The sequence below is a fragment of the Adiantum capillus-veneris genome, chromosome 2 (assembly GCF_014529385.1).
Source record: "Adiantum capillus-veneris isolate H3 chromosome 2, ASM1452938v2, whole genome shotgun sequence".
Classification (NCBI taxonomy): domain Eukaryota; kingdom Viridiplantae; phylum Streptophyta; class Polypodiopsida; order Polypodiales; family Pteridaceae; genus Adiantum; species Adiantum capillus-veneris.
The window spans coordinates 128,958,428-129,030,516 of NC_140932.1; the positions used below are offsets into that span (position 1 = coordinate 128,958,428).

At 43.5% G+C, this 72,089-nt stretch overlaps 1 protein-coding gene across 2 annotated transcripts; it reads right to left on the bottom strand.

The window, feature by feature from the left end:
• Positions 1 to 10,628: 10,628 nt before the first annotated feature.
• Positions 10,629 to 47,840, bottom strand: LOC147463610 (chaperone protein dnaJ 10-like). Of its 2 annotated transcripts, XM_086489836.1 has the most exons (11): positions 47,567 to 47,840; positions 47,241 to 47,300; positions 14,296 to 14,378; positions 13,691 to 13,838; positions 13,462 to 13,588; positions 12,321 to 12,479; positions 11,964 to 12,142; positions 11,804 to 11,884; positions 11,597 to 11,719; positions 11,379 to 11,457; positions 10,629 to 10,931 (listed from the first exon to the last, which is right to left on the bottom strand). In XM_086489836.1, exons 1-10 carry the CDS (start codon positions 47,651 to 47,653, stop codon positions 11,395 to 11,397), a joined length of 1,110 nt encoding a protein of 369 aa, XP_086345962.1. In that variant the 5' UTR covers positions 47,654 to 47,840; the 3' UTR covers positions 10,629 to 10,931; positions 11,379 to 11,394. The 2 variants fall into 2 exon arrangements, with proteins under 2 accessions (XP_086345962.1, XP_086345953.1); XM_086489827.1 differs by lacking the exon at positions 10,629 to 10,931 and having other exon boundaries at positions 11,149 to 11,457; positions 47,567 to 47,839.
• Positions 47,841 to 72,089: the final 24,249 nt, after the last annotated feature.

Consider the following 72,089-nt stretch of genomic DNA (forward strand, 5'->3'; position numbering starts at 1 on the left):
ACAGGCGAAGACACGGCCCCAAATCTTGTGGGTAAGCCCGAAGGGCTTGGTGTTCTCAGAATTTCATTCTGAGGTCATCTCGGCCACTGTTTGGCTTCGACAAAGGTCTGCGCAGGCCTTTTTCGACTACGTGGTCTCGGCGGGTGCAGATCCGACTCTGCAAATTTGGGATTTTTGGCCTGCGACTGTAGGTGCTGAGGATATCGACACTCGCAGAGTGTTGATTTGTGGTTGTCTACACATCGAAGGACAGCTGACAATTCTTGGAGGCGTGTCACATACGACACAGGCGCATCTACACACAGTCCGTAGGCGACATCCACTAGTTCATCAGGTAGCTTGTGTTTGCTGCTTGATATTCCAGATTTCATCCTGACATTGCAAGTACTTCCACATGGGATGTATTGTCAGAGATGATGTATGTCTGTTGAGGGTTTGCTGGCTGTGAGTCACGCAGCAAACAACCGCCACAGCGGTTACAACATACAGTGGGAAATTTGTGGATGTATGACTTTGTGGGAAGTCTATGTACTGTCAGATTTATTGCAGCCTTTGTTGAGGGTCGAGTGAGGTTTTATTGAGCTGGGGGATTCTCGAATGTTGAGATCCTTTTGGTGATACAGGTCTTGGAGCGATCCCTCGAGCACCCTTAGATAGGCAGCTAGGATGTTTTGACTGTGAGTTAGACAGTTGGGATTGCATCTTTGCTTTACTGCCGTTGAGGCATTGTCACAGTCTATGCTTACAGGACAGTGACAGGACAGTGAGAGACAGTACAGGTGCAGGACAGATTTACCCGCAGCTTACAGTGTCATAGAGACAGTGTTTTTTGAGCTGTTTTTTTAGTACACCAGAGCCATTTTACAAAGGAGACTCTGCCGAAATTTATGCAGAATCTGAAGCTTTCTTGGTTCATTTGACAGGTTGATATTGGTTCAGAGGTCAGTTTACAGGGGAAACTCTGCCGAATTTTTCCCAGGAAAGGAAACCACTGTGAAGCGTAGCTATGGTTGGATCACAGGACACCGCTCTTTACAATATCAAGAAGCTAGATGGAACCAATTTCCCATTGTGGAAGAAGCAGATTTGGCACGTGTTGGTACAAAAGAAGTAGATAAAACCTATAAATCTCAAGGGGATAAAACCAGAAGATATGGACGAAGATGAATGGAGCGAAATGGATGAATTGGCACTTTCTACCATTATGCTGACTTTGGCAGAAAGCGTTTACTTCAATGTAGCAGACGAGATGTCGGCTTATCAAGCATGGTTAAAGCTGAGTGATCTTTATGAGAAGCAGAGTGCAGCTTCACAGGTATACTGGCTTAAGAAGCTTGTTGACTTGAAGATGAAAGAAGGGACACCTATGTCCAATCATCTGAATGAATTCAACACAATCTACAGTCAGTTGTCAGCTCAAGGTGTCAAGTTTGATGAACCTGTTAGAGCTATGTTCTTGTTGATCACATTGCCGGAAAGTTGGGACATTTTTCGCACAGCTTTGAGTAATTCTGCACCTCCAGATGGTTTGAACATAGCAGGTGTAGAAGGAAGTCTGCTTACTGAAGAAACCAATAGAAAGACAATGGACAAAGGCAAAGGAACAGCCTTAGTTGTCAGGGGAAGGACCAAAGAAAAGTACAAAGGTGGAAAGAGGAATCAGTCTCGTAGCAAGTCCCGCAGTGCTAAAGGAAAGAGTGACATAGAATGCTACCATTGTGGCAAGAAGGGTCACATGAAAAGAGACTGCAGAGAATGGAAAGTTGAAAAAGGCAAAGAGAAAGCTGAAGACCATGGTGAGAAGAACAAGTCCTCAGTGAAGATTCAAGAAATAAATGTGACAAACACTGTTGCAGAGGATGACAGTCTAGTGTCAGGAGACATCGACTTCTTGAAGAATACAATGGACTCAGCTCTTCTTACAGCATCTGATGGAAATGCACTGAGTGACTGGATTATAGACTCAGGGGCATCACTTCATGTGTCTCCAAACAAGGAGTGGTTTACCTCTTATGTGACCACTAAAGATCATGCTCGGCTAGGCAATGGGCAGACATGTGAGATCTTAGGTGTTGGAGATGTTCAATTGAAGTTTCAGAATGGCTCTTCTTTCACGCTGAAGAATGTGAGACATGTTCCCGCAATTACAAAGAGCTTGATCAGCACAGGTTTACTTGATGATGCTGACTACGTCACCACTTTTGGACAGAACATGTGGAAGATATCCAAGGGTTCTATGACAGTAGCACATGGAGTAAAGTCTGGAGGACTTTACATGATTTATGTATCAAATGTCTCTAAAAATGTAATCAATGTAACCGAGCAGCCGAACGTTTCTTTGTGGCATAGCCGGTTAGGACATATGTCCAAGAAGGGAATCGAAATCTTGTCTTGTTCTAGTTATTTGCCTGGCTTTTCATTTAATGATTTTGAATTCTGTGAACATTGTCTGTATGGTAAGCAAACACAGCAGCCACATAAGCATAGAAGCAATAGAAGAGATACACAGTTGGCACTTGTTCATAGTGATTTGTGTGGACCTATGCCTAACCTATCTCTAGGGAAAGGCACTGAGTGTTCCATTGCCATCATATGTGAAACTTAGCAAACAAGATTGTCCTGTGTCTGAGGAAGAACAGGCTGAAATGGATAAGATTCCATATGCGTCTGCAGTGGGTAGTTTGATGTATGCAATGATTGCTACTCGCCCAGACAGTGCATTTGCAGTGGGAGTAGTAAGTCGATACATGTCAAACCCAGGCAAGAAACATTGGGAGGCAGTGAAAGGAATATTGAGATACCTGAAAGCTACAAAGAGTATGCGTATATGCTATGGGAGTCAGGAGCTAAGTGTAAAGGGTTTTACAGACTCAGATTATGCAGGTGACTTAGAAAACCGAAGGTCTACGTCAGGGTATGTCTTTACATTGGCTGGTGGAGCAGTATCATAGCGTTCTAGATTACAAGATTGTGTTACTCAGTCTACTACAGAGGCTGAATATGTTGCAGCATCAGAGGCATGCAAAGAATCAATTTGGCTTAATCGACTAGTAACAGATTTGGGAATCAAAGAAGAGATGACTGTGTTATATTGTGATAGTCAAAGTGCTATACAATTGGCTCGCAATCCAGTTTATCACTCAAAGACAAAGCATGTGGATGTGAAGTATCATTTCATCAGGGAAATGCTCGAGGATAAGCAACTTCAGCTTGTCAAAGTTCACACCACAGAAAATCCTGCTGATCTACTTACAAAAGGATTTCCCTCAGAGAGCTTTGCGCATTTTCGCAAGCAGTTAGGTGTAGGGTAGTACATCACTTCTCTACATCTCCTATATATTAGCTTGTATAGTAGCTTCTCTCACACTTAAAGTACCACATTGGACTTTAAGTGGGAGGTTGTTGGGGTATAAAGCCCAATGTGGTCGCCCAGGTAAGTGGGCGGGCCGCCAGGTATGTACACATATTCTTTTGTAAAAACCTAATAAGAACTCACTATGCTCTACACATTACAGTAGAGCGAGTTCACCATATCGTCGTGCTCTTCTTCTCGCACTCTCTCTCACGTCGCACTTTCGCTCGTACTCCTTCACTCCCTAGTGTATTTCTAGCTATAGTAACACTCTTCTCTCATATGGTTTGTCCATTTCCTCTCAGTTCCGCACCACTTAAGCTCCCCCGAATCAAACTTTACAAGAGGAGTCAATATCTTAACCATTTTGTTGATAAAATTTTATTGATCAATAGGTGCCACTAGTTTTGCAATGCACTCGGTCATCTGTGAATCACTATGTTGAGGGGATGTGTCATCCTCTTGACTCTTACAGTCCTTTTCTTTATATTCCTCACAGTTATCCACCACATAAAGAGCTTCTTTGATCAATTTGTTTAATGTAAGTCTCCTTATCATATGTAGATCCTTCTGAAGACCCGTATGTCTCATTCCTTGGATATAGATTAACATCAATAGTGTATGCGTATGTAGTTCTTCTCTCGAACACAACTTGAAATATCTCTTGAGCCGTAATGCCACCTTGCGCACACTGATCCACCCTCTTTTTGCTTAAACCTATGAAGTTGCAAGACCATATTATGAGCTACGCCTTTCTTCGAGGATTCGTCAATGAATTCTTGAAATAGCTCGTCTAGAGCCCAAGGGATTCACCATGGAATACTTATCGCACCACCTAAGTGCAAGGGAGGAGGGTTTTTTACAAGTTACATAAGCGTATAAGTTAGAGGAAGGACCCCAATAATTTATCTCCCAAGCTTAAAAATAAGGGAGGGGGGTATCATATTTAGGGCCGGGGGGGGGGGGGGGGGGGGGGGAGGGGGGGGACTGACTCGAGTTGATTACTTGTAATGATTGGTCACTGGTGTGAACTAGAACTCGGATGAATTTTTGGGAGGTCTTTTATCAGGTCACACATCAAATTTTGCATCAAGCCGATCATAGATAAGGGCTGATTTGGAGCAGGTCAAAGGTGGATTTACACCAGCTTTGGATGGGCCAGAATTGGACAATTAGCCAGAGTGCAGGCTGATCGGGCACATAGTTTGAAAGTCAAATTTAGACACATTGAGGGTACATCTAGTTATCAACAGAAGTGGTTCCTTATTAGTACTTTGCTAGTCACTATGCTACACACTCTTTGACTAGTTTTACTCAGTTAGATCATGCGAGACCTAAATTTTATATATAAGATAGGGGTATGATAGTTTTCTTCATTGATTGTCGTGTAACTGTAGAAAGGGGGGTCATATTCCCTCAAATGAGTCGTATATAGGGGTTTTATCAAAGTTGTTCGCTCGCACGTGACGTCCATTTTGTATATAGAGTAAATCCCCAGGGTCTACCTTCCTTTCCATTGAGTCAAACCATGTAGCAACGTCATCTTTTAGAGTTAGTCCGAATTGCGCAAATTGTGTCGCAAAATCCAAAACTTTCTCTGCTCTAATTACTCTTCTGAAATTTGTTACGTGAGCTCTCAGATCTTCATCTTTGGAGTATTTCATGTTTACCCGTTTTTGGACTTGGGACGGTCTAACCCACCAATTGTCTACAAGTATAACCATAGACTCTCCCAATCCTTCTCTGTGGTATTGCTCTAGAAGGGAATCCAGGTGGCTCCCTTTTTGGAATTCGCATAGGAATTCTCGTGTTTTATGGTGATATTTGTGGTCTTTCATTCACCAAATATCCACCTATTTCTAATGCAGTCTATGGATTTGTGCTTTGTACAGCTCTATATTTTTATCCATACTTGTCAACAACTATAGATTTCCATTGACATTCGACTCTGTATGTATAGACATATAGGAGCTTATAATCCGTCAGCTCTTTTGGGTATGGCTCTGAGAACCTATAAAGATTGACCTCACTAGCGTCAATGTATCTATACATTCTTTCACTCTCATTATCTGTTATCCAAACTCTCTCAACAAAATTGGTCTTTATCAACTGCAAGTTTGGAAGATCCATTATGGACGAATGCTCCTCTATTTATGGGATCCCGAAGCTTGTGTAAGCTGAGTTTGAATCTAAAGTAAACATGATTTCTGGGCTTAGCAGCTCTAGCTTGATGTAAGAAGACTAATTCCAATGTGTTCAAGTGCTTTGGTTAGGAAAAATTTGAAACTATGTTCAAAACCACGACCGTTTCTTGACAATTCTCTATTACTTTAAGCATGTAAGTAAAGAGGTTTTTATAATACCTTTAAAACGCACGTTATATGAATAGTTTTTAAAAGACTTTACACACGCCTAACTTTCGGATGCATTTTGAGGCCTTAAACGACGTTTTTTTAGCACATACCAACAATGAATGATCTGAAGGGTCTTTGATTGTTGTTCACGGGGTTACACTGAATCTTGTAGAGCTACTCTGAAACTTTGTTTTGATATAAAAAAAGTTTATAAATCTGATATCGAGAGCTCAAGTTATGTTTGGCCGTGCAGCTCAACATTTCTCCATGGACGTGCTTTCTACCATGTCACTGTGCTTTACTTCAGCGGCACACGAGGACGTGCACAAAATTAAGAGGGGGGGAATGCTAGCAGCGGCTAACACATGCTATATCGATTATGCATCAAGTTAGGGATGTGCACAAAATTTTCTATTCACATTGTATAAGGTCTTGGGCTCATTTAGGAGTTCCAAATTGTATAAGGTAGATGGCTCAACTTAATCCCATAGTAAAAAGGTTTGGAGTCCATGCCTTTATTATAAGCCCTTTTATGAAAATAGGATTCATTCTAGAGGATCCATTCTTGAGTGCTCATTCTTGAGAGCCCACTCTTGAGTCCCCACTCTATGGATGGTGTAGCCTTGAGCTTAATGCCCATGCTTAGAAGGCTAGTGCCAATCCTTTGTAATTAGAGTAGCTCTTTTTTATTAATCTAATCTCTATTTTTATCATTAAACTTGTCTTCTCTCTACATTTCTTTAATGTCATAAAGTAGTTTTACTTTGATCTAACTCTCTTCTACCATGAGCATTTCAATTAGTTGATGATTTCTCTAATTCTCTTGATTTGTGTAGTGTGTGTGCACTCTTGGTCATATGATTAGAGTTCGTGCTTAATTGTGTGCTTATGTGTGTGGAGGTTTGAGAGCCTTGAGCTTGATGCCACTTGTGTGTAATATGATTAGAGTACATAGGTCGGCATGTGATGATTGGGGAATCCAGCTTCAATGCAATTAGTGTGCTTTGGTCATGGATGCTTGTGTTGATTGTGCTCTCATTACTCGATAAGATTGCAAGTTGGAATTTGGTGGGCTCGGTGTGTGTAGGAGTTGATTGATTAGTGATTAGAGTATGATTAGAATTAGTCTTGTATGGCTAATCTCTACTTGCATTGGAGAGGCATTCTCTTGAATCCTCTTATTCATTGTGTCCGATGACGCTCTCACACTCAGTTGTGTGATTTTTCTAACCGGATGATTCTCTCTCTGTATTGATGATTTTGTCGAAGTTAGCCTATGCTACGACTATCTCCAACATACACATCATATATATGAGAATCCACCCACACTTGTAGATCAAGAAGAGCAACTCATCCCTGACCAAATACTTGATCGTGAGACCACCACTACACGCATTGGCACAGTTTAGAGTCGTTATCTTTTGGCTTTTAAAGGCCACCCTAGAGTAGATGCTAAGTGGATGCCTGAAAAAAATTCCGAAACTTTTCAGATCTCTACCACACATTTCATCACGCACGGTCCAGTTGATTCTCTGTTGAGAAAGAGAAGACATTTTCTATCCCTGGTGGAAAAGATGTGTTGAGGTTGGGCATCCTACTGGTATATGTGATTAACTACAATTGGGATAGCTGACATGTAATGATTAATTATTGTGCTATCTTTCTATTTTTACTAATATTGAGTTGATGTTGTGTAGATTGAAACTTTGGGAGTTGATAAAAATGCCTTGGCAATAAATTATTCTTTCGCCATTTTTATTTGCATAGTGTTATAGTTAATTTTGTCAATAAGCCACTATGGCTCTCTTGTAAATAATTAGTGAGAACTCACCCTATAGAGGGTCATGCAATAAGTGATAGCCATCACTCAAAGACTAAAGTAAAACTAACTGTAAAGAGGAGCCTCCAATTTTTTGGCACCAATAAGCAATAATAAAAATTAAATACCAAAATCCACAAGAGGTGCCTTGGAGTTTGGGGCTACAATCTTTATGCCATTCATGTGCAAGATTCCTCTCTCTCCACTCTTATGCTTTTTTGTGTATTCTCAAATCATGTTTACATCTTCTGCTCTTACAATCTTTCACTATCAAGTCTATTCTGTGTGTGTGTGTGTGTGTGTGTGTGTGTGTGTGTGTGTGTGTGTGTGTGTGTGTGTTGTGTTTTAGACTAGGTGTATGTACTTGTGTTTTAGGAGGGAGAGTGAGGTTCATGGGTATGTGTGTGCGAGGAAATTTAAATCGTTCAATCAACATATATGTACATAGCTTGCTTCTAGGACCTATGATGAATTTCACCAAGTCACCCATGGCTTCTCTTTTTCTTTTGCTTGCTTTATGCATGCTTTCAACTTCAACATTTCTCCATTTATCATATCCATCCAATTGGTCCAAGTGATTTGAAAAAGTTATATTAATATCCACGAAGAAACTAAGAATAGAGACCAAGATTGTGGATTAGATAGTGAGGTTGATGGGTATGTGTGTGTGAGGAAATTTGAATTGTTCAAGCAACATATATGTGCATAGCTTGCTTCTAGGACCTACGATGAATTTCACCAAGTCACCCGTGGCTTCTCCTTTCTTTTGCTTGCTCTATGCACGCTTTCAACATTTCTCCATTGATCATAACATCCATCCAATTGGCCCAAGTGATTTGTAAAAGTTCCATTAATATCCAAGAAGAAACTAAGAATAGAGAGATTAAATTGGCTATGGAAAGTGCAACAAAACATCATGATAAAATCAAATTGAAATCGTAAAAAGAGCTCAAGAGATCACAAATTAGGGATAAAGGAAAATAATATCGAACAACTAACTGTTCGCATTTTCTAAAAAAAGCACAAGCTTAAATTGTTGTTTTGAAGGATGTTGTGTATTTTTCCATCTGAACACGGCATTCAGATTCATACAACATAGTTTGGGTGTTTGGTAGATTCTTGAAAATGTGCGATGATTCTTTAGAAGATCCAAACTTTTCGCTAAGGGATTTCCTTAGGTCTTTGAAGGGGTAACCATAGGAGGGTAGCTCATTGTGTATGACCACCATGCATTTGTGAAAAGCTTCCAAGGAAATATACCAAGGCTCTTTGAGAAAATCTATTTCCTTTATTTGCTTTTACCTCCCCTAAATTGGATGCTTGTTCATGTCCACCAAAACAACTTGCGCATTACATACAATGGACCAATTGAATGAAAAATTTTAATTCAGCTTGAAATCCATCCATCCAATCACCCACTTAAATACATAATAATACCACCACCTCGACTAAACTAGAGGGGTATAAAATTGTGTTATGCGTGACAAGAAGAAAAAGCTATTGACACATTCACTCGAAAATCTCTTATGCCATCGAGCACTTGCAAAGGTTCTGTACTAGAGAAACCAAGGAAAGATAAAATTGCTAGCCGTGTCCCTCTCATGTTCTAGCTAACGTGGAAAGTTTAAAAAGTATGGATTTTATTGCGCCTACAAATGCATCCACATCTACTAAGATAAGTTCTTCCAATTGGTATCGAAGCCATGGAGAGCTTTGAAGCAGCCATGGAAAGGTTGATGAGAGAGGTCATCAAAGTGTGAGAGGTGTTATAAAGCCCTTGAATGAAAGATCCATGGCAATCTTTCCTGAGACGAGTGATGGATGGGTGACAAAGAGGGGTCATGGAGACCAACAAGATAAGACCCATGGCAAGCTTCCTACATCCATGGAAGCTTGATGGATGTTTGAGAGAGAATTGAAAAGACGGAATTGAGACTAGTTGGGCTTGGAAAAGAAATTCTAAAAATATAAATTGACTTTACAATATTGGGGAGAGTTCAAGAAAGAAAAAAAAACGAGTTTTAAACAATTTTGAAGAAAATTAAGGGTAAAGCTAATCAGAGAATGCCATGGCCCATGCAGTCCACAGTGTAAAAAAGAGAGGATTTGCTAGTATAGAGTGGTCCCTCCCCAAGAAAAACTTTCATATAGTAAAAACTGTCACGTGTATTAACCCTTTTCCTATTGTCCATTGCTCATCGATACTTAATACTGCTGAAGGTTAATCTCTTTGGGGTTGAGACGATTATCAAATCGCTTAGCTGTGAAGGAGAGGATAGAAGAAAGGTCAAAATTTGTGAGTGAAAAACGAGGTTGCATGCCCATTCTCAAGGATAATTTTCTCGATATATATATATAATCACAAATTAAACTTTATTCTCATACAATGGAACATTCATTTGAGTATCAACTTGGGTATGCTATCAGATGCAACTATATAGCTCAATTGCCATTCCCGCATGCTCATGCTTTCAGTCAAATTATTTCAGTAGCTAGAAGCACATTTTAAAGGATTAGGTTAGACAAGGTTTCCGCACCCCGCTTTGAGCTCATTCTTGTATACTAGAACATTCATGTCAACACCACCTAGGGTATGCTATGAGATGCAGCTACAAAACTCAAATACGATTTCCACATGTTCTTGCTTTCACCTTTCGCACAGATTAAAACAAGCTACTCACGTTACATGGCTAGTTGGAAACATCTTTCACAAGATTAAGCCAAACAACTTGACCCCACCCCGCCTATCTAATGTCACAAAATTTTGCACTTCTCATGTAGTTGATGAAGCTGCACAAAACCAACGAAACAAGAGTGTTGATCTCCGCCAATCTTGTACCAAGTCTAGATGCAATCCCATTAATGTAGCAATTCATTAGTGGTGTGCATTGTGTACCAAGCATGTTTGGCACAAAAAAAAGTGCTCATAATATGCTATATAACTAGATTGTGATGTGAAAGATCGATGAGACGTGAACGCAGCTCCCAAGACCAGAAGTTACTCTAGAATTCATGTTTAATTGAAAGTACAACATTTTACCCATTATATTTAGGCTTGGAGAATTTCAACAAAGGATTTGACACTTCGGAGAAATATAACAAATAACCATAATGATGCTTGCTTCATTTTATCATAATAGGCTTGTTCAACATGCCATAGAGGAGAAGGAAGAAAGGTGTGCAAATTTAGTTAGTGACTGGATCCCCTCATTAAGCAGCCACATTGACTTTCTTTACATTTTGCTTTAATAGCCTCCATGAGGGTTCACCTTGTTTTTAGCCTGAGGCTTTCATAGGGAGCCAAGAAACTGACTACAGAACCACAGCAGGGGACCCACAAAAAAGTCTTCATTCGCTTCGGAGAAGTTAAAGAGAGTTCTTAAAATAGATTCAAACCCTCGTAACCCTGTTATCATAATTAACCAACATCAGTCCAATGGACTACACCTACCAATGAATCCCAAGAGGATTGCTAGTTAGACCTCAGGGTGATTGAATAAACTAAGCACTTAGGATGTAGCCACTACCAACTTTTTGTTCAAAGAGCACTGCTCAATGTCCTTTACCTCTCATGCTTTGGTTCCAAAGTGCTTCCACACACTTGCAAAAAACATGGACCGCAGTGCACAAAAGTTTTTTTTTCTAAATTGATACAAATCCAACTTCTAATCCCTCAAAATTTCCAATATGTTATTGGAACAATATGGTACACAGCAGTTCCACATTTACCCTTTATACAAAAAAAAGTTCGTTGTAAACTATGATACATGTGCAACTACATCAATGAATAGACTACTCCTGGAATAAACCCGGACATTTTGAAAGCTCCTGAAGTGAGTAGAAAATTGTTTACCAATTCTTGCAAAGTTCTAAGAGGGGCTGGCACCAGGTGGAGGGGCTGGACTTATATTTGCAGGAAATGAATACGTCGTCTGTGCAAACAGAAAAACAAAACAGTGAATTACACACAAAAGTTTCATATGGTCAAGAACTTGTTTCAGATAATCATGAATGATACAAATTGACCCATGTGTAAAGGAGTGTTTGATAACAATGCAATCCATAATGCACCTGAAATGAGGGCCCTGTTGGCGTTGGTGTCGTAGGAACACTCCTCGTGTCTCGCTGAGGTCTTTCCTTTTGGCCTTTCTCTTCACGCAAGCTATTAGTCCTTAGATATGGTTCCTTGGCACCCTGAATATCAGATAAGCAAGCACAATGAAACTTGTATGGAAAATGCACCAGGAAATTAAAAAAGGTGTTTTTGTACTCCTTTACTTGGAATATGCTACCCAGCTTCTTCAATGCACGCGCTCTTGTCTTGACTACATTGTTTGGAGCATTCGATTCTGACAGAACCTGCTTCAACAGAAGTTATATTCATAATTCAAACCAAGATTATATAGAAGAGGTCAAAAACCACCTAGCAAGTCCTTGCCTTTAAGCAGACGTGTGTAATTGTCATTTCAATGTCAGCAACGTTGATCTTCCATAGTGAATTTATCATAGCCTCTTTGTTGGCCTCCAGGTACTTCACTAATTCTTCATCTTCACCTTCACCCAAGGTTTGAATCTTTTGCTTCATATTTTCTTGCATTTGCATCAAAGATATGGCACCTATTCATGGTAGATCTTGGCTTAATTTCAATTGTGAAGCAAAGGAAGCTTTTGATGGCTGAGCTAATTGTAGCACAGGAGCCAGGTAAACAAAATAGAACTTAGCCATAGCGCACACAACCTTACAGAGTCCAATATCATGAAAAAAATGCACATGGCTGCAACAAGTTTTTCTTACCAGATGCTGCATCAATTTGAGATTTGATGAAATGCCCTTTATCCCTGAACCACTCCGCAATAAAAGGCACATGCATCAAAAATAGATTCTTCCCAAGCTCCTTCGCAGCTTGTCGTTTGTACACATAGCCAATAGTATGCAGCATGGCCTCACCAAATGCTGTTATGACAACACCAGCCCTATTATATTCTTTGCTAGTACTTAAAACAAACATAAAAGGTTACCCCATACAGTCATGCCTACAAAAAATTTAGTTTGTAGACCTGGAAAAAACTCATCACTGGGGCATTCAAATAGCATAAATTGTTACTGCTTTTTGTCATGCCTTCAGTTTGTAAAGCTAGCACAAACTCTTACTCTCTCGACACAGAAAGAGGACAGAAAGCTCCTCTCCCTCCCTCTCCCTCTCCACACACACACACACACACACACACACCCCAAACATAGCTCACATTCTACTCCTTGACACCCCAGGGCAATTACAAGGGCCAGTGGCCAAACCATAAAAAATCAAAAATACTAAAACCACACCAGGGCAAAAGACCTCCTAATGAGGGTTAAAAATGCCCAAGAAACTACTTTAAGGGAAAGGAGGAGGAGAAGGGAGGGAGCCGGGGGGGGGGGGGGGGGGGGGGGGGGGGGGGAGAATTCTTTGTTGTTGAGAGCAAAAAATTGCAGAATTTTAGAGAGAATTTTAAAGGTGTTTCGCACACCGAGGCGGGGATAGAGAAAATCAAACTGACGTGCACAGCACCCCGCTTAGTCAAAACGCTTCTTAGCAGATTTTTAGAGAGAGAGAGAGCATCTGCTAGAAAAGAGAAGATGAGCACTCTAGTGAGAGGAGAAAGTCTAGACAACGAAATTCACTGCGCAGCTTGGGAGGATACTGAGAGTATCTAGGAGTGGTAACACAGGGCACAATGATCAATTGCATCTTTGATGTTGACACAAAAACCCTAAACCTAAAACCTCTCTCTCTCACACACACACACATTTATGAAAGAGCCTTTTTGCCTGTATCTACATATGTGTTTATCCATACATACATTGCACATGCATGCATGCAACATGTAGAGTTTTTTAAAAAGTTAACACAAAATAAAACTTATAAGGACATATTTTGAAATGGCAGTGGAAGTACCTGCTTTTGAAAGGCGTTCTGCCTCTGCTTTTGCCCACAGCACAAACTGCTCTCTGTTCGTTACAAATAACTCTAGGTTTTTCTCTAAATTGGTAACAAGTTTCTCCTCCCGTTCTTTTTGCAAATCCTGAAATAAAAAACTGCCTTTCAAGCTACTGTAAACTTTAATAGCATGTTCAAAGCGAAGTAAAAAAGGTTAAGACTAGCTATCAACAGTACAGATCTCTACCTTGATCTTCTGTTGCACTGTGACTCGATCATCAGTTCCTAAATCCATAGATGCCATGGAGGCCATTGCCAACTGGCCAATGTACTCTTCAAAAAGCTCACTACCAAAAAGCATTCCAAAGACAACCGTAGGGTCCAGCATTGAATCACTGGATGAATAAAGGAACAAAGGACACCCAACATTAGTGATAATCCGTTTCTGCTATATTCTTCTTCTTTGAACGTCAACAGGAAGTCACCTATCGTCTCTCTAGTCACTTAAATCCTTAGGAAAAAAAAGACAAGGTCAATGAGGGACAGTGCACCAACAAACATCTTATATAACATGGGGCAGTAAGTTGATGCACATCGGAAGTCCATAGAACCCAAACAATGTCATCACAACAGTCATCTTTCTGACGTTTGCACTTGTTCACTAATGTTGATAAAGACCAAATTAACTAATCAAAACATATAGTTCAACAATGCTTTCATTAGTCCTTTTTAATGACAAACAGGGGAAGATCTAACTGCAAAAGAATTATGTTTCAATTTACAGCTTCATACAACAAAAACTGAGCATGAAAGCGACAGAAAATGAAGATATTGATAAAGCTATGAACCTACTTAGAAAGGTCAACTTTTCCATATTTGTCATATGCTTCTCGCTTTTGAGGGTCACTCAGCACCTGATAAGCTTCTCCTAGTAACTGTAAGATTATAAAACAGAATCTCTCTCTCTCTCTCTCTCTCTCTCTCTCTCTCTCTCTCTCTCTCTCTCTCTCTCTCTCTCTCTCTCACACACACACACACACACACAGATATAGAGACACTTTACTGGGGAGAGCTAGAGAGAGAGAGAGTCCCAGAGACAGATTACAGATTTCTTTTCGCTAGATATGGGACATCCAAAGGAGCAGCCATCATTGCAGAGCTCGGCCCACACTCATTCGACCACTACCGGCACTCTCATCGACCGAGCACTAGAGCTACGGAGATCCAAACGGCCACGATTGAGGAGAGGGGCTACACAGCATCGACGGAGACTACAGCAAACGATTCAAGCCATACTCTCTTGACATCCAGAGTGCAGATGAGGATGGATTCTAGTAGTAGTAGTATTTTTTTTCTAGTCTTTTTGTACCCAGACATGGTATCAGATTCACTATTTTGTAACAGATTGGTCTCATAGGTCATTTTGACCTTTTGAAGACGTTAATATAACATTTCATTTCTCTCTCTGAGGAGGGCTTGCACCCCTTTGTTCTATATAATCAAATTATAAAGCCCATAGGCATATAAACCTGGTAGTGAAAAAACCCTTGAGATATTCCATAACAACAAAAGGCAAAAAACGGTAAACCACTAGTGATACAAAGTTACAATAGATGGGTGATACATCAAAGGCTAGGGACAGAGGAGTAAAGGACGACTATAGAAGAGAGCTAAAGCAGAAACAGGCCACCGGACTTGCAATGAGGAGGCCAAAAAGTCTCCACTAGAGAGTCTCCAATATCACTCCAGATCTCCACACAAATAGGCAAAAACAAACAAACCAGAAAAGCCCAATACCTTCATACAAAAGGAAACAAGAAAACAACAAAAATCACTGCAATCAACACAGAAGGCACAAATAGCAGATCACAGAGGCGGCGAGCGGCTTGCAGGCGGCACCATCGCTAGATGGCGTGAAGGAGCAGTGAGATGCACCCATGGGAGGAGAGCAGCACTACACGGCATGGTAGCAGAATGAGCAGGCATCGAAACACCCCCCCCCCCCCCCCCTCTCTCTCTCTCTCTCTCCCCCCCCTACAAAAAAATGGGGCTTTGTTAGTCCTAGCCGGATCCATCCTACACACGACATGACACAAGCCAAACTCACACCAAGACACGTAGTGAGCCGACATCACGCTCACCTCCCAGTCATAGAACCAATACACCTCATGTTAGTCATGGCCGCATCCATCTTGCACACATGACATGACACAAGCCAAACTCACACCTAGACACACGCAGTGTGCAGACATCATGCTCACCTCCCAGCCATAGAGCCAATACGGGCTCACCCTCGAGCCTGCACCAAGAGAACCGATTCGGGTTCAAGTGGAATGTACCCGGGTGGTGTCTTTCAAGTTCGGGATTTTCTCAGGAGGAATCACTAGGTCATCCTGCCCCAGCCGTTCCTTTAGGCGGCTTACGCGGAACACGGGATGCACAGCAATGCCTCGAGGCAGGTCCAGCTTATAAGAAACTTCTTTGTGATATCCAACGGACCACAATAGCAAGAAGATAATTTCGAGCATGGACCAATTCGGATCGTTTCAAAATCTTTCGGTACCCTAAGGTACACCCACATGCCCTCCTCGAGTTCGCGGGGTGGTCGATGTTGATTAATGTAAAAAGTGGCATGATCTTGTGCTATCTTTAGGCTCTCTTTTGCAATCTGGAGCATTTATTGCATATCGGGTAAGAAATGGCTACAAATCGTAGCTTGATCCCTTTGAACCTAGTGGCGATTGGTGGTTTCGGCTCATAACCATACATAAGCATAAACGGGCTATAGCCAGTAGCCGAGTGCCTTATATCGGGTAAGAAATCGACTACAGATCGTAGCTTGATCCCTTTGAACCCAGTGGCGATTGGTGGTTTCGGCTCATAACCATACATAAGCATAAACGGGCTATAGCCAATAGCCGAGTGCTTTGTACTGTTAAAAGCAAACTTGCTCTACGGGAGATAGCGTTCCCAATCAGATTGATGACGGGAGACGTATGCTTATAGCATGTCCTCCATAGTTTGATTTGTGCCTTCGGTCCGTCCATCAACTCAATATGATTTGAGGACGACATGCACAGACAGGTCTCCAATTTTTGGAAGACCGTTTGCCAAAAATTTCTTGTGAATTGAAATCACGATCGCTGACAATTTCATCGAGCAATCCATGTACTTTGTATAAATGTTCCACAAAGAGTTGGGCTAGCTCGTGGCTCTTTACGATGGAACATGTAGGGATAAATCGCGCCATCTTCATGAGTCAATCGACGACAACTCAAATGGCATCGTGTCCACGGTTGGTTCGGGCTAATCCAACTACATAATCCATAGAAATGCTTGTCCATTTTCACAAGATGTAGCAACCCTGCGTGTTTTTGACTTCAGCTTTGTTGAGTTGACATTGCCCGCATTCCCACACATACTTTTCAATAAAAGCTTTCATGTGCTGCTAATAAAAAATACCGGCCAACCAAGGCCAAAGTACGGTGTATGCCAGGTGTCCTGCTCTTGATCATAACACTAACAAAATTTGCTTGTGGATAGCCTCATCAACGGGCACACACACTTTGCCTTGCTTGAAAAGTACTCCATTACGAATGGAATACTTCTCCAATACCTTTCTCTCTGTAGCTAGCTCAAGGGCGTCGGAACGCCATAGCTTTCCGAGCTATTTCTAACATGCTTGGACACTCCAAGCAAGAATGAATAGCAACACACGAACAGAACAATTTCAAAAATCTTGAACTCTGATAGAGAGAGAGAGAGTCGACACGACCCGCCGGAGTTCCGTGCCCAGAGGTATTGGCCCCAAAGTCTGGCGCCCCTTTCGGTACTTCTTTATCATTAATCATTGCAAAGTACAACTCCCAAGGGACCTCTGCTCTCAAACTCTGCATCTAGATGCTCTCCACAGTGAGGGCCCCAAGGGCTCTTTTATTCTTACAAGGGTTGCCCCAAAGCAAACACATGAAAAGCTACAAGTTCCAAAAGCATCTGGACCAAAAACTGGCGCCAAAAGCTGTCAACGCAAATCGCAGAATTCCGTACAGTGCCACATCAACAGCCAACAGGAAACGCGGAAGCATCCGTACAGCCTTGCCACGTCAGCACGTCCATGCGATTTGGCTTTTTTTTTATTATAGTGTCCCTAGGGCTCCATCAGACAGGTACTCTATAAGTTGGAACAATTTATAATCTTTGAAATTTGTCCATTTTTCAGGACATGCCACATCATCATTTTGTGACATACCCCCATCTAAAAAAATTGTAATCGCCCTCAATTATGCCTGCAAGATCAAACATAAGCCATAAACCAGTTCAGTAGACACTAACTCTAAGCACTAATGCACTAGACGACACAAATCCAGCACTTGCACAAAGACGACAGTCACTAAACATCCACATCACATTCAAATAAAATCACATAAAATCCATCAAGATTTGTGACCATGATCTCTCTACAACGTGTTTAGCAATCACATCTAGATCCACACCGGATGATGTTGGATTGACTAAATCTTATTGCTATCATGTCCATAGAATCTTAACACCGAAATGTTGCAGTCATTTCGTCTTTCAAACGTGCACTCAAACATAGTCACATGAGAGAGCACACATAAATCAGATTCGTTCAGTAATTTTCATGTCAAAGTACTTTCATAAAGTCATATAGCAAAATATTGTTAGCCCATCAATATCCCTGAAAACCAAAGGAAAATCAGTGACTTTATTCCATCTGGATAACCTGTGACAAAGGAGCGGAGTGACTCCCCTCTTGTGCAGTCTCGTCTGCACAAGATTCAGCCTTGCCGATCTGCGGGGTCTCTCGGAATAGTCAAAGCTACACCGAAAATCTCAAGCAAGTTCCAGTATCTGACACGTCCTCCTCCTCCATCCACTTCGCATCCAATGCCGGAGAGTTCTTGAATTTCACTAAGAACCGCCGTATCACTTTACCTTTCACTTTCCTTCCTCGTGAGCCAGTATCTCTTCCGAAACGAGTATCTCCTTGCTCTCTTCCACTTCAAGTTGCTCCTCAAGCTCCCTGTCGACTAGCACCTCACCCTTGAAAGGTTTCAAGAGACTCACATGAAAAGCATTGTGAATCTTCCAAATTGGAGCTCTTGATATACTGGATCGTTGGCCTGCCAGAAAAATCTCATCCGATAAGGAGTCTCATTCCAGATCGGAGCTCTTGATATCCTCGATAGTTGGCTTCCTAGAAAAATCTCATCCAATAAGGAATATTTTCAGTGGTTGTGTAACAGACTTAGACACTCCAAGTCAAGAATCAATCGCGACAGCACCAAATAACCACTTCAAAACAATTCACGAATCACAATAGATTTGCATTGGCTCGGTGGAGTTCCGTGCCTAGAGATATTGGCCCCAAAGACTGGCGCCCCTTTCGGTACTTCGTTTTGCATTAATCAGTTCAAAGTACAAGAGAGTGGCTCTAGATTCACTCTCAAACTCTGCATCCAGATGCTCTGAGAAGTGAGGCCCTCACCACTAATTTAAAGGTTACAAGGGATGCCCAAAAGCAGAGCCCCAAAAGCAGAGCCCCAAAAGCTTGAAAGCAAAAGCAAATTCTCTCTCTCTCTCAATGAGAGTTAAAAAGAAGCAAATCAACTCTTTCTCTCATCCAAAATCCTTGCGTAGCAAAAAGCTAGGATTTGCGTCGCTCATTAAAATATATATTTATTTATTTATTTTTATTTTATTTTATTTTAAAATCGCCTCTACGATTTTCGAAAATTAGGGTTTCTAGCAGAAATTAGGGTTTGCAAGAATTTAGGGTTTTTGACAGAAATTGGGGTTTTGCTGTCCGTAGCCACGTCATCACTTTGTGACATACCCCCCTCTTGAAAGCATTATAATCGACCGCGATTACGCCTGCAAAACCAACAAAAGCCATAAACCGTCTTAGTAGACAGTGACTGTTAGTACCTACATACTAGGAACACACATCTAGCACATGTACAAAATCGACAATCACATCACACGATATCACAGGGCATCACCAGACATCACAGGACATCACATGACATTCAACATTCATTCGGATCTTAGACCATGATTTATCGGCAATGTAGCTAGCAATCGCATCTAGGTCCAATCGGGACCTCATCGATGTCCGATTGACTAACCCCTATTGCAACCATGTCTACTCGAGATCAATCAGACCAAAATGCTACAGTCATTTCGTCTATCAGTTCCTGCACTCAAAAGAAGTCAAGACCAAATCAGTATCATTATCAGGAATTCCATTTCATAAAGTCATCTAGCAGAATACTGTCAACTCTCAGTATCCCTGAAGCTCAAAGAGACATCAGTGACTTTAGCATCAAAATCAAGGCATCTGTTGACAAAGGAGCGGAGTAACTCTCCTCTTGTGCATCCCACTGCACTAGACCTTCGGCCAAGCTGAATTTCTGGGTTCCGTTTGGAGTAGACTATGCTAAACCAAAACATCGAGGTAAAGTTTCACAAATCGAGGAGTATCTGCTAGGTCCTCCTCCTCCATCCACTTCGCATCAAATGCACGAAAGTTCTTGAACTTAACCAAGAACCGCCTTCGGACTTTACCTTTAGTCTTCGTATCCTTATGTGCCAAATCTGTTCAGGAACAAGGATCTCCTCGTTTCAGGTTGCTCATCAAGCTCCCCATCATGAGGCACATCACCCTTAACAGGTTTCAAGAGACTCACATGCAATGCATTGTGAATCCTCCAAGTGTCTGGCAATTTCAATCGGAAAGAGACATCATTTATCTTTTCAGTTATCTGGAAAGGCCCGTAGTATCGCATACTAAGCTTTGGAAAAAGCCTCTCCTTTCCCTTTTTCTTTCGTGGCTTGCCTTCTCAAAACGTAAGAGCACCCAATCATCCTCCTTCAGTTTCAAGTCGCAACGATGGCGATCCGCTACCTTTTTCTGTCGTTCTTGAGACTTCTACAAAGTCTCGCGAACCTCGGCAAAAGCTGTATCCAAATCTCGTGAATATTCATCCGCTTCAAATATCTAATCTTTCGTGCTCAAGAAGTATAGAACCTTCGCAGCACTTTCAACAATCTCCAATGGCATCTTCCCCATCGAAGAGTGTATCGTGTTATTGTAGGCAAATTCCACCAAAGGTAAGTTCTTTTCCCATTGAGTCTTCTAATCCGCGATACAAGACTTCAATAAATCTAAAACCACTAAACTGGCAATCTCAGATTGCCCGTCAGTCTGCAAGTGGAATGATGACGAGAACTGCAACCACGTGCCAATGTTCTCCCAAATTGCCTTCCAAAACAAACTCATAAATCTGGGATCTGTGTCGGAGACAATCATCTCTGACGTGCCATGTATTCGGAAAATCATCATGATCATTCTGTGTTCTCGGGAGATCAAAAATGAAATCCATTTCAATATTTTCCCAAGGGCAGGTATGGATAAAGGCTGTAACAATTCCTGTGCCTTATGCCTGTCAAACTTGACCTTCTGGCATACTACGCACAAACTCTTCCACATCCTTTTTGAGTCTCGGCCAAAAGAAGTATCTCTCTACCCCTTCATGGTGGTAGCAATGCCGCGGTGACCCATAAAAGGTGGACAGTGGCATTCAGTCATAACCTTTTCCCGCAACGGCTGTGTAACGCACAACATAGTCTTTGTCATCAAGTAGCCTTTCGAAGGGCGTATCCAGCTACTGTCTCCCCATCCCATATGCGTGTGAAAATATCTACAAAATCTGTATCTGTGGCATACTGATTGACCATATCCTCGAAGCTCCTATGATGTATCGCGGAAATAGCCAGAACCAACGGCTTCCGAGACAAAGCATCTGCCACCAGATTCTTCTGTCCCTGCACATGGACAATCTGGAAGTGAAATTGTGACAAGAAGTTAGCCCACCGCATCTGCTTTTCCGAAAGCTGCTTCTGTGACAAGAAGTAGCGCAAACTCTGATGGTCTGTAAAGACAGTAAAATCCGCTCCGAGTAGGTAATGCCGCCACTGAGTAAGAGCATGGATAACCACCAAAAGCTCTTTCTCATAAATCTGTGCTGTCATCTCCGGCCTAGAGAAATCGGCTCTCACAAGCAATGACATGGCCTTCTTGCATCAAGACCGCACCCAGACTACAACCATAAGCATCACAAAATACTTCAAATGACTTCTGCAAGTCCGGCAAAGTCAAATCTGGTCCTGTAGTCAATTTCTCTTTCAATGTCTGAAAGGCAATCACCTCTGTGGATCTCCACGAGAAAGGGACTCCTTTCTGTATCAAGAATATGCAATGGGGAAGCAACCTCTGCAAACTTTCGAATGGACCATCTGTAGTACGAACACAGTCCCAAGAAGCTTTCAACTTCATGGACATTCTTCAAATCGGGCCAATCACATATAGTGTCTATCTTGGCCGGATCCATTTGCACTCCTGTTGCTGAGACAAAGTATCCCAAAAAAAGTGTATCTTTGAAGCAGATGATCTCTGTGTTCTGCCTCATTCTTGGAGAAAACAATGATATCATCAAAGAAAGTGCCAACAAATAGCCTGTACTCTCAAAAAATCCTGTCCATCATCCGGTTAAATGTCGCAGGAGCATTGGTTAAGCCGAAAGGCATCACCACAAACTCAAATAACCCAAAAGTCGTCCGAAAGGCTGTCTTGTAGACGTCTTCCGACGCGATTCGGATCTGATGATATCCACTCTTCAGGTGAATCCTGCTGAAGCACGAGGATCCTTGTGACCTGTCGAGTATATCATCGATCCTAGGAATCGGAAATCTGTTCTTGATGGTGATTTTGTTGAGAGCTCTATAATCGATGCACATTCTCCAAGATCCGTCTTTCTTCAAATCCAACAAGAGTGGAGAGCAATTAGAAGTACTATGCTGGACAAGCCCCTTTTCCAAGAGGTCTTTCACTTATTTCATAATCTTTTCAGTTTGTACTCGGCTCACATGGTAAGGTGGCCGGTTCGGTGGTGTGCTTCAAGGTATCAGATCAATGGTATGATCTTCAAGCCCTCTAAAAAGCAATCGGCATGAGTGTGGAGAAAAATCTTGGCGTTCTTTTGATCAGGTCAAAACATATTCACCTTTATCCATCGTTCAATTCTCTCCCAAAAGAATGAGTAAGAAACTGAAGTTCATCAAGTACAATCTCTAAGCCCTTCATTTATCAAAGTCGCTTTCTCGGCCCGGTAGTCAACCACGGCGTAGTTCTGGTGGTACCAAGGGATCCTGAGTAGAACGTCACTCGCGTACCCTGAACACCCCTATCATTGCAAACGAAGTTTGCCAATGCTCGGTGTAATGGCAACATCCCATCCGGGTGCCAGTCGAACTACCTTCGCCTGTGGCGTCAGTCTGTCGGGCGTAATTCCAAATCGAGCCGCCAATTCCAAGTGAAAAGAAGTTGGCCTTGGCTCCTTCAAAAGAGCTTCCTGATCCTTCACTTTGCCCCAAAAGCGGCAAAGTGTGTACTTTCATTCATTAGATTCAGTGCAGGTCCCACGCCATCTGGTACCAATTCTGCTTTTCTATCTGCCTTTTCTGCCACGTTCCTCAGCTGCTCTCGAACTCTCAGGCCTATCGTCGTCTCTATCATTCTGTTCTTTCTGTGCCTTTTTAGGGCACTTCGCAGAGATATGTCCCTGTTCCCCGCATCCAAAGCACTTCCCCTCTCTGATGAAGCGAGCTCTCTCCTCAGGAGTAAGCTTGGGTCGTGCATCCTTTTTCTCTGGGTTGCTCTTTTTCTTTCTACTTTCATTCCCAGAAGTCTGTTCGGCTCGTTGTGTCATGGTCTCATCTGTGGGGTAGGTCAGATTGCTAGAGTGAATGGCAAAGCCCCGCTTCGCATGACTCATCAACTCCTGAATAGAAGCTGACTTCTGTTCCAAGCAGTGATCTCGGAACTCTGTAGGTAGACCCAAGGTAAACCGCTCAATCTGTTCTCTGAACGACATCTTCTTGAATGAAGAGGCGGGTAAGATGGGAGCGCGCCAGATGCCCAATGAAGTAAGGGTGGGAGTGGCTAATAAAAGTCCGAGGTCGGAGCACAAAGATTCTTCAATAACAATGTGCAACCAAGTAATTTGTCTGCTCTTTAGTAGGATCGGTATGCTTTGAGAAAAGCACACGCCTGATGCTTTGATACCATTGTAACAAACTTGGACACCCCAAGTCAAGATTCTACCGCGACACAGCAAAGATTCACTTCAAAACAGTTCACACTTCACAAATAGGTCAACACGGCCCGGCGTAGTTCCATGCCCCAGAGAGATTGGCCCCAAAGACTCGCGCCCCTTTTGGTATTTCTTTTCTTTCATATTAATCTTTGAGCAAAGTACAACTCCTGTAGGGTCCTCCGCTCTTAGACTCTGCGTCCAGATGCTCTCAAGAGTTAGGCCCTTAGGGCTCTTTTATTCTTACAAGGGATGCCAAAAGCAGAGCCCCAAAATTAGTCAAACTCAAAAGTAAAAGTTCCAAAAGCTTTAGGCTCAAAAGCATGCAACTCCTAAAAGCATGTGGCCTAAAAACTACCCCAAAAAGCAACCAACGCAAAATACGGAATTCTGAAGCTGCCACGAAGTATGTCAACGCTAATTGCGGACGTCAATACAACCGCCACGTCATCATCCAGTCAACGTAATTTCCGAACAATCCGTACAGTTTGCCACGTCATCAGTCTGCCGATGTGTGTCCGGGTAGTACTGCCATGTCATCAATTTGTGACACACTCCCACCCTTACTTCATCGCGCATTGGGCGTGCTCCCGTCTTCATTGCTTTGTCTTACAAGGCATAAGCCATAAAGAATCCCAGATTACACATGGGTTCAAATGACGAATCTTGCAAGAATCAGACGAACCCTCCTGATACTTCTGAAACGGGAGGCAGTACTGAAAATTCGAATGGATTAGCAGATCGGCCTACGCAGCATCGGCTAATGGAGATGCAACGTCAACAGCAGGTTGATGAGTGTGCAAAGCAAATTCTTAAATTTGCAAAGGATCCTCAATATGCCAAATTTTTGACGCGGCACCCATCATTCTTGGTGCACACTCATTGGCAAAAAGCGATCGATTCCCCAATCAAGTCAGCCCTAAAGCAACCTCCTGTTCCACGGATGTTTACTGAAGATGAACTCGAGGACGTTGTTGAAAAACGAGTCAACCAACTATTGGGGTCAAAAGAAAAGCAACTGAAGACACGTAACAAGAGAATTGATTTCCCCGGTTACTTGGGCCAAATATCCTCTTTTGAAAACACCAAAAAACAGAAGAAGCGTGTACGCTTCGAAGGATTGCCCAGCTCGTCCTCATCTTCTCTGATAGCTCAGACAGCTCATCTTCTTCTGACTCGAGTGATGAGGACAAAAAGGGCAAGAAATCTACGGAAAGATTATATGTTTTATGCAAAGAGGAAGCATTTTTACACAGCCAATCGGTATGATTTCCTCGACGACAAGGGCAAAAAGGCCAAAGAATTCAAAGAGGGAGGACAGGCAGTAAAGTTTGAGTACTTTTCAAGGTTTCAAGATGCTCCCAAGGCTTTAGCCTTTATCCAACAGTTTGATATAGCGTTTTCTGGAGGCCACTATATAGAGCACTCCAGGATCAAACGGGCAGCATCCTTTCTCAAAGGCAACGCACGGACATGGTAGTCCACTCTTTTGTTAAGGAAAGAGGCACCGACAAAGTGGTTGAAATTCAAGAAACTCTTTATTTCTTCATGGCGCACACAAGAATACAAACGAGATGTGATTACTGAGTGGAACCATATTGGATGGTCAAGACAGAGTCTTTGGATTCTTACTGTGAGAGGTTTTGGGATGTCTTTCTACCTGCTTCATCCTTTAAGAAGATCAGTTTCAAGGAACAGAGTGAACAGTTCTATTGTGGACTTCCTAAAGAGATCTAAGACTACTGTCTTGAAAAGAAGTCCGAGACTATCCACCAATTGATAGGACATGCAAAGCAGGAATTTGTTATACATTCGGGTAACTTGACTTACCCACCAAATGAACCTTCGACAAGTCAGAATAGAAACAGACGATAGAGAGATAGACGACCTCCACTGACACAAGACTAGAGAGATGAATATTTCAAAGCAGGTGTAAGGTGCAGCGGAATGAATGTTTGAACTTTGCTCAAGATGAGTGCTCCGAACTGTGCTCAAGGTTCCTTTTGTTCTTATGGAAGGGAGAGCCTTCCGTTCTTAATGAGAGAACGCAATGGACACACAAAGTGAATGGACACTGTGCGTGCAAGTGTATGAGACTGAGAGAGAGAGAGAGAGAAGAGAATACGACACCAAAGACGTCGTAAAACCCTCCTCCGAAGGCCCCACTCTCGTTGGCGAGAGTGGTCTACGATTGATTGCACAAACTGGTACAAAGTGAATGCATGTGACTGATGCAAGTCTAGGCTAGATCATCGAAGGGGATGACGAGGCCAATCTAAGGGCTGAAAACTGATGCTTTTGTCCTGCTGTCCAAAAACGCTACTGGCTGAAATCTGCTGGGATCAAAAAACGCTGGTTTGGCTGAATTCTTGCTGCTGTTTTGAGGCTGAAAATGCTATGGAAAGAAGCGGTACTGTCTACTGAAAAACGCCAACAAAAGGGGGGGATTGTGGCGATGATGCTAGGGATAGAAAACGCTAGGGGTTGTGGGTCTTCCGGCGAGGATGCCTGCTGAAAACGCTAGATGATGAAGTCTTTTGGCGATGATGCTATGCTGAAAAACGCCAATGGTTGGGACTGTATGGCGATGGTTACTGCACAAAACGCCAGCCAAGAGAGGCTTAGGGCGATGCTTGATGGAAACGCTAGAGAAGGTAAGGTTCTTGCTTGGAGGGAAAACGCCACCAAGGGGATCTTGCTGAGAAGTTGCCTGTTGAGCAAGGTGCTCCTGCTGCCTCTTCTGCCAATTAGTGCTAGCCTAGGTTTGCTTATGTACAAACTTACTCAATTTGCCCTACCTACTTTCCAACAAATGTCACTTAAAAATAATAAGTGAAAAATGTCAAAAATAGGGAAAATAGGCTAAATGCACTGGAAAATTCCCCTGAAGGATTCTGATGGATTCTGATGGGAATGCTTATGTTCATGCTGTGTGCAACCAGAGGATATGCATCTACACTAAGTACCTGGGCATGCACGGTCTGCAAACAGACTCACAAAAGTGCAAGAACACTTGCTAATCTAGACTGACTGGACTGACTGAACCCTGGTCATGTTGTAGCTTGTCCACGGACACATAGGGTTGGATGTGTCACGGGACAGCACGAAAGTGTTTTGAATGTGGAGAACAAGGACATATCGCTAGGCGGTGACCCAAAAAGGCACAAGAATCAGGATGGCTGACAGATTGAAAGGACAGCAGGACGAGGCGACACGTTCTTGAACAGATTTTAGATAGAAAATTACTGATGAATTAGCATTATTTTGATTGCTAGCAACGTATTTAGCATAGTTACCAGGAACGAGATTTCGAAACGGGGAACGAGGAACGGAGAACGGCAACGGACATGAAATGCCATTCCTTGTTATGGATACTCACGTTTCAAACACGGAACAAGGATTCGAAACGGGAAGTTGGAATGGGGACGGGAAACAAAGACCTGAAAATGACCATTCCCTGTTTCTACGGTATTTAGTAATCGCATCTAGATCCATCGCGGACCTCACTGATGTCAAATTAACTAATCCTTATTGCAATCATGTCTATAGAGATTTTCGACTCAAGCACTGTCGTGTGCGAGTAATCGTTTCCAGGGATCCCAATCCATCACTGAGTTCATACTGAGCAAAGTGGTTCAATCATTTAGTTCTAGCTCTGTGGCCATCTCATCCCGCAAGAACTCTTGATGCGCTCACGACAGTTCCATTGAATCAATCGTGATTCAATATACGTTATCAGGTTCATTCAAGAGCTCTCACTGCTCCAAAATCATCATCATCTCATTCTTAATCCTGTTATTTGTTCACAAATAGCAGGATCTTCCATTAGTTTCAATCAAAATTTATGATATTTATAGTTGTTAGGTTCATTATGGAGCTGTCATTGCTCCGAATTAGCCATCCATTATCATCGATTTCTCCTGTTATCTGCAAAGTTCTTCCAAAAAACATTAATTTCATATATAGATCAAATTTACTTTGGGAAATTCTTGTTTCAAAGTTCTTCATTCACACACTTAAAACATATTGGACATAGTGTTTCAATCATCTAATCATCTCTTCCGTCCAGAAGTCTTGATGCCCTAGATCCCTATGTAGCCATCTCATCCCGCTGACCTCTTGATGCGATCACCATAGTATCCAATCATCTCATTCATATGGGAATCTCGATGCACTAGAATCATTCACATGCGTCATCATGCATTCATTTAAATTCATCATTCTTATCTTGAATCGACGGATCCATTCTTGAGCTTTCGTCGCTCCCGATCTCACCATCTTATCCTTGATTTCACAAATGCGAGTTCCTTGCTCCTATTTTCGATTATGGCCTCACACCATCTCAAATGAATCTCATCAATTGAGTAATCCTTTAGGCGTTTCGCAAATCTCGGGTTTCTAGAGTACTTGATCAATCTTTTCACACGTGTGACAACCTGCACTTGAAACTTGTACTTCGTTCTCGCAAACTTCTCTACCGAAAATTTTGCCCAAATCTTCATTCTTTTCTTCAATTCCCGCGCCAGATTTCAACTCTTCTTTACCTTTCCGCTGAGAGGTGTTATCTTGTCAGATTCTCCACGAGAACCCATGTGTAATTTGGGATTCTTTTTGGCTTATGCCCTGTAAGACAGAGCGATGAAGACAAGAGCGCACCCAATGCACGATCAAGTAAGGGTGGGAGTAGCTAATAAGTCCGGGGTCGTGACACGAAGATTCTTTAATAACAATTTACAAAGTGCCCAAGTGCTCTGTCTGCTCTTTGATAGAACCGGTATGCTTTGAGAAAAGCACACACCTGATGCTCTGATACCACTGTCACAATCTTGGTCACCCCCAAGCCGGGACTCGGGCACCACACACCAGTAAATTACTTAAAATACTTCACAACTTTAAAAACTTGAGTCGACATGTCCCGTCGTAGTTCTGTGCCAAGAGAGATTAGCCCCAAAGACTGGTGCCCCTTTCGATATTTCTTTTATATTAATGCTTGATCAAAGTACAACTCCCACGGGTCCTCGGCTCTCAGACTCTGCATCCAAATGCTCTCAAGAGTAAGGCCCTTGGGCTCCTTTTATTCTTACAAGGGATGCCAAAAGCAAAGCCCCAAAAGCAATTAAACTCAAAAGCAAACTGCCCCAAAAGCTTCCAACTCAAAAGCAAAGAGTTCCAAAAAGCAATTGTTCCCAAAATCTGCCAGAAAAGTACAAGTTCAAATTGCGAAAATCCGTACAGACTGCCATGTCATCAGCTAGTGCAAAAAGCGAGATTCTGTACACTTTGCCACGTCACCCTGTTAGCACATTTTGTGGGGGTCCGTACTGCTGCCACGTGGCATTTCTGTCGCAAGGTCACTGTGTGTGTGTCCAAGCAAGGTTGCCACATCATCAATTTGTGACATTTTCCTCCAGCTCTTTAGTAACTTTTGGGTGGGTGAATGTGTGTGCACTGTGTGTACGTGTGTGGATGTGTGAATGGGTGCGTGGGTGTGGGTATAGTTTGTTTTAAGAGCATGTCCTTTTGTTTTATTTCATCACTTTCTTTATTTTTCTATTTTCTTTCATGGTATCCTCATCTCTCTTGACTTCTTGTGTTCTCCGCATTGGGTTGTTTGGGTTTGCTCCTGTTGGCTTGCTGCTCTGCAAGGTTTCACTTGGTCTTCTTTCTGGAATCTAAAGTAGCAAGTGCTTCCACACCTTTCTCAAAAATCTGAATTTTGCCTTGATGTCACGTGCACATCTAACCCTATGTGCATGTGGACAAGCTACTTCAGGACAAGGGTTCAGTTAGCCTAACTTAGGAAGTGTTCTGGCACTTTTGTGAGTCTGTTCACAGACCGTGCATACCCAGGCACTTAGAGTAGATACACATCCTCTGGTTGCACACAGCATGATCATCAGCATTACCATCAGAATTTCTGAGGAGCATTTTCCAGTGCATAAAACCTATTTTCCCTATTTTAGCCATTTTTCACTTATTATTTTTAAGTGACTTTTGTTGGGAACTGGGTAGGGCAAATGAACTAAGCATATATAAAAGCAAACCTAGCGCTAGGCTTATCTGGCAGAAGAGGAGGAAGTGCACAGGCAAGGTTCTTTGCAGCAGGCATCTCTCCCTCTCTCTCAAGCAAGAATCTACACACCTGGCGTTTCTCAGCCCCATAGACCTGGCGTTTTTCAGCACCATAGACCAGCGTTTGTGAAGCCTACAGATCAGCGTTTTTCAGCCTCTCAGATCAGCGTTTTTCCCACGCAGCAAACCAGCGTTGGACAGCAGCATACCAGCGTTTTTCAGCATCAACTTCAGCGTTTTCTCAGCAGCATGAGACAGCAGCACTTCAGCGTTTTTTTTCAGCAGTGAAGACAGCAGCAAATCCAGTGTTTTCAGCAGATCCATCGTCGTCGCCGTTCTCGTCGTCGCCGTCGACTCCAACCTAGACATACTTTGCGTCAGCATCTTGTACCAGTTTTGTGCAAACAATAGCATAGACTTCTCTCGCCATCGAGAGAAGGGCCTTCGGAGAAGGGTTTGACAACTTGTATGGTGTCGTATTCTTCTCTCTCTATCTCTCAGTCTCATGCACCTTCATTCACAGTGTTTATCCACTTTGTTTGTGATCACTTGCACTCTCTCATTAAAGGCACGGAAGGCTCTCACTTCCGTAAGTAAAAGGAACCTTGAGCACAGTTCGGAGCACTCATCTTGAGCAAAGTTCAACATTCACTTTCGCTACACCTTACATTGGTATCAGAGCTTTGGCAGTGTTCTGTATCACTCACGGAAAGAACCACAAGAACCACACAAATTTTTTTTGCTTCTTGCGGTCGCACGTAACCCAAGTCTTCTTGGGCGTGTCGATTCCTAATCGTGTTTTTGAAGAGTGACAGGAAACTGTCACAAACTGCTGGCGTGTCGAAGCCCTAAAGAAGGGAGCCAAGTTGCAAATGTGGGTCGAGAGGCTTAAACCCTAAGAAGAACAAGTAACAAAAGAAGAAGTCCTACCAACTTATGAAGACCCCATCCGATGGGACTCCAAGTGACATAAAGGATTAAAATAAAGCAGCACCCCCCCCCCCCCCCCCCACACACACACACACACACACAAAAGGTTGGCGTAGCTGCTGATTACGTGGCAAATTCCGAAAATTACGCTGACTGATGACGTGGCAAGCTGTACAAATTTCCGTGTTTTGCGTTGGCTGATGACCTGGCAAGTTGTACAGATTTCCGTAAATTACGATGGCAGCTTTTTGGCATTGCTTTTGAACAATTTTGAAGGCTTTTCATGTAAATTGCTTTTCATAGGAGAAGGTGCAGAGTCTAGACTACCAGCTTGTGTTGCGTTGATCCAATATAAAGAAATATCGAAAGGGGCGCCAAGGTTTGGGGCCAATACTCTCTGGGGTGAAATTCGGCCACTCTGTGTCGCGTGTCGTCTCTCTCTTTCAGTTCAATTGTTATTGAAGTGCTAAAAGTTTGTTCAGTATGTTCTTTTCTATTGGCACGTGATGCCTGTCTTGTGACACAGTCACCGGGAAGTTGACTTTCAGTAAGTATGATGGTAAGATGGATGCTACAGTTATTCATTCTTGGTTGCATCAATTTAATGCTTATTTTGCGACAACTAAGAAGACAAGAAATAGCAAGGTTTTGACGGCAGCTATGTACCTTGCCAGTGATGCCATTAATTGGTACCACGCATGGCAAGAGGCACACCTAGAGGAAGCCAAGGACGACGTGCCCCTTTCTTTCAATTGGGCCAACTTCCAAGACAAGCTCAAGGCGTGGTTTATGCCACCCCGGTACCTCGCATGATTGAAGGATAATTGGAGCGGTTTCAAGCAAAATGGTATGCCAATTATGACTTTCTCTAATCGTGTTTTGCAGCTCGACACTCAATTACGCAAATCGGATGAGGAGCGTAAAGAGGCCTTCCTTTATGGATTGGACGAGTATATCAAGTTTGATGTTGAGGTACTTGATCTAATCGATCTCAACAAGGCGGTAGCGATTGCTCTCGCACAAGATATGAAGCACAATAAGGGAAAGCCTAAGGAGAACAAGACTTCTCAAGGAACCTCTAAGACTTCTCATTGTTTGATCCAGGCAGTATGCATGATGTGATTAGTGCCTCTCCTGTAGAGAAAGCCGCCTAGAGGTTAGTCCGACATCTCCTCTCGAGGTGTCTGGCTTCGCCCCCGATATGGACTCTCTCATCACGCAAGAGTGCCTTGATGTGTTGTTTAAAGTTCAACAAGTTGCTTTCCGTAGAAAATTTGTCGTCTCTCCTCTCTCAAAATGTGATATGCTTTTGGGCATTAGATGGTTTCGTGAGCATAACCCTCTCATTGATTGGGAGGACAACACTCTCATATTAAATGCCAAGAGTGACTCTCCCATCATCATTCGTGTTGTGGAGGGTCTACATTCTTTGCCTCTCAATTCTCATGTGCAAGTAAAGCGTGAATTACAACGAGGAGCACAAGCGGCATTTACCTATGCTGCTCCAGTTACCCATAGCATTCAGGCTCCAAACAGGTATTCAGCTTTGTTCACGAAGTTTAAGCATCTTTTTTTGCAGGATAATCTTCCACCCCGTCTCCCACCCGAGCAACCAGAGGACCATCGCATCGAGCTTACGGAGGGGGCACAGCCTGTCAGTAAGGCTCCCTACCGTTTGAACAAGACACAGGAAGAAGAGTTATAGCAGCAACTCACGGAGTTGGTGGCTAGAGGATTCATACGACCTAGTGTAAGTCCTTTTGCTGCTCCTATTTTGTTTGTCCGCATTGCGCAAGAAGGATGGTTCGTCTCGTTTGTGTGTTGATTACAAAGCATTGAACAAGATGACCGTCAAGAACAAGTTTTCGATGCCTCGCATTGAGTATATCCTTGATAGGCTCAATGGGGCAAAGGTTTTCAATAAGGTCGATCTCAAAAGTGGATACCATCAAGTAAGGGTAATCAAAAGCAACATCTTCAAGACCGCTTTTCACACAGAGCGAGGGCAATGGGAGTATGTGGTTATGCCTTTTGGATTGACAGGTGCCGTGGATACATTTAATTGTCTCATGGTAGGCCGTTCGGCGATATGGTTGGTGTATGTGTGTTCATCTTTCTTGATGATATTCTCATTTATTCTGCATCGAGGGAGCAACATGGAAGGGATGTGGGAAGGGTATTGACCCGTTTGGATGAGTGTCAGTTGTACATTGCAGCTAAGAAATCTGAGTTTTTTCTCATCGAAGTTACTTATCTGGGTTATATCATTTTTGCAGAAGGCGTCAAGCTAGACCCCGCGAAGGTGGAACTGTCACCAGCGTGTGACTACTATCTATCCTTTTTGTTGATTTCTTTCTTATTATCTATTTACTTTCACTTTTTGGAAACACCCCTCGGGAAATCTAACTGCCCTGCATTGCATAGCTAGTGTGGAACTGTCCAGAGGGAGTCCAGGCCTGAGGGCAAGAGAGCACTAAGGTTGGACAAGGACTATGGTTAGCCAAGTGGGGTCATTGACTAGCCAAAGTGGAATCCTTTGCTACAGAGGCTACATTTCAGTTTTGGATGTGGCCGCAGTGTACAAAGAGGGTCGGATGACCTAGAAAGATACAATGGCAGCATCTCCTAAAATTTAGGGAACTGCTATTTTGGGACCTGAAAATGTCTTCGCGTCATTACGTGCAGTTTGACATGGGGATCATTTTGTTACTCTGTGGCCAAGTCAACAGAGGCTGCAGGTGAGATATTTTTAGACCCGAGGGTCTAAAGCGGGAAAATGCACAAGTGAGTGACACTTGGCACTCTGAGGCCAGTTTACTACTTATAGAGAAGGCAAAAACGTGATTTATAGCTGGGAGGCTCATTTTGCAAGTCTCTGTCACAGGTTAAGAGCTATGGAGTGCTTGCTTTCCCTCTTATGCACAGTGCGGTGCCAGGAGTGATGCCCTGCACGCTACGCACTGCCCTCTCTCTCCCCTTTGGCAGTATGTTATGCCCCTCTAGTGGGCTTTTCATTTGACCAATGTACAGTTGTGTGGGTTCATGCGCGATTGCCGAGGCAAGAGCCTCTTGCACAGGTACTGGATTAGCTAGCGGCTAATCCCCCCGCAGGTACAGGTGAATTCGGAGAGGTTTCACGCCAGAAATCTCGTCCGATTCAAAGGGCAAGTAGCCCTACAGGTGCGGGAGCTCGAGGACTTGCTAGGGATGCGACCGGCACGCGAAACGGAGCCCGAAACAGTGAATTACAGCCTGCTGTGTATTTTTGCAGGTTTAGGGTTTTGGCCCTAAACGGACCCTAATACCCCCAGGAGGTTCGGGGACGCAAGGGGACCGCTGTACAGGCGATCTGGCGTATTTTCAGGGCTGAAAACAGAGAATTCAGCGTGCTGCAGATTCTCGCCAGGTTTTGCAAAGTGCCCGTATGCGTCGGGAAAGTCAGTCAATGCGTGGGAATACTGACCGTGAAAGGTTCTAGTACAGTTATGCTGCCGAAATCGGGCTGGAACAGTGGAAATTCAGCCGAGTTTGTGCGGGGCAGCTTGTAGGAACCACAGCGTTTATTCCCTCTTTTGAACAATAAAGAAATACCGAAAGGGGCGCCTAAGTTAGGGGCCAATCTGGTGTCTGTCTACTCATACAGGTGCAATCTAGCAGCCTGTATCCCTCTCCCCTTTGTTGTGTCTTGAAAGTACAGGTAAAATAGACGACTAATAATGGGTGAAAGCTAAATCAAGGTTTAAAGTAAAGTCTACCGCCCTTTTTGGATTGAACAGGCCGGTTTCATGGTTCCATCGACGGGATTAAATCACTTTTTTCCATAGAAGTGAGCCTTGGTCAGTTTTGGGCTTGAAGACACAGGGGATCATAGACCAGACACAGGGAATTGTAATTATGGCTGACAGACCAGATGATGTGACTGAAGAGGTTTCCTCTTCACAGGGTCAACAGACACATGAAGTGGGTGAGTCCTCAAGACCACCACAGACTGATGATGATATATTCAGGACCCAGTTGGCTACTGCTGTGGCTATGTTCACACAAGTAATGCAGAACCCAAGGTTTTTAGCCTTTCTGCAACCTCCTGTTCCGTCTCAGCAAGTTGGGTCACTGGATCATATTCAAAAGCCTGTTAAGGCTCGAGCACAGGTGATTCATACCGCACAGTCAATGGAAACACCTGTACACTTGACGGAGAACATGCAGTCTCCACAACCTGTGCCTAAGGTGCAAGAACAGGTGGCTGAGATGCCAGTTTTTCAAGCTGTACCAATTCAGCCCGCCACCTTTCAGCAGCCTATAGCTGGTTCTAATGGGCAGGGAAGCAACCTACAGGCTATGCAACAGGTCTTCCCACCACCTTCAGTACACCCTGGCTATTTTGGAGGTGGATCGGTATTTCAGAGCATGGCTGGTCATGCACCTGGAAATCAGTTTTATACGCCAGGAACAGTGTTTGCGGGTGCTCAAACGATGATGCCTAACCCCATGTACAGTGTCATGGGTATGCAACCAGGGTTTCAAAGCACTCAGGGACAATTTGGGATGCCACAAGCAAATTTTGGTATGGCTGGAATTACAAATCAGCAGCCAAATATGGCATTTCCAGGTCAAGTTAATAGCGGCCAAGGAACACAGATGAACCTTAATAGTGTTCCCATGTTTCAGTCACTTCCATATGACAATTTAACGCCGCTGGAGAGGCCATCTCCGTACAAAGAAGGTGGCAAAGGAGTGTCATTCACGACCTTTACAGGGTTTGATGACAGGAAGAAGGCTCTTTCATTCCTCCAGCAGTTTGATAAGGCCTATGCAGGGGGAAACTTTACAGAGGCTTCAAAGGTCCGCAAGGCAGCCACTTTCTTGACAGGGAATGCGGGACAATGGTGGACAACTTTATTGCTTCAAGGGCAAGCTCCGTCCACATGGATTTACTTCAAGCAGATTTTTGCAGCAGCATGGTTATCTGATGATTTCGAAGCAGATGTCATGACAGAATGGCACCAGCTAAATGCTGCCACTTGCAGAAATCTGGATGATTACAATCGGAAGTTTTGGAAAGCTCTACTTCCAGTAACTTCCTATAGATTTGTGCCATTGACAGAACAGATAGAAAAATACTGTTGTGGCCTACCCAAAGGATTGAGAAAATACTGCACAAAGACCAAAGTCACTACTTTGACGCAGCTCATCGAGGTAGCAAACACTGGCAATGGTTTGCTCAAGGGAGAAGATTGTGAATTTAACACTGGCGTCAAGGCAGGATCAGGCAAGAAAAATTCAGCCAAGAAGCACGTTCCCAATGAGGCTCCTAAAGGGACTCAGGAGTCAGCCAACGCAGGGAAAGACAAAGCTACGGCTGAATCAGAAAAAGGACCAGCAAAGAAATGGAAAAGACGTTTTCCTCGCAAGTCAGAAGAGCAAAAGAAGGTCCTGAGGACAGAGAACAAATGCTTTATATGTGAGCAGCCTGGCCACATTGCTTACAACTGTCCTACAAAGAAAAGGCCAGCTGATTCTGAAGACAAGGAAGACAAGAAAGGAAAGAAGCCCATGGCTGGTCTAGTGCCAGATATGGTGGGCGACAAGCCAAATTCAGATGCAAGTGAGCTTTGCAGAGCATGGGGAAAGGTTAGGGATCAAACAGTGCTTATCTTCTTTGATCCAGGTGCCAAAGCCAACTTTATTTCCCCAGAATTGGCTTCAAAGTTGGGAATCAGACCTGAAGAGATGGGGTATACAGCAGAGGCAGGTTTGGCATGTCCTGGCCATACAGAGGCTGTGACACCCATCATTGGAAAGTTGCGTCTACATATCCAGTCCTATGTAGATGCTGAAGAATTTTACATCATGCCACTGGACGGATGTGATGTGTTGTTAGGTATTCCTTGGTTGTTTCGTGTACAGGGAATCATGGATGCCTACAACAAAAAGATCACTGTACAGAGCAGGGGAAAGACTCACATTCTGGATGTAAAGCTTAAAGGGGAGTCTATTCCTACTGTATCAGCTTCTGCTATTACTTCTGTAATGAAAAAGCATCTTTCTGCGTACTTGGTTTTTGCACGTGAAGTGTCAGATTTTGATGAATCAAATTTATCTGTGCTAGATAAAGAAAGGTCAATGTTTTTACAACAGTATAGTGACTGTTTTTCCGATTCATTACCGTCTCAATTACCGCCAGAGAGACCCGAGGACCATGCGATAGATTTGGTGCCAGGCTGTAGCCCACCAAATAAGCCTCCGTACAGGGTTAGTGCGGCTCAGCAGAAAGAGATAATGGGCCAAGTACAGGAGCTGTTAGAAAAAGGGCTGATTCAGCCCAGTTCATCTCCATTCTGTTCTCCAGTATTGTTGGTGCAGAAAAAAGATGGCTCATGGCGTATGTGCATCGACTACCGTGCACTGAACAAGAATACCATCAAGAATAGGTTCCCTATACCTAGAATTGATGATATTATGGACAAATTAGAAGGAGCAGCTATGTTTAGCAGGATAGATCTAAAGAGTGGGTATCATCAGATCCGCATTAGATCAGAGGATGTGCACAAGACTGCTTTTAGAACAACGTTTGGCCTTTACGAATTTTTAGTGATGCCCTTTGGTCTCACAAATGCTCCTGCTACGTTTAATAGGATGATGGACAGAATTTTCCGTCCACACCAGCAGTTTGTTGGTACGTTCTTTGATGACATGATAGTCTATTCAAAGAATGAAGAGGAGCATAGGCATCACTTGGCCATTGTGTTCAAAGAGCTACGCAGTCATAGGTTGCTCATCAATGCAAAGAAAAGTGAGTTTTTTCTGGAAGAGATTCACTTTCTGGGACACATTGTCTCAAAGGACGGTGTCAGAATGGATCCTGCAAAAGTTGAAGCGATCAAGTCATGGCCAAATTTGAAGACGGTGCATGATGTCCGAAGCTTCTTGGGACTATGCTCCTATTACAGAAGGTTTATCCGAAATTTCGCTGAGATTGCTTCACCTTTACATGCTCTTCAAAAGAAGGCAGTCACCTTTAGATGGACACAAAAAGAGATTTTAGCTTTTAATCTCTTAAAGGAAAAGATGACTTCGGATCCAGTCATTGTGTTGCCAGATCTTAGGAAGTCATTTGTGGTCCAGTGTGATGCCTGCGGTAGTAGCATTGGTGCTGTGCTAATGCAAGATGGCAGGGTAGTAGCCTATGAGAGCAGAATTTTGCAAGGGCCAGAGATGACCATGCAGGTCTATGAGAAAGAGTTACTGGCTGTGATTCATGCGCTCTTAAGTTGGAAACACTACCTGCTAGGTGCAGATTTCGTTGTCCAAACGGATCATCAGACCTTGCGATACTTCTTGACACAGACAAAGTTATCTGAGAAGCATATGCGATGGGCAAATATCTTGTCCATGTTCCATTTTCAGATTGTGCATGTGGAAGGCAAGAAGAACGTTGTGGCTGATGCCTTGTCAAGGAAGCCACAAATTTCAGCTGTGTCGATTCCTTATCATCATGAACTTGATGATATGAGAGAACAGTATGCAAATGATGAAGATTTTGCAAGGGTCTTCGAGCAACTAATGGATGGACAACGTCATGAACACTATCTTCTTAAAGACGGGTTCATGATGATGCATGGCAGATTGTGTGTCACAAAGCCATTGCGACGCAAAGTTATGGAAGAGAGTCATGTCCCACCGTATGCAGGGCATCGTGGTATCGATGCTACAGTTAAAGCGGTAGAGACATTCTTCTATTGGCCTACATTGAGAAGGGATGTGGATGCCTTTGTGCGAGAATGCCTAATATGCCAAAAGGTCAAGTTTGACAGGCAAAAGGCACCAGGGTTATTGCAACCACTACCTATTCCAGATAAACCATGGGAAAGTATTGCTATGGATTTTATCTTTGATCTTCCGAGAACGCAGACAGGAAATGATGGTATTTGGACCATTATTTGCAGATTCAGCAAACAGGCTCATTTTATTCCTGTCAGGAAGAAGATAAAGCCAGATCAGATGGCACGCTTGTTTATGAGCAATATTTTCAAGTATCATGGCATGCCACAGTCGATTATTAGCGACCGTGATCCACGCATGACTAGTTTGTTCTGGAAAGGCTTGTTTGAGAATATGGGTACCACGCTCAAATTCTCTTCGTCATTTCATCCTCAAACAGATGGGCAGTCAGAAGAGGCAAATTCTACTGTCCTAGATCTGCTGAAGTGCTATGTGTCAGAGCATAAAGGAAAGTGGGAGCAGTATTTGCCATTGGTGGAGTATGCATACAATAATACAGTGCATTCATCAACTGGCAAGGCACCTTTTGAGATAGTTGAAGGTGGCAAGAAAGTTCCTCCCATACTGCATACAAAGGATAAGATATTTGAAGCAGATAAGTATATTCAAGACATGGATGAAATGTACAAGAAGGTCAAAGTGGCCTTAGAAAGGACTCAGGCAAAGCAAAAGAAAGCAGCTGATCGTCACCGTCGTGAAGTGGTATATTCACTTGGTGATTGGGTGCTTTTACGCTTTGAAAAGGCAAGGTTAAAGAAGATGAAGGGCAAGGAAAGAGTGTTTCCAAAGCTCAGCATGCGTTACTATGGGCCTTTTCAAGTGTGCGACATAATCAGTGATGTTGCATATAGGCTGAAATTGCCTGACAGTTGGAAGATTCACAATGCGTTTCATGTGAGTCTTCTCAGACCCTATGTGGGTGATGTGCCAGAAGATATGCCAGCTGAAGATCAGCCGGAAGTCGAGGAACTTGACGAGATCTTGGTCCCTGAACAGATTTTGGCACACAAAGAAAGGAAAGTGAAAGGCAAGGTTGCTAGGCGTTACTTGGTAAAGTTCAGAAACTATCCACCAATGGATGCTAAGTGGATGGAAGAAGGTGAACTTGCAGAGTCACCAACTGTGTTATCACTTTACCTGGAAGCCTTCGATTTGCAACCTACCTTGACCCCTTGAGTTTCAAAGCTACATGGATTGTCAGTGTGACAATGGCTTCTGAAACAAATGATGTACATGGTATTTAAAGTGAGCTCAAATCAAATACCTGTTACATGAATGTTAGAGCTGTACAGATTGTCAGTTTGGCAATTGCTCTTATGGAATGTCCAAAAGTTTGGTTAGTGCTATAGAAGTGAGTATTTCTTGTCAGTTTGTCAAGGATACAATGATTGCTTCTATTCAGGAGTACATGTGTAACTGCATTCTTAAACTGTCGGTTTGGGTATGCTCGAAAGTGTTACGGGATCCAACGTGTACTATAAGACAGTGGCAAAATGTGCAGCTACCATTTTGTCATTGGAAAGTTAGTGACTCAAAGCAATGGCAGAGTGCGAAGCTACCACTATGTCATTGGGACAGGGTTCACACGCAGGCAATACATGAGTCGACGAGGTGTTGAATACACCAGGGTTGACAATGAGCATGTATGTGTCGTATATGTGTCGACATGTGTTGAATACATCAGTGTTGACAGTAAGCATGGACGACATAGATGCAAACGAGGACGTTTGAGATTTCAAGAGGGGGGTATGTCACCAGCGTGTGACTACTATCTATCCTTTTTGTTGATTTCTTTCTTATTATCTATTTACTTTCACTTTTTGGAAACACCCCTCGGGAAATCTAACTGCCCTGCATTGCATAGCTAGTGTGGAACTGTCCAGAGGGAGTCCAGGCCTGAGGGCAAGAGAGCACTAAGGTTGGACAAGGACTATGGTTAGCCAAGTGGGGTCATTGACTAGCCAAAGTGGAATCCTTTGCTACAGAGGCTACATTTCAGTTTTGGATGTGGCCGCAGTGTACAAAGAGGGTCGGATGACCTAGAAAGATACAATGGCAGCATCTCCTAAAATTTAGGGAACTGCTATTTTGGGACCTGAAAATGTCTTCGCGTCATTACGTGCAGTTTGACATGGGGATCATTTTGTTACTCTGTGGCCAAGTCAACAGAGGCTGCAGGTGAGATATTTTTAGACCCGAGGGTCTAAAGCGGGAAAATGCACAAGTGAGTGACACTTGGCACTCTGAGGCCAGTTTACTACTTATAGAGAAGGCAAAAACGTGATTTATAGCTGGGAGGCTCATTTTGCAAGTCTCTGTCACAGGTTAAGAGCTATGGAGTGCTTGCTTTCCCTCTTATGCACAGTGCGGTGCCAGGAGTGATGCCCTGCACGCTACGCACTGCCCTCTCTCTCCCCTTTGGCAGTATGTTATGCCCCTCTAGTGGGCTTTTCATTTGACCAATGTACAGTTGTGTGGGTTCATGCGCGATTGCCGAGGCAAGAGCCTCTTGCACAGGTACTGGATTAGCTAGCGGCTAATCCCCCCGCAGGTACAGGTGAATTCGGAGAGGTTTCACGCCAGAAATCTCGTCCGATTCAAAGGGCAAGTAGCCCTACAGGTGCGGGAGCTCGAGGACTTGCTAGGGATGCGACCGGCACGCGAAACGGAGCCCGAAACAGTGAATTACAGCCTGCTGTGTATTTTTGCAGGTTTAGGGTTTTGGCCCTAAACGGACCCTAATACCCCCAGGAGGTTCGGGGACGCAAGGGGACCGCTGTACAGGCGATCTGGCGTATTTTCAGGGCTGAAAACAGAGAATTCAGCGTGCTGCAGATTCTCGCCAGGTTTTGCAAAGTGCCCGTATGCGTCGGGAAAGTCAGTCAATGCGTGGGAATACTGACCGTGAAAGGTTCTAGTACAGTTATGCTGCCGAAATCGGGCTGGAACAGTGGAAATTCAGCCGAGTTTGTGCGGGGCAGCTTGTAGGAACCACAGCGTTTATTCCCTCTTTTGAACAATAAAGAAATACCGAAAGGGGCGCCTAAGTTAGGGGCCAATCTGGTGTCTGTCTACTCATACAGGTGCAATCTAGCAGCCTGTATCCCTCTCCCCTTTGTTGTGTCTTGAAAGTACAGGTAAAATAGACGACTAATAATGGGTGAAAGCTAAATCAAGGTTTAAAGTAAAGTCTACCGCCCTTTTTGGATTGAACAGGCCGGTTTCAGGAACAGGTACGCAATTGGGATTTGCCCAAGACTGCATATGATGTTCGTTCTTTTCTTGGTTTATGTCAAGCATATAGTTCGCACATAGAGAATTTTGCACGCATTGCCGCACCTATGACTGATGTTTTGAAAGGGATAAAGACTCGCCGTCAGCACGTAGACTTGCCCAAAGCAACAATTGAGGCTTTTGCAACTCTCAAGGTTGCGGTGACAGAAGCGCCGTGTCTTATCCTTGCCTCTTGGGATGACCCCTTTGAGGTATGGACGGATGCGAGCAATGTCACTATCGGCGCTATGCTTCAACAGCATGGTCGTCCAGTAGCTTTCCTTAGCCGGAAGCTCAATAGTGCAGAAAAGAACTAGTCAGTTTATGATAAAGAACTTTTATCTGTCATTCACTCTCTTAAGCATTGGAAGCATTTTCTTTATGGTAGAGAGTTCACAGTTCGCACAGATCACCAAGCCCTCAAGTGGCTCCAGTCTATGCCTAGTGCACATTAGAGTGATCACGAAGCACGATGGTCACAATTTTTTGAGCAGTTTGGAGATTTGATTGAGCATGTGCCTAGAAAAGCTAACCCTTTGCAAATGCGTTGAGTCACAAAGGACAGATTTTGGCCTCGAGTCAAGATCCACAGCTTCTATACAGAGAGTGTCTTTCGACAACATGAAAAACCAGTATGCGGATTCCGAGTTTGGTAAGCAATGGTTGCAGGCTCTTGCTTCCCAAGGGCCTAGCAACTATCTCATTTGTGATGGTTTGTTGTATTTTTTTCAATGTCTATGTATGTTGCCCTCTCTCAGGCCAACCATATTGCATGATGCACATGATTCTCTCACGGGTGGGCACAGGGGAATGAACACCACTTTGGAAAAAATAGAAAGAGTCTTTTATTGGCCTAAAATGCGAAAGGATGTGTTTCGTTATATCACAAAGTGCAGTATATGTCAAAAGGTAAAAGCGCCTCGGGGTAAGCAGCAAGGCCTCTAGCTTTCGCTGCCTATTCCCGATGGACCTTTTCAAGATATTTCCATGGATTTTGTGACTAACCTTCCACCTAGTTTGCATTCAAGGAACACTCAATGTTTGACAATTGTAGATCATTTCAGTAAGTTTTGCATGTTGATTCCTTGTAAGGCCACAGTCACTCCACAAGATGTGGCACGGAAGGAACACTCAATGTTTGACAATTGTTGATCATTTCAACAAGTTTTGCATGTTGATTCCTTGTAAGGCCACAGTCACTGCACAAGATGTGGCACGGTTGTTCATAAAGCATTGGTACCCCCTCTGTGGTTTGTCAAAATTGATTGTTTCAGATAGGGATGTTAAGTTCACGTCCAACTTTTGGCGCTCTCTCTTTGAAAATTTTGGCACTAAATTGAATTTTTCATCGACTTTTCATCCACAGTCAGATGGTCATACAGAGAATTACAATCAATTGGCTTTTGATGTTTTAAAAGTCATATGTGCATGATCAACAGTTTCGGTGGGAGCTCTATCTCCCATTGGTTCAAGCTATTTTGAATGACTCTTTTTCCTCTGCCATTGGTCGAACTCCGTATGAGGCAGCTTTTGGTAGTTCGTTCCAATCACTTTTGACTCGCTCGGTCAATCAAATGCCTGATGCCAATGCTGAAAGTCAGTCATTGGATGAGATTTCTAAGCGTGTGAAGCTTCGACTAAGCAAGGCTCGGGAATCTTATTCACGGCAGGCTAATAAGCATCGTCAGGATGTTTCGATCAAGGAAGGGGATTGGATGTATTTAAGAATCATGAAGCAACGTCTTCAGCAAGTTGGAAAGAAGTGTCCAAAGTTATCTTTTTGAATGTATGGTCCATTTCCTGCCATTAAAAAGATAAATGAGGTTTCAATAAAATTGCAATTGCCTAACTCATGGTCAATGCACAACGTTTTCCATGTTTCTTGGTTGAAAGTGTTTCACGGAACGCCTCCAAAGGACATTTCGGAAGAAGAAGAACCGGAAATCATCGATGAAGCAGAAGTCATGGAGCCGGAGCAAGTGTTGTTGCATCGGTTTCGACATGGTTCAGAAAAGCAAGTGAGACAATACTTTTTGAAGTTCAAAGATCGAGGAACCCACGAAGCAGTGTGGGTCGACGAAGAGTTTTTCAAAGATTACCCAGAGTTGTTGGCAGACTACAAGGAAGCCATGCAGCTCGGTACCAGTACCTCACTTTAAAAAGGAGGAGATGTCACATGCACATCTAACCCTATGTGCATGTGGACAAGCTACTTCAGGACAAGGGTTCAATTCGCCTAGCTTAGGAAGTGTTCTGGCACTTTTGTGAGTCTGTTCGTAGACCGTGCATGCCCAGGCACTTAGCGTAGATGCATATCCTCTGGTTGCACACAGCATGATCATCAGCATTACCATCAAAATCCATCAGGAGCATTTTCCAGTGCATAAAACCTATTTTCCTATTTTAGCCATTTTTCACTTATTATTTTTAAGTGACTTTTGTTGGGAATTGGGTAGGGGGAATTGGGTAGGGCAAATGAACTAAGCATATATAAAAGCAAACCTAGCGCTAGGCTTATCTGGCAGAAGAGGAGGAAGTGCACAGGCAAGGTTCTTTGCAGCAGGCATCTCTCACTCTCTCTCAAGCAAGAATCTACACACCTGGCGTTTTTCAGCCCCATAGACCTGGCGTTTTTCAGCACCATAGACCAGCGTTTGTGAAGTTTGCATATCAGTGTTTTTCAGCCTCTCAGATCAGCGTTTTTCTCACGCAGCAAACCAGTGTTGGACAACAGCATACCAGCGTTTTTCAGCATCAACTTCAGTGTTTCCTTAGCAGTATAAGACAGCAGCACTTCAGCGTTTTTTTTCAGCAGTAAAGACGGCAGCAAATCCAGCGTTTTCAGCAGATTCATCGTCATCGTCGTTTTCGTCGTCGCCGTCGACTCCAACCTAGATATACTTTGCATCAGCATCTTGTACCAATTTTGTGCAAACAATAGCATAGACTTCTCTCGCCATCGAGAGAAGGGCCTTCGGAGAAGGGTTTGACAACTTGTATGGTGTCGTATTCTTCTCTCTATCTGTCAGTCTCATGCACCTTCATTCACAGTGTTTATCCACTTTGTTTGTGATCACTTGCACTCTCTCATTAAAGGCACGGAAGGCTCTCCCTTCCGTAAGTAAAAGGAACCTTGAGCACAGTTCGGAGCACTCATCTTGAGCAAAGTTCAACATTCGCTTCCGTTGCACCTTACACTTGAGTTATCAACACAGCTTCCTCCTCGATGAGAAAAGAGCTGAGATCATCATACTCCACCATAGTTGATCATAAATAACTTTAGCCTTCATAAAAAATGATTGCATGCAACTTCCTCGTGGAAATTGGATGGCAAATAACTGTCTAAGAAGGGTGATTGCTCGCATCATAGAATCCTGATCAAACATTCCAAGGAGCTTGAACCACACATCATAGGCAGTCTTCAAAGTCTAAATGGCTGGAGAAATGTCCTTTGTAAGACATTCCGCAATGGCCGACATTGCCTTCACATTAGCAGTATCCCAATCGACACGATTTTAGATACTCATCATCTTGAACGGGGGTGTACCTGTTGTTAGGATCCCTTGTAGGACGGGGCTCCAAGCCGTCGACAATGTCCCATAAGCCTTTCCCTGAGAACTAGAGTCGCATAATCAGGTTCCAATGGGCGTAGTTATTGCCGTTTTGTTTGTCGTTGGCCCTCGAGCAAGGGGGGGGCATGTTGAAGTTGCAAGATCTAGAAATAATGCCTTCTCGTACTCCAAAAGCCGCACAATCTCCAAGCCGCTCCTCAAAATCTGCTATCCCTCTCTTGAGCTCCACGTTGTACTTCTCCCAAGTCGTCACAAAGCACTTCAATAATGGCTGCAAGGTTGGCACGAAGCCGCTCCCCAAGAACAATGCTCTCCGGAAAATTCCACTCCAAGACAATCCGCCCCTCAAGAGGGAAGGGTTTCTTACACAAATCCAAACTGTTCACAAAGATCTCCACTACTCTTTGCTCACCAAGGGCCTCGTCAAAAACTTGCCTCCCCAAACTACTCTTCTTAGTTCTCTGTGCCCAGCATTTCAAAACACTAGGCCTCAAGAGGGAGGATGGTGTTCAGTGCCGACGAGGCGTCTTTGTTGCAAGACTGCGTTTTAGAACGTAGGGTCGAGGTGGCTGGTGAGAGCGGCGCCAGCAGTTGAGCTACGGCAAGCATTTTAAAACGCACATACAAAGTGAGCGGTGAAGGCGTTGTCGACCATTGTTGGGAAGAGCTATGGACTTCGCGTTTTAAAACGCTAACGAGTTGAAGGCTTGCGACAATGGCAACCAGGAAAGGGAGGGACAGAGCAATGCTGAGTTGTAGCGTTCTAAAACACTAACAACAGGGAGTGGGAAGGAAAAGTGTCGTGACGAAGGAGTCTTCACGAGCTCTTCTCACTTGCTGCTCCATTGTACAACTCCTCCTCTGCCAAGGCTCTTCAAGAGCACGGCTCTGATACCATGTCAAAGTCGACAATGGGGAAGCGTAGAGACCAAGGAGAGTGAGCACTAGAGAGAGAGAGAGAGTCTCCTAAACCAATCAACCTTGGCAATGAATAATCGAATGTTGATACAATGGGGGCAAGCAAGTCACATAAATCAATTACCGAAGGTACGCAGTTTGCCAGTTTCATGAGCGATATTGGCCAAAAGACTAGATTTTGACCATTGGCAAAGTATAAAGGGCAACTTTTGTAAATTGAACCAAAGTTTCTAGATAATGAAAGTGATCGCTCTATCGTTATGAATACCCTATCTACTCTCTTGCTTCTTGTGCTCATATCTCCCTCGTGTGAAGTGCTATTGCAAATCTGAAACCGGCATTGTGATCACAAGTGAAAGCTCTTCAATTTAACATAAGTCTCTCGCAAAGTTTCTATATTTTTGGTGCGGCCATCTCTTGCTATTTTTGCTCATTTCTCTTAATTTATGCATCCATTTGGAATTTTGAGCATAGGAAAGGATAGAGTTCCTGGCACTTAGTGTGGATGACCAAGAATACATGTCTGCTTGTAAATATCAAAGAGGTGAATAGCTCCATCATGCGACCTTCGCCATACTAATCAATAAATCAGATAAAATGGGCTGTAACATACACAAACAGTAGAAATTTGTGCCTCTCATGTCATTGAAACATTCAATAATGATCTAGAAAATCTGAGATTCTACCAGACAAGACCTTGTGGCACAATAGTAGGGTCCAGTTGAAACTAGAGGACAGACATTATGCTCTCACATAAAACTTCACTTTTGAAAGAAAAACCTTCTGATATTTTTCATCAACTGTGATTGAGCCAGCAAATAATGTCTGTATAAAGTTTTAAGATTTAGACAGCACTTAAGAAAGGAACGACTTCCATACTGCTGGTTCAAACTAGCTTCTGAAACACTTGGTGCTTGAGAGAACATAGCTGCTGCAAGCGTTTTAATAAAACTGATAGCCGTACACCATTTCACAATAGTCTTTCTGGCGCTCCCAAAAAATTCAAAAAAGGAAGCAAAGCTAAGAAAGCCTACAGTAAAACTTGGCCTAGAACAAAAGCCCAGAAGAGACTTACCTGGAAGTTTAATGCAGCTTGAGGGTCATTAGGATTCTTGTCTGGATGCACTTTCCTTGCCTGCAACCAAAATAAAGAGGAAAAACACAGAAACATCATTGCAATAGAATGTAAAGAAAAACACAGTTTGTCACAAATAGGCATTAAACTATTAACTGCTCTTGTAACGAGAACTTTTCTTGGTTGATCTTTGTCAGGACCTACTTATAACAGTCAAACATAACTGCTCGCTCAGAAAAATATGAGCAAATGCTAGTAGGATTCATCACACGCATAAGCATAAAAAACTAAGGTAGGCATCAATGCGAGGGTTTCCGGGAGAAGACCTTCATGTAGTAGGCTTTCTTGATCTCCGCAGGCGTTGCATCTGTAGCGACACCTAATATCTCGTAAAACTCCGTCTCTTTCACCATCTCTGCAGAGCACGGGTCAAAGATTGCTCCTCGCTCTTGCTTGCTGCAGCTGATTCAGAAATGAAGCGAGATCGATCGATCTCACTCTCTCTCTGCTTCTGCTAAAAGTCGACTTTACGTGAAGTGGAGGACGTAAAGCGTGTCTTGCCGGTGCGTGGTCGGAATCGCCTTCGCACGTGTGCTTCCAGATCACACACACACACACACACAGTGGTGTCGTCTACGTGTTGGACGTACATCATGAGCTCGAACAAATTTTTGACTCTCAATTTTTAAAAAATTTAAAAAAATGACGGTGATAAAATCTAGAAAATACTTTGCAATTTACCTCTTGAAATCTTTTTTTTTCCAAATAAATATTCCTAAATGGCTTAAAACATTAAAAGATATTCATAATTCAAAGATTCCCTCAATAACAACAAAAACGATGCGCTAGTCTAAAGCACGTGATTGGACGTGAAAAAGATGGATATAACTTTGCGTGAGAAGAAGAAGAAGACGAAGAGAATTTTAACGTCGTAGGAAACTATCCCAAGGGACCTTAAAGATCTAGCTGACGAGGAGAGTTGAACGAGCGAGAGAGAGAGAGAGAGAGAGGACACTTTAAAGAGAAGAAAACGCTAAAGAAAAGATAAAGGAGAAGAGAAACACCTCTTTATATAGACACATAAGGTCTTTTGACTCTCCACGTTAGTATGCCTTTTGATTTTCCACCTTCATTTGTCTTTTCATTTCTTTTCTTTTTTTTTGCAAAACTCACAATTGTGAGTGGATAGTATTAAGAACATCATAAATATACACCAACCTCGACCTCAGACCGAGCCTTGAGGGTCAAAGGATTACAAGTTTTCTGCTTGACAGAGAAACCACAGCTACTCCTAGGCTTTACTTATTACAAGATGTCAGCATGACATGTATTGTTCTAGACCAATCCTCTGAGGCTTGTTTGCCTCCGATCTTGTGGATCGTGAGTCTGCTCTCTTATATGATTTCACAAAAGCTTGCCACAGCCAGATCCCCCTCAAACACGCGGCGGTTCCTTGCTTGCCAAATATGGTGAAAGAAGTAGTACCTGATTATTTTGAGTGCAGACAAGAAGAGCGGGACTTCCCAACATGTTACTACCAAAGAACAGATCAGTCTTGAAGAACTTAATTCGCCATGTCCTTTGAATCCACTTGCATATTTTCCTAATGCCATTGATTGCCTGGCATCCCAGGAAAAGGTGGGCTAGGTCTTCACTAGCTATTCTGCCTCCCTTCTGCGATTTGTAAGTGGTCTACAACATTGTTCTCCTCCGTGAGAAGAGGCGAAGCTGCAGCGACAGGCGACTCCATAGCCAAATATCGTATGAACGTCATCACTAGCAGGCCGAGAAGAGACAGCGTTAAAAACTAGTCCGAGCCACCATTGCTTCTCGTGAAAGCTCCCATCGAAGGTTTTAGACTCTTAGTTCTGACAATGACATAGGAGATAATTTGCATCAACTACATCTTCAAAATTCAGAAGGTAGAGCCATCGCCATCTTCATGTAATGGGCTGCACGATCACAGTTAATAATCACGCTTACAAGAACTAAAGTAAATAATGGCTTTTGCTAGTGCCCTTACTTTCTAAAGTAAATAATCATTGTTCAGTGTTTCTTCTCAAGCTTCCCATTTTGTTAAATTTTTGGTAAAGCAAAGGTGTTGCTTGTGTGGGCAACCTACTTTTTGTAATCTGGGTTAAGTTTTGAATAGAAGGGGGGGTGTTAATGAGGCGTTTCATCGTGCCATGGCGAGCTCCTCTAAGTCGTCCTACACCGAAGTAGTGGCAAGCAAAGAGCAGCCCGACGCTCTGAAGGCTATCGATCCGACAAGCGACTTTGTGAAACCGGGCTCCCTTACTGATCTGAGTAAGGAGGAACTGAAACAAAGAAAGACGCAGGTGGAAAAAGACCTAGCGTCAATCCTTTGTGCACTATCATTGAACAAAAGGCCGCGCGAAGATTCGGCGACACAGGAGGATGCTGCTGAAGTGGCCAAAGGGGATAGAGCTTTCCAAGCACTCAAGAAGGCGCTCCCGCGGTGTGTCGAGGTGGGAGATGCCGTTACGGTGGTTGTTCCCCCTGCCATTGTGAAAAGACAACTTGCGGAGGTTGCAAATTCCACTCTGGTCTTCGGGTTTACGGGGAGAGTTCCCAATAGAATTGAGCTCAGTAACTGGCTCTGCAGTCCACTGGTTTTGAATCAGCACGGCTCGGTAATGCTCACCCAATATATAGCAAAAGGATTCGTGTCAGTTCAGTTAACGACAGTGCAATGGTTGATAGGGTTTTGGCGAAAAGCCCACTGTTCTTCAATCGCGCGCTGGTGTGCGTGCTCCCTTAGGACCCTCTGTTTGAATCTAATGAGGCATTCAAGGATCTCCGCCCAGTATGGGTGGAGTTTGTCAACCTCCCCGTATGGCTTAAAAAGAACTTGAAGGACCTCGCAACTTCGCTTGGTGATCCACTTTTTGTCCCATCTGCTAGAGCCTTGGGTGTAGCAACAAACAAGGTCTGTATCTGGTGGGATTTGCGGAAGCCACAGCCAAAGAACTTGGTGGTGAATGTTGGGGTAGGACTAAAGATCATTCCTCTGAACTTTAACACTTCTTCGAGGCATGCTTCAAATGCAACAAATTCGGTCATTATGCGAGGGCATGTCCCGCTGAGGTGCTAAAGCCTACTGACCAGGTGATGGAGAGAAGCGAATTAGAGGCTACCCCACAGGGTGGCACAAATACAGTAGATCCAACAAAGAAGCCGACTGAAAATCTTGGCAAGGCAGAGGGTGGTCAAAATAAAGTCAACTCGGATAAAGATGTGGAGAAACAAGATCATGGCAACTGGGGTAAGGGCAAGACCACCCAAAGCTATCGCTTTTCATCCACCACTCAGTAAAGAATGGCCACCCCAGTAATGCAGAAGATCGTGATGTCTCCAACTCTTAGGTCAAAAGATGAGGGCTGGCAACAAGTATCTCATATTTCATGTAAACGGTTCAAAGCGCAGGCTAGGACCTTGGGACAAATCAAAGGTCTCCCGCCGGATTTCCCAAAGCCTCCTTTCCTATATGACAACATATTCGAAGTTTTCGGGAAGACAAATCAAGAGGACCTTTTCACTTCTAAGCTGGATACCATGCAGGTTCCAACAGAAAAGGAGCCAATGGAAGAGGACAACCTGAATGGGAACTATGTTGAATAGTTCTCGGAGGCAGAAGAATTTGGCCCCCTTTCCCAATGATGGATTCTCTCTCTATTCAATCTTGGAACGTGAAGGGATTAAAAACCCGGAAGAAGGGCACTCTCTTCTGGGAAGAAGTGAAGAAAGAGAAGGCAGTCAATTGCTGGGCTATCCAAGAGCACCATTTGGATGCTCGTAGCAAGAGAAAACAGGCAGTAGGAAAAAAACTTATCTTTTATGGGGAAGGAAGTGATGGTTTCAATGGTGTCTTGTTCATTGCTAAACAGAGATTTGGAGCCAAAGATGGTTCTAAACCACCCCTCCGGACGAGTCCTTGGTGTTAGAATCAGACGGGACAATCAACCTATCACCATAGTAAATGTTTATGGCCCTTGCAACGCAAAGGATAGAGCTAAACTATGGATGCATCTCAGGGATACTCCGATCAAAGGGGAGTGGCTGATGGTTGGAGATTTCAATATGGTCGAGAAAAGCAAGGACAGAACAGGCTCTGCCAGTATAATGGCTGGCTCAGAAAAGTCTAAATGGTTGAGCTTATGTGAGAAATGGGCTATGATTGACTTGTGGGAAGTGGGCCCATGGAACAGCATGCCTGGATTCACTTACACAAGCCTTCAGTATGCCCGCATTGCCTCTCGGCTGGACATATGCTACTACTCTCATCAAGCTGACTGGATCTCATCAACGTTAGAGATGAAGGTAATCTCAACAAAAAGCCTCTCCAATCACATGCCATTACACTTACAACTCAAGAAAGATAAAGGGGAGGGGGGGGGGGGGGGGGGGGGGGGGGGGGGGGGAAAGCTTCTGGTTACAGGGACACACCTGTTCAAAGACCCTCTCTTCAGAAGCATCACCAAGAAAGCGTCAGGAAAGCTCAAGAAAAATGTGGGGATGAATAAGCCTAGTGCTTGGAATTTATTTGTTCGGAGTGTACAAAAAGCTATCAAAACTTCGGGTCCTTGGGTTAAAAAATCCAATGAGGCACATATCAAACATCTCACAGAGGAGGTAGCGCAATTAGCCTCTAGGAAGGCTTCCGGACTGGCTACCGAGGATGAGCACAAGCGATGGCTTGAAGCTAAATCTCACCTGGCCAACAAACAGCTAGAGGAAATCAAGAAGGCGAGATTGCTCTCTAGGGAAACTTTCCTTCAACCAGAGCCTTCTAACCAAGCACATTTTTTTGGGGCTCTGAGAGTGAGGAAGAGTCGAGGCCGGTGCAAGTGCTCGATGATGAGAAAGGGAATACAATTCAAAACCAAGATGAGATGGCTGGACTTATGCTCAATTATCTCAGCCAGATTATTGGCCAACCAGAGACCCAATCTCAGGAAGTGGAAGAAGCCCGAGCGTCTTTACTTGGGAGTGTTGAAAAGAAGGTTCCCAGGAGAAAGCCAACCGCATGGAAAAGGCCTTCTCTGAGGAGGAATGCTCAGTGGCACTAAAAGCTCTTGGCAATGAAAAGTTCCCCGTTTGGGATGGACTGATGGCTGAATTCTTCAGGGAATTTTGGGATGATCTCAAGGGTCCAGTCACACGCATGGCCAATCAAGCTGTTTCCGAAGAGTCATTGGATGCAAGTGTTAAGAGAGGGCTTATCAAGCCCATCCCCAAACAGATGTGTTGCTCTCAACTTAAACATTGGTGTCCCATTACAATGATGTCAGTAGCACACAAAATTATTGCTAAGGCGATAGCTCTCAGACTTGCCCCCCTCCTAAGTCGAATCATCTCTCCCAATCAATAGGGGTTCATTAAAGGGAGATCTATATATGACAATATCTTGACAGCAATGGTAGGAATAGAGTATGCATCCTTCTCCAAGCAAGAGTGCATCTTGCTGCAGCTAGACCTCGACAAAGCCTATGATAGAATAGAATGGTCCTATATAGAAGAAGTCATGGGAGCTCTGGGCTTTGGGCCTCGCCTTTGTCACCTCATACGCACACTAGGCGTTGGCAGCCAATTAGAAATCCTATTTAATGATAAAATTGTGGGCTCTTTTGAGGTTAAAAGATCTATTTAGCAAGGATGTCCCCTGGCCCCCTTGCTTTTCGCCATCGGGTTGCATCCTCTCATTACGATGCTCGAAGCCAGTGCTGCATGGGGAGAGATTCAAGGTCTCGCATTACCGGGCAACGATCATCTACTACTGGCCAGAATGTTTGCAGATGATTCGCTCCTATTCTTAAAGGCGTGCCCTCAAGTTGTCAGGAGAGCTCTGGAGATTGTGCAAACATTTGCCGTGGCCTCGGGATCCAAGTGCAATATAGAGAAGTCAAGGCTTATCTCCCTATCGAACAATGACTCTTTTGACCCAATAGTCTGGACAGGAGAGATTATCTCAAAAGGGAATGTATTCAGACACCTGGGAGCCCCTGTAGGGGTGGATGTAACCCACAGGCAAAGATTTCAATGGGTCCTTGAAAAAATAAACTAAAAAATGAGAAGATGGGAGTTTGTTCTCCTCCCCTTCCAAAGCCGGATTAGAGTGATTAATGCTTTTATGATCTCGTGTATTGCTTTTCTCAGCCCGTGCTCAAGATGGCTAAGTGTAACTGGAAATAATTCTTAAAACCAGTGAAAAGGTTTCTTTGGAATAACAACACGAAAACCTCCCGGTCATGGCAATGGGCTAGATGGGAGGTAGTTGCTCACCCAGTAGACCATGGAGGGCTCGGTATTCTTAACCCTGTATCCCATGTTGAGGCCCTTTGTGCCAAATTTATGGTCTCGTTGGCTAAACAGGACCAAGCTTGGGCTATCATGACCAAGGAAATGCTTGATGCAGTAAAACTGGGATCGGAAGGGGGAAAGTGGAAGGGGGTTGTGATGCACGACAAACTTCTCGCCCCGAACTGGTCTTATCTTAGATCTGGTGGACTCTTAGGGGAGCTAATGAGGAAGTGCAAAAGATCAGCTGAGGTTTGGGAATGGGGGAAGCAACTAGATACAAAATATTGGGGCCGCCGCAAAGCCCCTATTAGAGAGAAATGGCTAGGAATGTGAATAATAAGGGGCTCATTCGACTAGAGCAATTCTGGGATGGCAACAGGAAGTGCTGGAAAAGTGTTGACTCTTTAGACATCCAATTTCAAATGAATGGCTTTGAGATCTTACTAGTCTACAAGGTGATGAAAGAGCTTGATAAGGTGGTGATGCCAATTTGTGGATCCAACTTTGAATGGGACGCTTGGAGATGGCCCAGGAGTAGCCTCTTTTGGAAACCACATTCTAAAGGCATTTACCATGCATTAATGCACGAGGCTAATTGGTATAGCCCCCTCAACAAATTATGGAAGAGGCACTGGTTGTCTTTTCATCTCTTAAACTCACCCTTCACTTATGCACTTAATATGTTTTGAAATATTTTTTATTTTTTTGAGATTGGGGAGACCTAGTGAGTGTATATATATATTACGAAAACAAAAAAGATATAATGAAAGCCATGCTTCAACCGAGCCATGGCATCTACCAACAACCGACTCACAACATCATCCTAACCATACGAATGTCACATACATCGGCTAACAAAGGGAGCCACCCTGAGACCGTACACAACCTCCCCACCACACTGGACCAACTCAGCAATACAACAGCCACACGCCCACCTTAGCACACAAAATCGCGATCTCCCCAGCTGCAAGAAACTTGCCTCAACTCGCTACCTCCCTTGACAAGCTTGACTCGTCTCAGATCTTGCCTCTCCACACAACATCGGGAAACTCTAAAATTTTAAAGGTAATGGGGCATTTTACCTCTTAAATCTTCCATGTGAGACTTTTCGAGCTTTAAGAAATAAATTTATTTCAAAGCATTCTCAAAGTCAACTATAAATTTTAGAGTATAAGAACCTTTTAAAACTGACAAATTCCTACAAAATTTGGATGATTTGAGTGCAAAATTCTATAATCATAGCTTTCACATTTTGTACATGTAGGATTTTCAATTCTTTAAGGAAGACTATTGACCACTAACCATGATGAGTATGTACTTGCTAGAGCTCAAAATTTTTAAGCATCTCACTTGTGAAAACTATAATGCATGTCATAAAAATCTAATATCTATCAACCCAAATGATTTTCTCATATTAAACTAATCATTTAATGTGGGAGAATAGAAGGGAACAAGGGTTAGAATATAGACATGTGCTTACGGGTCTATCTCAACACGGAGCCAATGGTAAAGGGGTCCAAATAAGATATGATCTGTCAAAGAGCAATTGGGGCTTAAAAGGCCTTAGGGTTTGCTTCATTAAAAAGACCTCCAAAGATTTGTGTAAAAGTCCTTAGACCTTAAGTTAAGCTAGGGCATTGCTTGAGGTGCTTGATGATTAAAGTGCATGAGATGCTTGACAACTAAGGTGTAACTTAAGCTAGGCATGTGATTGAAGGTAAAAGTCCATCCCTACAAGGAGGGGGCCAACCCTTGAGGCTAGGGGGATGGTGAAGAGAGAGGCCATGCTTTCGCTATTTGCATGCATGATGACTAAGGTGCTTGAGGTGATTAAGCAACTAGGGGGCCAAGGTGCTTAGGGATAGAAAGTCAATACCAATGCCTACAAAGAAGGGGCGATCCCTACAAGGAGGGTATTTGCATGGATGACCTTTTCCTCACCCAAGGAGCACCCATTGCTAAAAGAGGCAAATTGGACACATGTCAAGCCCCTAGCTAGGTTGCCCCCATAATGTGCCTAAAGCCTATTGGTTCTCTTAAAGAGGTCCAATAATAAATTAGTTAATTAAATAAATTTTTAAAGCATTTATCAAGCTCTCTCTCTCCCTCTCTAAGAGGAAAGGGGGACACTTGTCCCAAGGCTACCCGAATTGCTTGATATGCATTTTGCATGTAATTGGCCAGGTTTGCAGGGGTCCAATGAGCTTCTAGGTTGAGCTAGAAGAGGGGGTCGACCAAAGCAAGGAGGGGGGTTGCTTGGGGGGTATACTCTCCCACACACACACACACACACACACACACACACAAACTCTTTCTCATTGTGTGAAGTGCAAAGTGCAAGAGCTCCATCTCCTTCTCCAAGCAAGTAGAGAAGTTGAGAGCCTACACCAACACTCTTGGCTATGGAATGCAAATCCAACTAAGAGCCATGCTTCAATGCTTAAGCTTGCCATCTTTTCCATCTTCATTACTATGTTATTATATATGCTAGCAAGAAGAGTGATGATAAGTGAAAAACTATTTCTTTCTCCTATGAATGTTTCTTCTTCCTCTTCCCTACCTTCATTCCCCGCTAGCTCTCTCCACCTTTGAAGGTGTTTGAGGCCTTGGGACTGAGGCTTGGGATAGTTAATGCTTTTTACAAAGTCTATGTTATGCTCATGATGCATGAAGCTTTTTATCTTCATTGCATCATCTAGGTCACAAGGAATACAAAGATTGTATTGTACCAAGTCTCTCTTGATGGGGGAATCTATAATACAAAAGCCTATTAAAGGGGGGACCGGCTCCACATAAATCCGGTCCTCAATTGTTGTCAAGTTCTCTAAAATCTCTCTCTTGCAAAAGTATTGTTCATGCCAAGTTAATTAAGTACTATGATTATGTTGCTACCATCAGTTAAGTTTACCCCCTATGTTATCAAAGTAGTCTCACAAAAGTGCTCTCTTTAATTCTCTTAATTCCGCTATTCTCAAAGTTCATAGGCCATTTCCATTACATTGGTATTAGAGCTATTGGTTTCTCTTTTCTTGCTTAAGAAGAGAGGTCCTTAAGTTGTCCATGAAAGGTTAGCCCTGTTAATTGCAATAGGGTAAGTGGGACAGGGATTTATTATCTTGGTTGAGAAGGACTTAGTTCGAGGTACACCGTTGGGAACTATAGTCTTAATAATGGAGCCTCTCAGGGCTTGCATATGGCTCTACCATTATTGAGCTACGAGCAAGCTCGACAGGAACCATAATCAACCGAGCAATGTTAGACCCTCTCCACTACTCTTTGCAATCAACAATGTCTAAACCACGGGTATAGCTGCTTGAGAATTGACTTTCAAGGGTAAAGAAGAGTAACGACTAAGGTTTTTGAGGGCACCAAAGCACAAAGTAATTCTCTACATAAGTATAATTAGCATGGCTAACAATAACCAAGAGAGTAGAATGAACATCAATAACTTTGATTTTTCACATGAAGGTGCTAATGATGATGCTCCCATGTTTGTCAATTATCTTGTTACTAGGTTGCAACAAGCTATGGTCAACCCTACTTTGCAAGCCGAAGTTACCCAACAACTTCATGCTTATGGGATTTTCCTTCCTCTCCAAGAGGAGAGAGAGCTTAGGAGGCCTCTTGAAGAGACCCCCAAAAGAAGACTCTCTCCCATATGAGAGGATGAATCCAAAGATCAAGAAAGTAATGAATCCCTAAGTTCCTCTGAAGATGTGGCTCCACGAAGACGACGGTCTAGATGATCGCCAACTCCTCCCAAGAGAAAACAGTTAACCCACAGTCCTTCTCCTCGTCACTACGAAAGGGAAGAGAGGAAACAAAGGAAGAAAAGGGCAAGAAAGAGGTCACCCTCTTCTCCTTCTTCTTGGCCTTCCTCCTCTTCCGACAAAAGCTATGGCTATTCTCCTAGAGAATACAAGAGGGGAGGACATCACAAATCTTACCCTTCATGGCGAAGTCACAAAAGCTCAAGAAGTTCAATGAGGGAGGAAAGAGTATCTCTTTTCTCACCTATGATGGCACCTTTGGTGCTACCCACAAAGTATTGGCCTTCATCCAGCAATTTGATGCGGCCTTTGGAGATGAGGGCTTCACGGAGTCCTCCAAGCTACGCCATGTAGCTATGTACTTCCAGAAATCGACTCGTCAATGGTGGGCTAGACTTCGTGGCAACGACGAAGCCCCAAAGACATGGAAAACTCTACGATTTTCCATCATGAAGCAATTCCTTGCAAGCGATGCAAAGGACAATGAAAGGACATGGGGACTGAACATGCTAATCTCCACCCAGCCATGCCCTATATAGGCCCTTGGCCTGCTAAATATAGGGACCCCCTTGACTGCATGTCCGTCCTAGCCCTTGGCCGTGACTGGTCCTACCCTTGTCCTGACATTACTCCCCCCTTGGAGAATCATTTTCGTCCATGAAAACACAAGTGATGGTATCTTCATAAGAACACTAATGTCTTCTACCGTAACATCCCTCATGGATCCAACGGTTCATTTGAGCGGAACCCGGGTCAGTAGGAGGTTCAATGAAACCAAGAGTAACATCTTGATTTTTTACATTGTTGTCCATTTGTAACCATCTGATGGTATTGGTTCCTATCCAAACATGGTGTGTAGACTCCATTTAGAACGCTCATGAGCATGGTAAATGAGTTTATCACAACAAAGATGTACCAAAAAGAGTACCTCTTGTCACTTTCCATGAAAGTAACTTGCTGACATAACTCATTAGCCATGTTCAAGTCCTTGACTTGTTCCCAATTCTCATCATCAGTAAACAACCCCACCCTAATGAGTGTTCAAGGTTGAGAACCTGACTTATACATGAAGAGACTACCTAGTCGCAACATGCGTTAACTGATAGTAAGTAAACTCCAAGAAGAGCAATAAATTCTTATTAATTGGATTGCTTGGTGCTAATGTACGCACTTTGCATATCCTTTTAGCCCAAGGTTACACTTTGTAATCTGCAAATCCCCTTGGATACTGACAGTACTGAGGTGTGTTTCCCCCACGGTTTACAGACAGTCTTCCCAGACGACTGGTAAACGGGGAATCACAATAGCGTATAACATTGTTGAGGAATCAACAATGTCTGGAATAACCGTCGTGGTTAACTTGAAAAATCCAATCACCCAAACCGAGCCATGACCTCTATTGGTGATTGGTAGACCCAAAAGTAATCTCAAAGAGATAGTGCACATAGAGTGCAAAATGCTTCATAAGCAACAACCTGAGTAATATGTATGTCATTCCAAATCAGCCTTTGCTAACCACTAGGGCCCATAACACCTAGTGTGCATGCATTTAGCAAAAAACAGATCCGAACCTTTATATCCATGATGATCCTTGCCAATACTTATGGCAAATGTGATGCGCGTAGCACACATTAGAAAAGAATGTAAATAGTTCTGAAAAGAAACTAAATACTTTCAGTTGCAATCTTTTGCAAGCCTTGCTGAAACATCTGAATGGCATTATAAGGTGAAACATTGATCACTTCTAGGTACATACAATGAAACTTTTTCATTAACCACTTATAGCCTTGCTATATGTATAAACAACCATCTGTAATATTGTTTAGCAATACTTGTAGCTGAACAAGTCATTCTAGGTATCCGAAAATTTTTTGCCACTGAAATTGATCATGATACGTTGTGCTGAAAATGGTCTAGAAAAAAGATGTGACCAGCACCTAGGGACTTTGTCGTGACACAGATTTGAAATAGTGGGCGCCAGTGTCAGTCCCAGAGACTCATATTCGCCACATGTGGAATATGTCTCAACTAAGGATGTCTGAAAAAAGAACATCCTACAAGTACAAAAGGTACTTGTGTGTGGAGGTAACTCTAAACACTCTGTGACAAGAGTGAGAGGGACCCTCATTCATTGCTCCACACTGGCTAAACCGAACTCCTTGAGTTCCTAGACCATGTTGTATCCCATGCGACAACATGTGCCAGACAGAACCGTACCATGTAGGTTTGTAACTATTTCAACAAGAGTCAAATCCATCACAGTATCTTGATGAACAGGAAAAACAGAAAATGACACTATTTTCAAAAAATGCTATGCTCTTACATGACCTTGTTACGTGGCTAAAGAGCAAGCTGGATGAAAGCCTTCTTGCTCAAACATCCCTTTGACAGAACTTAACCAAACTTAATTGGAAAGGAAAATAAACCTAATAAGAATATTCTTACAATGAGATGGAAAATACCTAATACTTACCCAGAAGTCAAGTACATCCCTCAACTTGTAAGCGTACCATATCAAAAATTCTTTGACCTGCTAATCACTAAAATTAGAGATTAGTGAAGATAAAGAAATTGAACTTGTAACCCTGGGTGTTACCTTGGCAATCCAAACCCCTTGGTTAGAATTTACATAGTCAAACCCCTTGGCAAGACCCTTCAGAGAAACTACTCAATTAGCAGTTAACGGTAACTAACATAGTCGACCGTGGACAAAAATGATTAGAATCAACTGGAAAAGTTGAACGTGTCCATTAGCCAGTGGTAGATTGCGGACTTCTTTCCTTGAAAGTAAAAATGTGATAGATCAAACTGTGATCTTCAATGCCTATGGAGTGATTTATTAATTACCCCCAGGGTCTTACCCCAAAACTGTGTTTCCATAGACACTCATAGTGCTATAGAGAGAGCAGGAGATACACACAAGTGAAATGCTTAGCTCTTATGGACAGCCATGTTGTCTCAACTATTTGGTGCATCTAGACTCCGTGGGATAGATCAGCTGCTGTGAGTTTAAGACTATCGAAAACTCAATCGAGCGTCGCACTAAAAACATGTAGTGCAAAAATGACACCCAGAACATCCATAATGACAAGACTCTTGCTCGTCCATTAACATTGATATGTTCGATATGTATTCCACTGGGCAAATCTGTTCGATCCCAAGAACAATCACCCAAGGAATGCCAATAGTTGGGTCGTACCCAAGATCTGTCAATGGCTCTTGGCCAGCCTATGTGTGGCTCCTAGCTCTTACGGCAATTAGTGCTCAATCAATAAACCGATGAAAACTAATGTGAATGGCATCTTGGCCCATTTATAGCTGAGAGTTAGAGCACCTTGGCCCATACTGACTCCCAAACCAAAAAATGTATCAAAAACTGCGTAGATTATTCATGGAGAGAAATAAGAAAGAGAGAGAGAAGATGCTGGGCTGAGGAACTTTCCTTAAGTGACGAGTTTGTATATGTTGTGCCCAATCTGTGTCCTCTGACGCATCTTATGTCGGAGTTGCAGGTTATCCTATAAGCATGCAACAATCTGCCTATATACCACTCTCATCGAGAGAGGGAATAGAAAACATAAGCCACAGCTTGACCCTCTTACCATATATGGGGTCGTGACTTTAGAAAAATGACTTAAAAATGGCTCGTTTCCTGTGAACGAAGTCTTAAGTCTTAGATTTGGATTCCTTGTAGTGTTGTTGTGTGTTGACAGCAACCAAAAAGCATGTTGAAAGAATCCGTAAGTTTCCTCGTCCTTGACAGAGTGTCTGGTGTGATAGCGAAAGCGTAATGCATGAGGCGGTAGAATTGAATCCACCTAACTAGCATGTTGTGCATGCAGAATTGTAAGCCCTTGCCGAGAGTGATGGCCTCAAACGTGAGAGCCAAAACAAAAGTGCCTTGCACAGTAGCCTGTACTGCTAGGGAGACAACCTGACTTGATGTTGCCACACGTAAAGTGGGAGCGGGTATCCGTATTTTACCAGTTCCACAAATGTGTATACCAATGCCCTTGTTTTGAAGTCAATGGGCTGTATCGGTGTACATGTAAGAAGCCTTGCTTCACGGGAAATGAAAGAAATGTGAAAACATGGAAAAACAAGCAAACTTGAAAATTGTATAACCTGGTCATCCTACTGTAACCATTTGTCTGGAAATTCTGAAGGACAAACTCACTGGAAGACGGCTCGTAGCCATAGCTGCTGCGTGAGAGAGAGTTGTCGTGTATATCATAAACACCCTCTTTGCAGGTAATGAAATAACGTGCTGACGAACTGATAAACTCCTTCAAGTTTTTATGCTCATAGCATAAGCCAGACGGGAAAAAATCTCAATGCAAGATGCGAAATTGGAAGCCGTGCTTCCCTTAACAACTTATGGAGGTCGTGAGAGCTCATAGTCAAAGGATATTTATGCGAACAAACAGATGTGATAGCAAAAGAAAGTCGACCGTGTCGATAATTCACAGGTAGTCGACCTTGTCGAAGTGTACACTATATTGAAAAACAGAAAAATACTTGCAAGAGATGTACCTCTTACCCGCGCGGCTTGATTTGTTATCCTCTGGATTGTAGATGGAGCTTTGCTCCCGTGATGTCTGTCCAACGTTGTCATACGTGAGACAAGGAAAAAGTAACCGTGAGTTGCACCCTGCGCTTGGCATGCAGTCATTGCCAATTACTTCAGAAAACACGTTGTATCACATTCACAGGCCTTGCCATAATTGCAAACTGGTAATGGTAGAAGTCATTGGGCCAACGACTGTTCGCATAGCAATGCTGACAAGTCCTCTTCGAGCGGTGGAACCATGTTGTCAAATTCTGGATGGCCTTGTTAACAACATCTGACGCGGTGTATGAGCACGTAGAGTGGCACTTTCGGAACACACCTGCAAGTTGTTGTCATCGCAAATAGAGCCGAGACCAAAGCCGTGCCTTCACATGGTCTTGAAGTAGTATACAGCACATTGGATCATTGCCTTGAGTGCTTGGAGATTTTGCCTTTGAATTCTTGATCAAAATCCCGTCGACCTACCCGATAATGATGAGGTCATTGAATTCCGTGCTGCACTCGGCCATGCAACCTTGGCCCCCTTGTAGAAGCCGTTGCATGGTCATGCAGCTTTGCATGATTGCATCTAGGCAAACCGGGGTAAGCCCATGCCGTGTGACGGGCTGCTAGGATTGGAGGGCGCCCAATTGACGAAAAAAAGAAAAAGAAAAAAAAACGGAAAAGACCTGCATGACCGCCATGGCGGCTGTGCGCGATGGCAAAACACTTCTCCAGAGCTGTAGGCTCCTTGCCAAGGCTGCTTCATGTGACAAAAATCTCTCCATGTGGTAGCATGCTCCTAACGAGTCCGCTCTGGCTTGATTCTTTTGGGGTATAGGCGCCTGTGCCTTGCCCGACCGCCCAGAGTTTGGGCGCCCATGACTTGTATACCTTATACATAGCATAAGTGTATAGGGGGCTGCTCACTCTTTGAGTCTCCCCACCCATATCAGTGTGTCGTGTCTCCTTCTCTCTCTCACTCTCCGTCTGTGGTGCTCTCCGATCCCCTTCAATTGGTATCAGAGCGACAGGAGTGAGAGCGTAGATGGACGGCCTCGTGATGAACTCGTCATCTATGGCGGAGAGGTCACATATCTGAGCAAAGAAATAGAGGAGGCTTGTGGACAACCATGCAGAGGCTTGCAGGAGAGCTCTCAGGAGCTTCCTAGTGCTCACAGTTCAGTCCACAGTTCCTCTACAGATCAGCCCACTGTGTACAACATTTTCCCTCTTCTTGGCAAGCTTTGCAATGGCTACATCGGCGACAGATTGGAGCTTGGAGTATGAGCTCAAAGAAGCACAGAAGAAAGTCGTTCAGTTTTTGGGAGTTTGACAGCAGTCTACTGTTTTGCTCATAACTTGAGCTACAAAGCTTCGATTCAAAAACCTTTTGGTTCAAAACGGAGCTGGCTTCAAGCTCTACGACTTTGTAGAAGGAATTGTTTTCTGATTCGGAGTGCAGGTGGGTCTGAAATTAAAAACACAGAGACTGTTTTTCAGGACAGTTTTGGGCTCTGTTGTTTTCTTTGCTGTAGATAGCTTACCCGTGCACACAGCAGGTAGCAGACACATTTGCAGATGTTACAAGATCGAGTTTGACTCCCAGGTACAGGTTGAGTCTAGTACTCCCACAGGTGTTGCCAGTTGTAGTTGAGTGGTTCTTCTACAGTGTTGTGGCTTGCATACATGGTCTTTGAGCGGGTAATGCTCTATGTATGCTTATGTGGTGAGCAGTAGATCTTGTGAGCAAGTGCAGAGGTTGGTTTTGGATGACATGTATGGTCACGTGTGGTACTCTTTGTGAGCATTTGCTAGACACAAGTTTGCAGAGCTTATGCATGTATGTTGAGTGTAGTTTGATGCGCATTGATTGTTCATTGTATTGAGATTGCAGGACAATGGTTATTTTGAGTTGATAGCCATTGTGCGTCGAAACTATGGCAAAATTTTCCCAGGAGTTTTATGCGCATCATTTATGCGATCTAGGTAGAGATTGCGGGTTGCACTCAGCATTTGCATGCGGTGGTCTCTGCAGGTGGGAGATTTTGCGTGTGTATGCATCGATACCGCACAATGTGGGCTTGTTGATTAGCTCACATTTTGACAGGCATACAATTATCTTGGCACACTCACAGGAGTGAATATTGTGATGTATGCTTGTGTGGCTACGAGCTAGGTAGCCGGATTCGAGTCATATTGACTTGTGATTTTGTTCAAGGTTTTGCACGGTTATTGGTGCAATTTTGCATCAGGTTTTGAGCCATATTTGCAGACTTTTGTTGATGCGATTAGAGCCAGTTTAGGGCTGATTTGGTTGACATTTCCTACTTATTGTTGGTTTCTCTTTTGCGAGCATTATGGCTGATTTTTCATTTGACTTCCATCGTTATGGTCTGACACAGTTTGATGGTGCAGATTTTGTTACTTGGAAGGAGCATATGCTTGTTGCATTGGCGGATTTGGGGCAGGATAAACCCTTGCGTGGTTTATCGGCGAAGCCCAAGTCTATGTGTGATGATGATTGGCAGGATCTTGATGAGTTATCCATGTCTACGATTTGTTTGCATCTGGTTGAGTCTGTTTACCGGCAGGTCTCGAGGGAGACTACGACTCATGCTTTATGGAAGAGTTTACATGCTATGTACGCGACATCCATGTCTACAGGGGAGTCTAGTCCCACTTCTATGTCCATGGGAGAGATTGGTCCCACACGCAAGTCTCGACGGCATAGAGACTTGACATGTTGGCATTGTGGACATAGAGGGCACATTAGGCGTCGATGTTTCAGGCATTTGAGACAACGGAGGCGACAGATGCGTGATGCAGATTTGGGCATGACACATGCTAGTGAGATCAATACGGTGGTTACTGAGTATGCTTGTGACGGCGATGTCACATTTACATCTAGATTGTCTTAAGACGATCTTATGTCTACGGATTGCATATCGGATTGCACATTGTCTTCACATTGGTTACTAGATTTAGATGCTACTTTCCATGTCACATCTCATCGTGAGTGGTTTAGCATGTTTTCTAGTGGGAGACTTGGTTGTGTGCACATGGATGATGGTGTTGTGTATGACATTGAGGGTGCAGGAGACGTATGTTTGTCCTTGCCCAGTGGTATGAGATTTACCCTATGTCATGTGCGTTATGTGCCAGATATGAGACGGGATTTGATCTCAGTCAGACAATTTCGGGATAGTGGATGTCGGGTATCGCTGCTTGAGCGATCTTTTGCGTTGCATTTGGGTTCGCTAGTGATTGCGAGAGGTGCTAGAGTTGGCACATGGTACCCATTGCACGTAGTACTGGTGCGAGATGGTCGAGTCTCAATCTTGTTTTACAGCCATGCAGAGAGCGAGAGACCCGGATAGTCTCTTTTGCTCATGGGTTACAGGGTGCTTTACATGGAGTGCAGAGTAGTGAGCTCGTTGTGCACACAGTTGGGGCACGACTTGAGCAGTCACACAGAGAGGTGATAGAGTCAGACATGCATGCTTTGTTAGTGACTGAGCAAGCAGAGAGTCAGTTGTGCGAGATACTTCTATGCAGGATAGACAGGTAGAGCAGTCTTGCTCTAGTGAGTCACGACAGGAGGAAGTTGTGCAAGAGTCTATGCATAAGGAGTTAGAGCATGAAAGCTCTAGTGAGTCACAACAGATTGAGTGGTCATGTTTGCAGTGGATGATTGCAGAGGAGGCTGAGATTTCCGCGATTATGTAGTCATTCCTTTCTATGCTCGACAGTGAGCATGGAAATATAGTTGTGCAGGATATGTCTTCCAGCAGACACCTAGAGCAGTTGGTTTGCTATGAGGTTGCACGACAGGTTGATGCGTCTTTTGCGGACAGTTAGGAGATGCATGTGGCTGACACGCCTTGTCAGTCAGAGATGCCTATTGCCAAGGATATATATGTTGATGCATGCTCTGTAGATCTAGCAAGGCCCGCTAGCATTGCATCTGCATTCGGTGGTCTCATGTATGAGATGCTGATCTAGAGACCGGATATCGCAGCTGCAGTGGGAGCATTTGCAGTTGGGGTTGTCAGTCGTTTGTTGACTGATGATGGCATAGTGCACGAGGGAGATATGCAGGTATTGCGTACATACTTGCAGTACGTGTGTGGTACGTCTGGTGGTGTATGGACTTACATGGGAGCAGGACAGCCGGATGCACACGATCACAGCCAGCCAGTGGGCATTGGTTGAGAGCGATTTTCTCTCGGCTTTTGTAGTCTTTAGACTAGCTTTCCTTGCTTAAAGGCACAATCGCCTTTAAGTGGGAGGTTGTTGGGGTATAGGCGCCTGTGCCTTGCCCGGCGGCCTAGAGTCTGGGCGCCCACTGACTTGTATACCTTATACATAGCATAAGTGTATAGGGGTCTGCTCACTCTTTGAGTCTCCCCACCCATATCAGTGTGTCGTGTGTCTCCTTCTCTCTCTCACTCTCCGTCTGTGGTGCTCTTTGATCCCCTTCAGATTCGGCACAGGTCGACTGGCAGCCCACTCTCATGTTAGCGGCCCCTCCCACGTGGGTAGCGAGATTCCCTGCTTGTACTCAAGGGGCCATGCCAGCCCTGCAGAATTGAGGAGAGGACATCCTCATGGAACTTGCCCACGACCCAGCCCATGACCCACCTCCATGGAACTCCTAGAGAGAGAGACAAAGAGAGAGAGAGAGAGAGAGAGAGAGAGAGAGAGAGAGAGAGAGAGAGAGAGAGAGAGAGAGAGATCATGCAACTCCCTCTTCCCTAGCCCCTCCCTTCCCTGAGCTCTGATACTAGTGAAAGGACATGGGGACTGAACATGCTAATCTCCACCTAGCCATGCCCTATATAGGCCCTTGGCCTGCTAAATATAGGGACCCCCTTGATTGCATGTCCATCATGGCCCTTGGCCGTGACTGGTCCTACCCTTGTCCTGATAGGCAAAGTGCTTACCGAATGGCGGAGTTTGAAGCTTCTCTCCCGTGAGTCTATTCACAAATATGTACACAAGTTTTGGGATTTACATCTCAAGGAAATTGTCTTTCAAAAGATAGACTTTGTCGAGAAAAAGCAACAATTTTGTGTGGGATTACTTGAAGAGATAGTCGAGTACGTCAACTCCCAACGGCCTGGTTCTATCACTGAAGTAATCCACCACACTGTGGTTGCTTCGTGCATCAATTTCTGACAAGGGGCTAGAAGGAATGTCAAGCCCATAGAAAGAAAAGACAAAAGTGATGCAAAGGGGAAAACCAATGCCCAAAATTATTCCCAAGGCAATTCCAACAGCAACAATCGGTCCAAGGAGAAGGGAGTCTACAAAGGTAAAAACAAACTCTCTCCAAGGCAATTCCAACAACAACAACAATCGGTCCAAGGAGAAGGGAGTCTACAAAGGTAAAAACAAACTCTCTCCTGAAGAGCTTGAAGCTTTTTGCAAGGACCATAAGTGTTTTAAGTGTGGGAAGCAAGGACATGGCTATCGTTCTTGCCCCAAAAGAAATGCCCGCAAATGAAACTCCTAGAGCTTCCACTATCAAATCTCCAAAAGAGGATGCTCATTGCAAAGGATCACCTCTGTCCTATGCTTGGGGAAAGGTAAGGGAGAATGATGCCTTTAGCTTGTTTGACCCTGACTCTACTCACAGCTTCATATCAACGGAGTTGGCCACCAAGTTGGGCATTCAAGCTTTCAAGATGGGAGATATTGTAATGGCCAACACAGCTTTCAAGGGACAGCAAGCCTCCGTTACTCCCTTGATTGGTAAGTTGAGGCTTCATGTCCAAAGCTATGTCGACAAAGAAGACTTTTTCATCTCTCCTCTCCAACATGAGAATGCTATCATAGGGCATCATGGTTCAACTGTATGGCTGCCAACATGAAGTTCCCTGAAAGGAGAATCTACTTCACCTATAGGAAAAAGAGCATGTGTATAGATGCTAGTGAGTCTGGTCGTACTATACCACTTGTAAATCCTCCTGCTTTTGCTAAATCAATGAAGAGATTAATTTTTGCGTACATGATTTTTGTCAAAAAGTCCCTAAAAAGTCCTAATGTTTCATCAAATATGAACGGTAGGAATCAAGAAGAGTTAGACTTGTCTAATTCTCTAAAAGCATTCCAAGATGTGTTCATCGATGATATCTACGGACTTACCTCCAAAATGAGGGGATGATGACCATCGAATTGAGCTCCTAACAGGAAGCTCAACTACTAACAAGCCTCCTTATCAAGTTTCCCAAGCTCAACAAGAGGAGATCATGAGGCAAGTACAAGAATTGGTAGAAAAAGGGATGGTGAGGCCTAGATCCTCTCCCTTTTGCTCTCCAGTCCTTTTAGTGCAAAAGAAAAATGGTACATATCGTTTGTGTGTGGACTATGAGCACTAAACCATATCACTATCAAAAACAGATTTCCCGTACCTCGGGTAGAAGGTCTGTTTGATAAGCTACAAGGCTCTACCTACTTCAGTAGGATTGACCTTAAAAGTGGCTATCATCAAATAGGATAGTGGATGAAGATATCTTGAAGACCGCGTTTCGTACAATGTTTGGTCTTTATGAATATCTAGTCATGCCTTTTGGCTTGACTAATGCACCAGCCACGTTCAATCGTTTAATGGAGAAAATATTTAGACCTACCGCAAATTCACTGGAGTGTTCTTTGATGATATCATCATCTACTCCAACTCCTTGGAGGAACACAAGCAGCATCTCCTAGTGATTTTTCAAGCACTGAGGGAGAACAAGCTTTTTATCAATCAAAAGAAAAGTGAATTTTTCCTTCAAGAGATTCAATACTTAAGTCATATTATCTCTCAAGATGGAATCCGTATGGATCCCGTCAAAGTTGGAGATAATAAAAGCATGTCCTAATCCAAGGAGTCTACATGAGCTAAGAAGCTTTATTGGTATGTGTGCATACTATAGATTCTTCATAGAAAAATTCTCTCAAATAGCAGGACCGTTACATGACTTAACAAAGAAGAACGTTAGGTACTCATGGACTGCTAAGAAGCAAAATGCTTTTGACCTTTCGAGGAGTAGAGAAGTATTTCTATTGGCCTACCATGAAAGTGGACATACAATAGTATGTTTCAAAATGTGTGGTATGCCAAAAGATTATGATAGAGGGAAGCAACTTGGATTACTCCAGCCATTGCCTATTCCAAATTCACCATGGGAGAGTATATCCATGGATTTTATCTTTGGATTACCCAAGTCTATCCATGGGAATATGGGAATATGGACAATAGTCGATAGGTTTAGCAAGCAAGCACACTTTACTCCTGTCAAAAAGATTATTAAGGCACATCAAATGGAAACTCTCTTCATATCTCAGATTTTCAAACACCATGGATTGCCAATATCCATTGTGTCAGATAGAGATCTTAGAATGACCGGTAATTTTTGGAAAGGTCTCTTTGAAAATATAGGTACAAGATTGAATTTCTCTTCAACCTATCACCCACAAACGGATGGCCAAAGTGAGCCAATCTTACGATACTCGATCTACTAAAGACTTATGTTACAGAAGTAGATCAACGCTCACAAAGGGAGAAGTACTTACCCCTTGTAGAGTATGCGTACAAAATATTGTCCATACTACTACAGGAAAAGCACCCTATTGAGATCATAGAGGGAAGACCTAAAAGTCCCTTGCTACTTAAAGTACATGGGAAGATCTTCCCTGCCAAGAGTATAGCCGTGAACTACAAGAATCTTTTCAAAAGATTAAAAGGGCTATATCCATCTCTCAACAAAAGAGCCTTAATGCTTAAAGAAAATATTACTTAAGTTTCCCAAGGCTCGATTGAGGCAAATAACCGACAAAAATCCTATGGGCCATCAAAAGTATTATGCTAAACTAGCAAAAAGATACTATAGCCCTTTTCAAAAATTTTAAAGCCAATCAATGAGATGCTTATCAACTCAAGTTTCCCAACCAATGGCTCATACAAAATGCTTTTCATGTGAGCCCATTTAAGCCCTACAAAGGTGAGCCACCAAGTGAATCAATTATTGAAGACCCTCTTGAAATCAAAAACCAAGAAGAGGTGCTCTAACCCGAAGCTATCCTTCGGTGTGAAGACAAGGTACTACAACATGGTAAGATTATCCAACGGTAGCTTATTAAGTTCAAAAATTATCCTTTTGAAGATGCTATATGGATGCAAGGAATACAAGTTAAGGATAGTATGAACCTTTTCAATGCTTACAATTCTACATTAGAGTAAGAAAATGTACAAATTTCTTCCAAGTGACCAATTTTTTGTCTTATAAAACTAGTTCTCTTTTCATTGTGCAGAAATTTAAGTAGTATACATGCTTAGAATCATGTTTGTGATGACGACACCTCTCAAACACCAAGTAGAATATGTCACTCTACCTGGAAGAATGAAATGGACTAAAGTGTAGACATGCTTGCGGCAGCTACATTTTCCAAGCACCAAAAGGATTGGTCATCCATCTTGGAATGATGTCATAGGGTAAAAGGGATCCTCTACCCGCTAAGAAATATTGATTGATGACTAAGGCTTTATCTCTTCTACCTCATAGTAGAGGACGCACTACAACATAACACCCAGATTTTGACGCACCACATTTCGACGCACCGTACCTTTCCACGCGTCTTTCGACGGGCATGCTGCTCGTCGGTATACATGTCGACAGAGGCGTGGAAATGCACGTGGCAATGCTTGTCGAAAGTTAAATGTTTCCACACGTACTTCCACGCGTATTTCGACGAAAAAAATTTGGGGAAAAAAAAGGAAATCCGCGCGCAGGCGATCATTTTTGACTGCGAGCGCGCGCACAAATCTGCTCTTGGAAACCTGCAGCGCAGGTATTATTGATCTCCCCGCCACCCCCCCCCCCCCCCCCCCCCCTCTCTCTCTCTCTCTCTCTCTCTCTCTCTTCTCTCACAAGCTACATCGTGTGTGTGTATGTGTAGAGAGAGAGAGAGAGAGAGAGAGAGAGAGAGAGAGAGAGAGAGAGAGAGAGAGAGAGAGAGAGCGAGAGCGGTGTGTGTGTGTAGGAAAGAGAGAGAGAGAAGCGTGTGTGTGTGTGTGTAGGAAAGAGAGAGCAAGAGAAATGTGTGTGTGTGTGTGTAAGAAATCAAAGAGAGAGAGAGAGAAACGTGTGTGTGTGTGTAAGAAACTAGAGAGAGAGAGAGAGAGAGAGAGAGAGAGAGAGAGAGAGAGAGAGAGAGAGAGAGAGAGAGAGAGAGAGAAATGTGTGTGTGTGTAGGAAATTAAAGAGAGAAAGAGAGAGAGAAATGTGTGTGTGTGTGTGTGTGTAAGAAATTAAAAAGAGAGAGAGAGAGGTGTGTGTGTAGGAAATTAAAATTAAAGAGAGAGAGAAAGAGAGAGAGATGTGTGTAGAAATTAAAGAGAGAGAGAGAGAGAAATGTATGCGTAGGAAATTAAAATTAAAGAGAGAGAGACGTGTGTAGAAATTAAAGAGAGAGAGAGAGAGAGAGAGAGAGAGAGAGAGAGAGAGAGAGAGAGAGAGAGAGAGAGGGAGAGATAGATAGATAGATAGATAGATAGATTTTATTATCGTCCTCGGAGGTCAAATATGACCTATGGGACCAAAGTTACATGTGATGTAGTATGTGTATGGCTGATGAGTGACTCTCGATGCTCCAAAATTGTAGTGATGAGAGTCGCAATGGAGAGCCCACACTTTGGCTGGGAGAGGAAAGTGTGTAGGTCTAAGTTATGGCTGAAAATGTGAGAGAAGCAAGTTCGGATGTGATCAAAAGCTGAGCACTCTAGTAGTGTGTGGTACTCAGACTCTCGAACTTGCAGTGAGCATAATGTGCACAATCGATTTGACTCTTCTCCATTGCCCCAACGCCCTATCTCGCATCGAAGGAAATGGGAGCTAAGCCGAATTGCTGCGATAGTGCGTATCGCGGACAAGGGAATAGGCTCAAGCATGTAAGTGTGAGTACGGTTTCCTCTCTCAGCGAAGAACATGGTTTTGTAGTTGGGGGCAATATAGGTGGTGTAATGTATGAAGCGTGACCCACCGGATTTCTCCCAAGCCGTAATACATTGGCGTTGTAGAAAAGCTTCATTCACTTGAGAGTCAATTGAAGCATCATGTAGCAAGTGTAATGCATCCCATCTCCCAAACCACTTCTTTATGTCTTGCATCCATCCCGTGCTCAAGATCCTGCTTTTATGCATCTTTTGAACTTTTTTGCTTG

Coding starts and splice junctions, on each gene's coding strand:
- LOC147463610 (XM_086489836.1), bottom strand. CDS start 47,653: ATGGTGAAAGAGACGGAGTTTTACGAGATATTAGGTGTCGCTACAGAT. Junction 14,379..47,240: donor AAGCTGCATTAAACTTCCAG/GTAAGTCTCTTC, acceptor ATAATCTTACAG/TTACTAGGAGAAGCTTATCA. Junction 13,589..13,690: donor CAGTGCAACAGAAGATCAAG/GTAGAGATCTGT, acceptor TTTTTATTTCAG/GATTTGCAAAAAGAACGGGA.